The sequence below is a fragment of the Aplidium turbinatum genome, chromosome 12 (assembly GCF_918807975.1).
Source record: "Aplidium turbinatum chromosome 12, kaAplTurb1.1, whole genome shotgun sequence".
Lineage (NCBI taxonomy): Eukaryota > Metazoa > Chordata > Ascidiacea > Aplousobranchia > Polyclinidae > Aplidium > Aplidium turbinatum.
Genome location: NC_137483.1, coordinates 14,237,575 through 14,290,268, shown reverse-complemented (window position 1 = coordinate 14,290,268; position 52,694 = coordinate 14,237,575). Strand labels below are relative to the sequence as shown.

The window sequence follows — 52,694 nt, the reverse complement described above, 5'->3', positions numbered from 1 at the left end:
TTTCCCTTTTTACGAATGAGTCGAGTTGATTTACAGTGTTTCATTGATGAGCAAGACCTGCCGTCCCATTGTAAAAGGCCGTCCGCAAATGCAAAAAAATCAGCTAATTTTTTAAAGACTACCTCACTGACAACAACGTTTTGTCCTAAGAACTTCCAGATAATATAGACTATGCTACCATGCTTTTTCAACCTGCTTCGCCAACTATGTACAAAAATATCTTCAAGACAAGTGACCTATCTAGGTTTATTGAATTTCATGAATCCATTTTGCAAACATTTGTAAAAGAAAAGCATAAATCTATCATGTGGTAAAATACTTTTATCAAGGATATTTATATTATGACTTGGGCTAATAATAAATTTTCAGACATAAAACTAAATCGGATCTGATCTGAGATATTTAGAAGTTGCCAGAACCGGATCGGATCCGGATCTCAAAAAGCAAAAGTCGGATCGGATTAAAATCCTAAAAATCTTGGATTCGTAGGCTACACCTCTGGCACATGTATAAAATAATAATAATGCGACTGTGTTTAACTGTTTAACCGAGGCATTGAAACGTTAAGAACCACTGCACTGAACAAAAAAGTATCATAAAAGCTAATTCTGACGGTTTCAAGCATCTGCATCTTGTGGTGACATTTTGACTACTGATGCAAATTATTTCATCCACTAGAAGCAGCTGAGAGTTGTAGGTTGACTTATTCAAGAATCATAAGCAGTGGCGTTAACAATGAGTATTTTTGAAAGCAGCTCAGAGATGATTTTAAGGGCCCGCAGCCTTTCCAAGAGGCCCGAGAACTTGAAGAAACCACCTTGTATTGTTGAAGTTAGAAGTATAATTCATTTTACTTAGGGGTGTCTTGATTTGGGGCCTGAGGATCGCATTCGTACTGGGCCCAAATTATCCTCCCAACGGCCCTAAGAAGCTTTTGATGACCCCAATAAGGGTGAAACAGCTTGTTAAGGTTTGTAGTAAATAGCAACTGCATTTTATGTAATTTGCTCTGCTTGGCAATGAGAACTTGTTTGTAGTATTTATTGTGCAGGAAAATACGTGAAATAAAAGGTAACTGCGCAATACGAGCACAGTTTTCCTTCGCACACACGGTATCAGCATTCAGCTCGGTTGCTGCGGAACATTGGCTCAAAGTTTTCCACAAAGAAAATTTTAACTGAAATTTCTTTGTGTGCACTTTGTGTGGTGAAGATCAGTGGAACAAAATAGCGTGGCAAAAACATCAAACATAGCTGAAACGCTCTGGCAGGATTGGCGCTTGTTTACGTAACCGCAATGGAGCGTGTTGGCGCAATGGTTTGTGCGTGTGCGTGCGTACGCAGTTTCTTCGTCTTACAACCAGCTTACAACAGAATAATATTTAATCGCCAAGACGCTTACAATGTTCGCTGTTCAGTGTAAGTAGCGTGCGATGACAAATCAAGAAACCTTTGTCAGATGTTCGTTAATCGATTTTACGTTGACATGAGTTATGACGTGTAAAACCAAGTGATATCGACCAGGAGAATGTCTCAAACGAGAACTTCATAGCAAGGTCAGAAAATTTAGCGCGCTAATTGACTAATAAATTCTTGTTTTTTGATGGCCCATCTCTTGACTATGCGCTCCCCGTTTTCAATAATTACCGTTTATAGACTACTCAAGGTTTGTAGTAACGAAAATTTTCCGCAGATTTAAGTTAGCAGCCAAGTCAGCCGTGAATTAATGATCTTAAAGGCAACAATGTGCAGTTATAGGCCTACCTAAAAAAAAACTTTCAAATGTTTTCCAAGCACAATCCACCATTTAAGAGCGTAACTAGAAGTTCGGGCTAAAGGAAGCAATGCATCTGAAAGTGACCCACTAACCATAACGTTGATGCAAAAAATATGCCAACAAAAGAAAAGTTTCAACATTTTTCTTGCAACTCCCTCTTAGTCTCTGCATAGCTCACCATCGAATGATGATCGTCAATTAGTAACATCTTGACTAACAAACATTTTTCGATACGATTTTTGATTATGATACGAAGCCTGCATTAAATTTGAAAAAGCAGTTGAAGATTTGAGTTTGAAAACTACTCCTCGTAAATTTGAAATTCTAAGTTAGCCTAGTGCTAAAATCGTGTAGTTTAATGGTCAAAGCATTTTTAAATTTTATGTTTGAAAGTTTATATACTTAACGAATTCGCTTTGTCACACTGACCAGTAGGCTACAGTAACGTTCATTCCATGGTTTGGTATAGCTTCAACAAAAAGTTTATCTTTTTTAACGAAAACTCTCTTTTTGGCATATAACGTTCAAGTAAGTTGCTTCTCAAACTAACATCTCCAATTTTATTGGTGATGACCAAAAAGAAGAAACGAAGTCGAAAAGCAGGTGAGCCATATCGAAACCACGTTGTCACGGAAATGAAACAGTGCCCTCAGCTTGATAACTCATTTCATATTTCTGTAATTTTTAAGCTACATTTTATAGTTAGGCTATGTATGCTGAGCAAATGTTACATCTTACGAAAATTGTTTACTATTAGTGTTAGGTGAGTAATTAGTAACCTAGAAGTGGTGTTGTTTTCGCTCAGCCTAACAAGTCATCCCTTTAGGGTTAAAAAAAATTGATTTCGAGTTATTGAGATTTCGAGTTATTGATCGACTGTGACAAGTCACTTTAGTTTAAAACATTTCAGAAGAAAAAAAAAATACTACATTGGCTTAGCATAGGCTATTTTTGAAACGAGTTAACTTCATAATAATTTGGCAGCATTGGAGTTTTTGTGGCACGAAAAGAAACTTCCTGCAAAACATAATCATGGTAAATATTTCGATGCCTCAACAAAAGAATTATAAACTGTAGACTGTAGTCCATCAAACTAAACATGCCCTCCTAATTAATATTAATACATTCATGAAAATATAAACACGTTTTCGTTTGCGCATTTTGGTTGAGTTAGTCCAGCATTAAAGCTACTTTATTTAGATTTCTGTAGGTTGTGTAAATTAGTAGCTTATAATTTATTAAAAATTATAAAAAGGCGCCACCGTGGGCTAAATTTTTACAAAACTGTAAATAATCTTGACGCTATTCAGAACAATGAATACAGAAAAGGTTAATTGCTAAGTTAATTAATACCTTAGGGGTTATGGCTTTGTTTTCAGAAGAAAGCTTGTTTGAACATTTTTGAACTGATGGAGATTAGGAAGCCACGGGGGATCGAACTCCCTTGTAAGATGAATTATTGTAACCTCGCTTTTCTTATGCAGTATTTGGTCTCTGTGAGACGACATTTGCGTGGAATATGCGTCATGTGAACCTACCTTTACTATGTTGCTCACTGGCAAATGACTTGAGTACGGCCACCGGTCCTTCGGTGATAAAACGTATTACATTGTATTTGTAGTCAGCAGGGGATAGCGTGACCATTTTTTTGGACGTTCATTATTTTCAGAAAACTTCAGTCTACCAGTACTTGCACGTGAAGACTCCTGGGTGCGGCTCAGCCAGTCACCTTTACTTTTTTTTGATAAGCTACATGTAGACAGTGGCGTACGCAGGGGGCATTGAGCTATGTATGCCCCTGGTTTAAAGAAATATTCAGTAGTTTAACGAAGTAGAGTACGGCATTTAATATATTTTGGATAGCACTGTCAAAGCAATTAACAATGCAGCTCTCTACTAAGCCAATACTAAATCTATTGCGCAATGCCTCCTGTGTAAGTCACACCCAAACAATAGTCACGTTATGCCACCAGTAGTCAGCCCCCGATCAACTCATTTCCCTGTAGTTTTGAGATTTGCTGCATTGGCAGACTGCGTAGCGGGTGTGGATGAATTTGTGTTTGCTCGTGCGTTGCACTTTAAGATGACGCCAGCGTACTATTTACCGTTGTTCGTTTGACGCTTAGCATTAATGTTATAAAATTAGAAAAACGTAGCCCCCGGCAAACGTGTGACCTTAGTGGATTGTGCAGACAACATTAGGCCTACCAGGTAACAACAAGTTGTGTCTTAAGCAGAAATGATATTTGCTTACAGTGATTTATTTCAAGGTTTTACAGTGTACAGAAAAACGTGCAAATGAATTATCTGAAAAAGAATCTTTTTTCTTTAATCTTATATCTTTTGAAAATGCAAAATTATGGTTAATGTTGCAGGTTTTATCTAAACAATCTTGTAAAATAAACAGCAAAAAAGAATACAAAAAATAATAACTGTTGTTCAGTAGTAGGTCTACATTTACATTTTTCTATATTGCAATCAGTATTTGGTGATTTAAGACTCATTAAAACAGTAATTTTTTAGATCTGACAAAATGTTTTTTCAAATTTATTTTTTTACGCATGTTTAAAGAAAGTCATCTAACAATACTTTTTCACCCAAAACTAAACATTTAAATATTTTTTAAACATAAAAATTATCAGAGTTTTGGGAAAATAAAAAAGCTGCAAACTTTACTGCATTTTGTGATATAAGAGCTAAACATGCCGAGCATTTTTTTTAGGGTTGCCCTTGAGAATTTAAGACAAAAAAAAGTAGGTTGCTAACAAAATAAAATTTAACGGTGTAAAAATGCAAAATGTCTCATGACTTTAAGAAACAATCTATTGCCATGCAAAAAAATCAGATGTAACCTTCCTACTTACCGTTTGGTAGACTCATAAATTAAATAAACCTTCGGGATTCTAAGGCTAGACCTAGAGCTACTCACAAGCCAAACGTGAATATCATTGTAGGCCTATTTTCAATTTAAGTAAATTATAAAGAATTCAGATGCAGATTATTTTACTTAATGACTATAGTGCCTCTTGAACCAGACGCAATCTACGTTTCTAGGTAATGAGTTTGCATAGGCTAACCGTTTCTTAAAATCAGTTTCTTAAAATCTTGACTTTAACGTAGTTTGCAAAGCTATAGCGTAGCATAGTAATTGTGGTGTGTGGATTATGTCATTTCGAATCTGCAATTTTGTAGCCCATTAAACTTTGCGAATTTCGGGCATAGTCTGAGTTCTATAATAGGCTACTAGGTAAAATTTAATAATAATAATAATGCTTGTTTTTATATAGCGTTGCATCCATCGCAGAATGCATTGCTCCTTAGCACTTTACAACGCAGACAGTTGACGGGTTTTCCGGCGTTTTTTTCACTTTATTAACAAAGTGGCATAAGTTGATCATAACTTACTTTCAATTTCGTTATACCGGTAGTTCTTTTTAATTTAATGTCAGTATACTCACACATAAGCTATAGACCTGATACAGCAGGTAGTAGTCTTGACTTTGCTAATATACAAAATAACCCAACAGTATTTCCATCTGACATGGATTGCAAAAAAACAACGCTTTGTGATCTATTTTCTTGTACTTTCTTTGCTGGCATGCTCTGTTTTAATGGGAAATGCCGTGTGTACCAACTGAAAGTATTTCGTATGCACTAAAACGCAGTGGTAGTCTGATTTTTCGTCGTGAAAGAAACTCAGTATGCCATTTTCGGTTTATGAGCTCGTGACGTTCTGACGCATATTCGCGCATCTTTGAAAGCGTTTAGCCTACAGTGTATTGCCGAACAAAGGAAATTGTGTCGTCATTTCGTAAATTCAACATTTAATAATATAATAAATTGTAGACTCAAACCAAATGCTCATGGTAGAACGGTTCTTTTATATTCTTTTTACGTTTTTTTTTCTGGGTGTCAGCTGCTTACGTTGGCGTTTTTCCCCCCTTTTTCAGTTGATTGCGTAAACGCATTAAAGTTTATAGCCAGTCCATACAAATAGTTCGCTTCACAATCAACATGTTTGATTTTTACAAACACCATAATAAAAAAAGCATAACCGTTGTTTGACGTTTCATTTCCTCAGAATGTTTGTAACTTAACCTTTGTTGTTGTTTTTTTAAACCTTTGACCGCATTTAAAGAATCTTTATTAAAAAATATCCGTACTACAAAATGTTTACCCACCATGTGAAAGCATGACTGATTGCTACTTGGTATTACTGACCCAGTTACGAAAGTGATTTATTAAAATTCATGCCGATGTTAAATCAAAGTTAAAATAGACTAATGTTCAGGCTGGGAATAGATCACAATTCACAAGAGCATAAAATGTAACGGCAAAATGGTTAATTTAATACTGCTGGTTTTCAATTGATGATCTATCTATGCAATGCAATTTTGTTTCAGAAGTAACTTAATCTTTGAATCTAAGAGCTACACAATTGGTTATTGAGGCCTAGTTTGCAGTGGCTATGCAAGGGAGATCTTGATAAATTAGAAAAAGTGCAATGATTTGCAATCTTTTACTAAAAGATACTTGGTGGAATCCAAAAGCAAAAAAAGTGTTTCAAAAGATACGGTACATTTGCTTTGCTGAAGACACAGGAACTTTGAAATATCACTGTTTTTTCAATAATTAGCTTTCAGCTCTGTGATTTTGTTTTCTGCTACGCCAATTGCCTGACGCTACAACCCACATTTTTTTTATAAATCCAGAAACAGAGAAGCACATTTTTACCGCTTGACTATCTCATGTTGGATCGATTTTTGCATGTTGTCGCTGTCTCGTGACGCAGACAAACGAATTTGTCAGAAATCGTAGCCTTGCTTACAACATTTTTCAAATGTGTTTAAACGCCACCTTCAGCTTAAAGTTAACGTTCAAAGCTATGGAAACAGATGACTTATTTTAAAGCAGACTTTTCCATACATATTACAGTTGCAGCGAGAACATTACTGATTTCAGTAGGTTGTTTGTAGGCTAATCATAATTTTTTGTTGCAAGAAGGAAGATGGAAGCTTATTTTAAGACAGCAAAATCCACCATTTTTACATTATTTTAACGTCCGCAAACGTTGCATCAATGTAAAAATTATGGATTTGCTGTGGGTTGTAACCGCTTTGCAGATGACTGCACAAAATAAGTTTCTACTTATTTTTTTGTACAATTGATTTGATAGCAAGGATTCTATTTAATCAAATAAATTTTGACAGCTGCAAACAAGTGACGTAGACAAGGCATTCGATAAGGGGTGAATATCGTGCCATTATTATACTGGATTGTGTGATGTGTGCTATGATTGAGCGTACTAAAGCTGCTCTAACTATCAGTGCGAATACTCATGAAAAATTCATTAAACTGCGACTACTATAAATAGCTTCTGCGGGGACCCCAGTGTAAAACCGAATTTCGATTTTTTGTTGTTTTATTCTCAGTAATTTCTATAATTTTTAATCTTTTTGCAAATGCCAGGCATTTCGATTTTCAGTGAACTTAAATTGAAACACTAATAAACATTAACTTCTTTACTTTTTTCTTAAAGTTTGCTTAACTGACATGACATTGTATGCTATTTTTTTCCTTAGGCTACATCTTTTATTTCGCATTAAGTAAGCCTACTCTATCTATGCTTAATTGCTTCTGCAGGAGGATGCTAGAAGAGCAAACAGTCGACATTGTGTTGAAATCTTTTAGCTGTCACTCAATAGAATGCTTTTTGAGCATGAGATTCAGTTTGTGAGCAAGCAGACCCATCCCAACTCAGCTAGTAGTATTGTTTTTTTTTACATTAATTCAATGTCTGCATACGTCCCACCATGGCCACCTAAAGATATGGCCTGATTTGTCACATTTTGCAGAAATTTCCAGGTTTTTCTAACTTTGGGCGAACGTTTAAATAAATTTTTCTAAAAATTAGATTTTTACGCTTTCTTTTCTCTTTTCCCCAGATGACACAAAAGGTTTTAACATCCTCACATGTTGAAAAACAAAGAAAATTTGATTTCGAAGATTTTAGTCAGAATGTTAATTTTTCAATAACAGTCTGACTTAGCGTTTTTCAGCTTACTTTTTCTCATTTGCTACTGCTTCCCCAAGGCAACAAAAAAGTTTTATGTCATTAGGAAACAGCAAAAAGTAAAAACATCTCAAAAAATATCAGTCAAGCACTAGCAGTAGCTGTAATCAAAATCTGCAAAATGTGACAAATCAGGCCACATCTCCAGGTGGCCATGGTCCAACTGATTTGAAAAGAACTGGGATAGGAACAGACAGTTCAAGTCATTTCCAGGTTGGAATTTAGACGTTGAACTTCAGATAAAAGTTTATAAACAAATCAAATAATAAACAAGTATAGGCTAACTAGACGTTTTTGATTTTTTTAGCTATGTTAGATGATTTATAGCTATCGATTTCGTATGCAAATTATCTTAAGAATTATACAGTGATAAAAGGCAATATGAATGACAGTTCTAGCAAAACTCGTATCGTTTTTAAACGTGCTTGATCATGACGTAAATGACAGCAGCTGCGTGTCTAAAACTAGCCTGCTAGTTTAACTTCTCTGTATAGTCTTGTTACATCACAAGCCGACGCTGAATAATCAATTTACCAGTTCCCAATAGCTTCTTTCATCCCCAAGGGTAAAATTATAGGGATTGAAAGGTACGCAAGCCTACAGCACTGCGAGACGACAATACGGCTGCCTTTTGCAAGCAAACGGAATGTAAGCTGTGTCCTCTGACAGAAAGAATTCTTATACTTTTTAGCCTTGGGGTCATTTGTAAAATGTAGTCGCTGATGCGATGCCAGACCTAGATTGATGTTTTGAATGTGCGATATAGCCTGATTTATTGCAATTTAAAGCAAACGCATGCCTCAGCTCTATGTCTTATAAAGTTGTGAATTTGTTGCCAGAGTCTCAATGTACAGCGATACTCAAAATAAAAACGCAAAGTAATTGCTTGGTGGTTGGTATTTAATGATCAGTAAGTTTCCGACTGTTAGGTTTTGTGGATTGGTGTGTTGAGCCTTTTTTATTATCTTTGTAGTGTGAGCACTATCTTTTCAAAAGTGTTTTTAATTTCTTGCTGGTAAACCAAAGTGTTAAAAAATCTTTTTCCGCATTGCAGTGGCCAGTAAGTTGCTGTAAGGCTAAGTAAGTTGAGAAGTTGTTTGGAGTTATTGAAGTTCAACTGTTATTAATTTTGAAGCTATTTTCAAAGCGCAATAATCAATTGGCTGTTTCTGAAAATTTTGGCCGCAGCCTGGGTTAAATTTTGACCACGATAAATATTTTTGAATAAAAACGGTTAAGTTTGGAAACTAGTAAAAATTTTTCATAGAGCTTTCGCCCTTCACCGCTCTTAAGGCGGCTTCGTCAGTATTCTTACTCAAAAAGAGTTTTGTTTACAAAAATTGAACCTGACTGTTTTTATTTTCTCATTTTATTCGTTTGGTTGCATCCTACAGCACATCGATCCTAGTGTAATTTATGATCTGCAATGTTTGTTACACCGTGAAGTCAGAACAGAGGTTTAGAAACATCACTTTACTATTCGTAAATGTCTTTGCCGGCATTTCTTAGGTTATCGTACATAAAATGCCCTCGTTTTTAGTTTCTATACAATAACATAAAGGTGTTGTAAAACAGAGTGCTTGGTCATCTTTCAATCACTTTTATGACAGAGGTCGATTGCACCTGCCACAAAAAGGAAAAATTAAAGCTATTTATTTAATCTGTAGAAAACATAAGCTCGATCATGGCTACCAGGATATGCAACCTAGTTTGGCATAAGATACAGACCTTTGCAGATTATGTCGGCAGTTGATAGCAATCTAACAGAAGTTATGTTATATAACTTAGGAAGAGAATTAAATTTTGCTTTGCTATGCCATAAGCAGATGGTTGTATGATAGACAACTAAATATTTGACGGAATAACTTCATTTAAACAAACAATCGTTTATCTGTACTTCCCATTTGGCCGCCAAATGATGTACTCCCCATCATGTCATTCAACCACCTTCACGTATTCATACATGTAAGGTACTCCTGTGCAAAATAATTACTAGGTTAGGCTATAACTAAAACCATGCTTGATTTAACATAATTTTTATTCTTCTTGAATCCTAATCATTTTGCCAAAATTTTGGCAAAAGTGTTGAACAACCAAAATGTTGAACAACCAAAGCAAAGGTTAAGCGGATGCATTTGATAACGCAACAAAGGGTCCGGAGTCTGGACTGATTTTGTTGACTGTATCGGCCATATAGCCACACCAATCATTAAGATTCCTGAAACTAGCTGACACATCAGCGGTATTAATGTGAGTGAAAGGGCGTAAAAAAGATTAAAAAAGGGTTTTTCTTTCTTGCATACGTATTTTGTGAATGGCTGAAGCTAAATATTTTTGGCAGATTTTCATAATTTAACAATCAATTTTTTATATTGAAAATAGTTTTTGAAAAGATGAAAGTGGAAAAGGTTAGCCTTTCCAGCTTCCACTTGTTGCAAAACTAATTTTTTGGTGATGCAGGACAAAAGCCCATTAATAATTCTACCTAACAATAGGTGGAATTAATAATTAATATTGATTGCAGGCGACGTTTGGAATTACAGCAATTCACTCTTTTTTAACTTAAAACAATCTTGGCAGTAAATCAAATCTTGAACAATTTTTCTTTGTTCATGTCGACCATTTCAAACGAAACATGCCACATAAATCAAATTCTACATCTGGATAGATCAAGTTGTGCTAACGGCCAGTAGTGTTGCCAGGGGTCTATAGGAGGTATTTTTAGACCTGCTGGGTTCGAGGTGACTTTAGGAGCCGAAACCTTTCCAAAGGGCCGGAAACTGTTGAATAAAGTGCGTTTTTTAAAGTGTCTTAGCACTGAATTTGAGGCCCTAGGATAGAGGATCTGATCAGTACCGGGCCCAAATTATCCTCACAACGGCCCTGCTAACGATATGCTCAGTTATGCACTACCAACAACTTATCTAAAAAATAGATAAAAAACAATGAAAACTATTAATACTACAAAAAGTGTTCAATGCTAAGCAAAAAGACAAAGCAGAGCGAATTAAATCAAATATAGTTATTACTATCTGAAGCCTTTACAAATTGTTTCACCTGACGGATCATCAGAAGGTCTTATTCAAATAGAATAAAATAGATAATGTGCCTATTGCTTAATTACTTTTACATAAAACATGTTTTTTTTTTCAGGTTTTTTTGGTAGCGTTGAGACATCAGTTTTACCATAGGTGTTGTCAACAATGCTTGTGTACAGCTGATACCACAAAAATACCAGATTTAAAATGGGAAAAACAGATGGTTTGTTTTATATACCTCGTCAAAAACTGGCAAACGAAAATGAGTTGAAATTTCATCAAAAATTAGCAAAGATACATAAGCGGACATGTTTAGCGCAAAAAAATACTTCATGCATGAACCAAGCATTGAAAATCACGTTTAATAATTTATTTTCTTCCCCTGCGATTTTATTTGTATTAGTGTTCCTTTATCAAACTACTTCCGCATCGGCCCAACTACCTTCAAAAAATGTTGAACTAGATCGATGCCATCCGAACCGTACTGAAGAGAGACGGATATGTGAAAAGGGGATAATACTTCCCCTTTGGCCCCCAGGTGATACATCTCTCCTGACAAATGGGGACACAGTAGCCAGAGCCATCGTTTTTCTCATCACTCTTGTTTATCTCTTTCTTGGCGTTTCAATTGTTGCCGATCGCTTTATGGCATCCATTGAAGTAATCACTTCCAAAGAAAAAGAAGTAGTTTACAAAAATCGAAGCGGCGAAGAAGTAACAGCAACCGTTCGAATTTGGAACGAAACTGTTTCGAATCTTACTCTGATGGCACTTGGCTCTTCTGCTCCGGAAATCATGCTCTCTGTGATAGAAATCTGCGGGAAAGGATTCTATGCAGGAGATCTAGGGCCTTCGACCATTGTTGGAAGCGCATCTTTTAATTTATTCATCATTCTTGCCATTTGCATGTACGTTATACCAGATGGTGAAATAAGAAAAGTCAAGCATCCTCGCGTCTTTTTCGTTACTGCAACATGGAGCATTCTTGCGTATATTTGGCTGTACATTATCATCGCTGTCATCTCCGAGGGAATCGTTGAAATATGGGAAGGGGTTGTTACTTTTCTTTTCTTTCCAGTTCTCGTTGTCATAGCATGGATTGCAGACCGCCGACTCCTTGTGTACAAATTCATGTACAAACGATACAGAACACGAAACAAAAAGGTCATCGTAGAACACGAAGGAGGTCCGGACAGCAGACTTGAAGACGGAAGATGTGATGGGGATGGCGCTCTCCACTTGACCGAGCTTGGTGAAAATGGAGGACCTGCCAGTGATGATTACACTCCGATGGAAGACGTGTATATTGAGAGTGGAGCAGGAGAAATCGTGGATCCGGAAAGCAACAGGAGAAACATGATTAAACTGATGCGGGAATTGAGGAAAAAACATCCAGATGCGGACATGGCTGAACTAGCTCGACTGGCTAGCTCAGAAGCATTGGAGCATCAGCCTAAAAGCAGAGCTTTCTATCGAATTCAGGCGACTAGAAAAATGACAGGTGCTGGAAATATTCTTCACAAAGGAAAGGCCGAACACATGAAATCTGTGAGTTGAAGGATTTGAACCTAGATTTTATGTAATTGAGCTAGCAAACATGTATCAGTGTCCTTTCCCGTAGTAAATCATATAAAGTTTAGAATTCGTCAATCATTTGTCCCTCACATGTTTCTGTTTATTTATTGTACACTGTACAGTAGATAAGTTTTTTAGAACTTTTCATTTGAAATTGTATGAAAGGTGTGATATTTTTATGATTTTAACTAAGGCATGAAAGTCAACAAGAACAATTAGGCTTACGTTGCAATGTGTGCTCTTTTAGCTCAATACAATTAACAGAAAAGGTACCTGGTATCTAACAACTTAGTTCAGATAAGGGTCACGATAAGCGAGCGATAGGTGATTATTGCAAAGGCAAAGCATCGATTACATAGCAATCTTTTTATAAATAATGTTATATGCATTGCTTGATTGTTTATTAACATTGGCCATAACTCATGTTCTATGATCTTAGCAAGAGAACGTGTTGATTACGTTCTTATATGAAGAGCCAAATGCCAAAAGTCTTTTTTTATTTAAAAATAATTGACTCACACCTCTCAAGTGATCTCTTGACCCTTTAAGCAAAAGACTGTCTTTAAGTTCTTTAAGTTTCACAGCTGTGTATATAAATAGTCCTATTTAAGCAATATTGGTCTAAAATTAAATTAATTGGAAATTTCGCTTTTTTATGCATTTAGACCGAGAGCCTGGATAGCCTACAGGATCAAGATGATGCAGTAGCTAAGATTTTATTCGACCCGTCTGACTACAGAGTGCTGGAGAATTGCGGATTTGCCGAACTCTTTGTAAGAGTTGATTCATTTGTTTTTATTGATTTTCTATCGATCATTTTGAGCTTTTTTATGTTAACTGCTTTTACGTTGCTTCCAAACGGGGTCGATTTTATTTTGAACTGCGTCATATAATTACTGTACATGAGAAAGAAAGAAAGAAGACGTATATTAACATTGGTGTTCTGCCCATGCGCTTTGGTTTGAGTAACCCACCCACCCCCAACGCCTTTTGGCCGTAATTGAAGGTATTTGGAAAATTTTAGATACCAGGACACAGACAGTCTTCCGTTAAGCTTTTAAGACCAAAAGTAAATCTAATCTAATTAATTTCGATCAAAATTTGTTGACTATAACTTAAAGTTTTTGTTGTACTTTATTGCGCGTTTAAAACCATACTGGGTTAAAGCAGAAAAACCTTTCCATCTTGAAGTAAATTTATTAAAGAGCAGATCAATGAAACAAACATTGACCTTTGCTCTTGACAGAAGATTAATTTTACTGGTTTAATGACCAAAAAAAATTGTTTTACCAACAGCTGGTGTTTTAACGATCTGATACGTACAACACTAAAGCAAATTTACTCAATGTATTTGAGATTTGCGTGAGCCCACCATCCATCACATGTATGTATGAACGGTAAAATGCAAGACATTGACAAATGAGACCCTTCCATCCAGGTTTTTTCTTTCGCAGAAACATTTCTACCCTACCTCACCTCATGACAGTTTGTAAACACATACTTCCATGAGGTCGTTATGAAACGGGAAACTATTTGTAATAAATGCAATATATGACATTTCGTGCCTATTTTCTAGGGCTAATATCTACTAATAGAATATCCGCATAAAAGAATAAGTTTGAATACTGCTAATGTATTATAAGGGGAATTACAGACAAGAATTACATGTGCTTTTGATTATGTGATCATTGTATTGATTTTTATATGCGTAGAACAGAAAAATTATGTTACGGCTTATGACACAATTTTATTAAACTTTTGCTTAGAAATTTAGAATTATATCTTGGTGTTGAAGTGCGTTTCCACCTGTGACGTCATGAAAGCTCAAGGGATTCTACGGTTATTGTTCTTTATTGGCATGTGCATGTCTGTATATTTTTATTGCAAACGACTTTTAGGATTTACTTACATAATACTGTAGTGTAGTCGGGTGGCACATTTGTGAGGAAAAAAGGCATTACTGTGTTGATAGTGCAAACATGACTATGAGGCAACATGTCATTCAGCAGAAGTAAAACTGTTTTGCTGAAAAGAAATTTAACTTTAAGGTCAATGCGTTTCTTTTTTACTTTGATACCCACATTTAGATTCGTGGCAGCCTTGTCGACTGATTATCAAGTTCTACCAAGTAAAACACGAATGTTGCCAAAGTTCTCATTAAATTAAGTTTTCTTAATTGTGTAACAGGTGGTCCGAAAAGGCGGTGATCTCAATACCACTCTATTTGTTGATTATCGCACGGAGGAAGGCACAGCAAATGCTGGATCCGATTTTGAGTATGCGGAAGACACCCTTGTGTTCAAACCTGGCGAAACAGTGTGCACCATTAAGGTAAAGATTTTGGACGACGACATCTTTGAAGAAGATGAGTACTTTACCGTCCGTCTGTTCAACGTCAGGTCAGGCTCGGCCGATGGAATGTTTGACACTAACGTCAATTCTGACCAAATTGCAAAGTTGGAGCCACCAGCAATGGCTAAAGTTACCATTTTAGACGATGATCACGCTGGTGTGTTTTCCTTCACTCAAGAATCAGTTACAGTAAGTATTGGTAATCTACAATTAAATCGAATAGACATGGTTTTAAGGCTTATCAAAACTTATCCTAGACTTTTGAACATATGGAGTACAGCTCAGATACCAAAAGCTGGTAAATGTGTTTATTAAAATAAAATTTGAACCCGAGACAACATCAACATAATGTTTGTAAGATATTTATTGACATGACCATTATTATATGGATGGCCTGACCACGCGGTCACTTACATGGAAACTTGGAGAGGCTACACATATTGTGTACATTTCTTGATGCATGCAAGGATTCCAACCTTATTAGTAAAGAAGTTTGAAATAGTTTAGAACGTAGGCTACATGTTTATTGTCGTATTAACACTGGTGGTTATTGGATTGAAAGTGGAAAGTTTTATTATTAAAATATTTTCATAAAGTGGACTGTTTTATCAGCTCTTGTACAACTTGCATTTCCAAAATTCTATCAATGTGCAGCTGCGCAGTCTCACCTGTCTGTGAAATTGCAAGGAATTCTTCTGAGGTTATCGCTTTGAGCAAGCGTTATTGCAGAAAGTTATTTTTATACGGGTCACAGAAAGATTAGGCCTACTATAATTTCATTAGATTTTTATTTATATCTTGGCCTTGATTAAGAGAAACATCTTTGAAACAAAAATACTCCCCTCGCTTCCCAATAAAATATATTATTAAATTAATGTGCACCCTGAGGCGAAATTTCTTGTTTGTTTTATTATGTGACGTAAGAGTTGTTCGATTTGTCTCCCACGAGAGAGCAGCTGAATGATTCGAATATTTACAGATTTGTTATACTGACATGCTCCAGAACGCTGCATACTGCATTTTTCTTGAAAGAGCTTTGTAAACTGAACTCAAACTGTCTGGATGTTCATTGTACGCAATGGTGCAATAGTCCGCACCAATACACAATAACCATTCTTTTGCAAAAAAAGCATAATTAGATGCAAAACAGTTGTAAATATTCAGGCAAACTATTTTTAAGTTTTAGTTTCTTTTAATAATTTATTGATCAATCGTGTGAGCTACGCTGCTACCTCAGTTTGCTAAAAACAGAATGACTGCACGGTTAAAGTAATCAAAGTTCCCATGCTGCCCGGAGACAATAAAAGGGCTACACGATCTGCTTGTCAACTGTCACTCTGTGGCAATGGTGGAATTATCATTTAAAATGCAACAAACCATAACAGAACAATAAAAAAAATTATTATTCAGTGTGTGTAGTTAAAGGATAAAGTAAAATTTTTGTTTTATTATCTTGCATGAAGAATTAGTTTTGAAAGCAAAATTATCATTGCGAAACGTTGCTCAAGTTTTCTTAATGCTTTTGTAACTTTTGAATATGTTGAAGAATATTTCCTTCGGAAACATGTCTAGAGGACGCTACTTGTTGTTTGCTGTAAACAAAGCTAAGATACCAAACTATGATTTAGCCGTTTCCTTGAACAGCGTGCTTGACGCAAGACGCATGTTTGCTACTGCATGAAGGATAAACATATAAGCAACGCTTGGTTGATTTACGTATAGATAACGTTCCCATATTTTGTATATGAGATCATTCACCAGCCATCAACGCATTACGCAGCTTTGCTTACATGAAATAAATCTCAGAACGCAATTCACTTTTGCACCACTACCGTCAAATGCCATGACCAGTGTAAATTCGATCATGTCACGACGACAATGCATTATTCATTCAAGACATCATTACACGAGGAAGGGCTTCAAAAAATCACTTAATTTGCAATTAAAAATAGAAGTCGCTCGTTCTTACAGCAGTTAGACAAATACTAGGTTGTTCTCATTGAAGGAGAAACTTAATTAACACTCACAGCCATATTTTGATGTCATTTTGTTAATATGAAGGTCAACGAGGGCGTGGGAATCCTCAAGGTCGAAGTCCAACGCAACTCCGGGGCACGGGGTAAAGTTGTGGTTCCATACAGAACCGTGAACGGGACTGCAAAAGGAGGTGGAGAAGATTTTGTCGATGCAATCGGTGAACTGGAGTTTGACAATGATGAAACAACGTAAGAAGATTATTTATTTATTTAGTTTACATGTTTTTTGCCGTAGTGACACGACTACAACTTTTTCAGCTTGTTAGCCACATGTTTTATAAAAAGTATAATAGATTTGGGTACAAAAGAATGAATTATATGTTGTAAAGTCGTTACAAAACGTTAAGCATTTTTGTAGAAGGCTATTCATGCTTATGCCGAGTGGGTGACCATGCAAAAAGCCAATTTTACGGCCACCTTCAAACATGTCCATTAAGTGCCTTCTCAAATCCCAAAACACACTCATGTGCTCGCAATCAGATTTGAACCGGTGGACATTCTTTTGAGTTTTTAGGCAGACCCTGTGACAAATCCGTCTTTCAGGCAATACTCCTACAGTTTAGTTCAATGGTCGAAGTCATTGTGCTTAGCCAGACAACAAAATCCGTCATTTTTACATTGATTCAACGTCGGCAAAGTTGAATCAACGTAAAAATGAAAGATTTTGCTGTCTGGGTAGCAAGGTCAAGCGAACAGAGTCGCATTTCTGCTAAAAGATCCATCATTGTTACATTGATTCAACGTCTCAAAGGATGGGTTGGCTAGTGGAAATGGAGCCAAAAAAGAGGATTCATTCCTTTCATATAGCTGTGACATCACTAGGCGTTAAAGCGATGTAAATTATGCACCATCATCAGTTACTTAACTTGGAATCCACAACAGTGTTGCCAAGTGTGCCAGCGCAAAAGTGGCTATTGACACCACAACTTCAAAGTTTTAATGCGTTCAGCAACCAACGATTGTGTAGTTTTTGAAATCTGTTTTCTCATGAATCCACAGTAGGCCTATGTCTGCATCGAGTTTGTTTTTAAAAACTTGTTTCCATTTATTGGTGCACCGATAATTAATCATTCATAGCCTATTTAGTTGTCTAATTTTGTAACATGCAAACGGTATTATGTTTTTCTGATTGTCTGTGCAATTTATGGCATTCCTATTATTAATTATTTGGATGAGTGCCATCCTCTCTAATGGCCGTCTTTACTGTAGTCTGAGTCTGACATTATTTTGAATTATTGTTCACGAAATCTCTTCCTCATGCGTCTGCCAACCTTTCCCTATTGCAATTGGCAGACAATTTATCAGCGTACAAATAGTTGACGACGAAGAATACGAAAAGAATAAATGTTTTGTGCTTGAGCTCTCCCGACCGAAATGTATTGACGAAAGCCCAGGTTACGACTCAGGTTTGTCAGACAACAAAAGCAACGATTTGCTGTGCTACTGCTGTTGCTTGGCTTGGATCTCGGAACAAAACTTCAAACCAGCCACTTTGCGTCGATTTGACAAAGTCAGATCTGAAGTGAATTGGCTGTGTTTTTGTTCCGCACAGTATTCATTGTTGTGTAAAACGTGTTTATGCTACAGCTTTCAAACTCAGTCTTGTATAAGCATGACGATTTACTGTCGCATTCAGCTAATCAGTCCATTTTACAGTAATTTAAAGTCTGCATGTGTTAAATGAATGTAAAACGGTCTGACTTGCTGGCTTGGGTACTGCGTCAAGTCATATCGCAAAGTCACCTTGCCACTCATTGCTAAATGTGTGTGGTTGGCTTCTTTGTAGCATTTTTGCAGTTATGTGTTTCAGTTACCAACAAGACTGTGTACGAACAAGCTTAAACTTTAGCGCGCTGGCCAAGAAAACAATGTTGATATTGCGAAATAACATCATTTCTAAGTATAGGTATGCTGCTGCACGAAACAATAGACACACAGAGCCTATGTGACAAAGCCTTTTTTACGCTGCTTCAACAGAGCATAATTGAAAGTGCCCTAGTCCAATAAATCGAAATAACGAGCTTTTAATATTCCTCCATAATGTCAAAATGCCGCACTGCACACGCCGTGTCTGTGTGAATTGGCAAGGTTTGCAGACTGTATCTGCGTGACAGCCAGAAACGTGTTTTGGCTTTTATGGTTACGTTAATACGTCCTCACTTCTAATTAAAGCCTGCAGCAGCGTCGGTTTTTTTTTCAATGTATTAACATCAGCATGATTTAATACGTTATTTTAACGTTATATTGCAGTATCTTGCACAGACTTTAAGCTCATAAAATTAAATAGCTTGCGTAAGTAGGCTACAGGAGTGCTTTTGGCACAACTAGCTTATGAGTTTCTTACATTAATCCTTTTCTTCAATATAGCTGCAACTTGCCCGAATTGAGGAGGTCTCTGCCTGCTCTTCAAAGCTCTTTATGTTTTGTCTAAAGGCCCATCTTCAAGTAGTCTACATGAATAACACTTGAACAGAATTTAGTATCTTTATTTTCTAACTTAAAGCTGCATTTAATGAGTTGGCATTTAATTGTTGCTCATTTGTCTGAAAAAAAAAAATTGTAATCACAATTTGTTTGCAAAAAAATTGGTTTGAAAACGCTCAATTAAATCGTTAACTATACGAACAAAGACATGTACACAAAAGAGTTTATTGAAGCTGTAGGGAGCTGGTTCGATAAAAACCATTCAATGACAGATGCGTTCCCATACGATTAACAAATCAAAGATAACATGCAAATGCAATGCAAGCCTACATGGTAACATGCAAGGATTACAAGGTAGCCTACTGATAGCAACCTACGTTGCGAAAATAATGTGCGGTGGCTTTTGAAGGGTGTAAAGATTAAAACCAAAACACTGAAATAAAGCGCACAAATCGTTGAGATAGTGACTGCAAGTAAAACAATTTATGTTTCTTTAAAGTGGTATTAAAAAAAATTCTAAAATATTAAAAATAGCACTTCTAAATATATAGCGTCTTTCTCCTTGTGTGTGTTTATTAAATCACACCAACAAGGATCAATCAATGAATTATTGATGCTCTTCTTAACAAGAGGCGAGCTTACGCAAAATAAAAACAATCAAAAGCGATGGGTCTATGACGACCGGCCAGTAACAGTTTAGGGTTAAATAATGCATTTCTTTCCAACAGTATCGACATTATTCACAACAGAATATCTCACACAAAATTCATGGTATTTACCATATCAGTGCAAACCATAAATGTTTAACCAGAAATATACCAATATTGAGTGTTTAATACAATAATAGTGGCCTATTAGTATATTGTACTGCAGTTTGTCAGTTTGCTCAGCTCTAGATTAGAAAACAAATAAAAACGCTGCAGTACTTCACCTTTTACACAAAGTTTTAAAAATATTTAAGAAAAATCTAGATGCATTTTTTCTCAACTTCCATTGACATTTTTTTTTAAAGATTTTCGATCATGCATAGGAGTAGGAGCCAAGAGTGCAGGAGTGCAACCGCACCCCAAACTTTTCAATTAAGCTAGTCGAAAATTAGGGCAAATGTGATGAGAATTTGGGCAAGAACTTGAAAGAACTTTCAGACTTTCAAACTTTCTGAAAGAACTTTCAGTATGTTTCAAAAACTTCATTACGACTGAACTTATTTTGGACTTTTTGTTCAAATGATGGTTATGCAAATGTCAAATGAAGTGCAACCGCATCTTAATAAGATTGAACTTATTTTTGATTTTTGCTCAAATAATCAAAATTATACTAGACTATTTGGAGCGGTGTGGAATTTTTAATCAGGTGGTCTATGCTTTGTTGCAAAATATATTTGGGCGCATTTAATTGTATTTGAGCATGAATTTCTTTGCACCACCAAAAAGTAACTTTCCCCTACGCCTATGCTACCATGTAATAAATAGTTGAGCTAGTTTGTTATGTTTGTAACTTATTTGTTCCAGCCATTTCCTTCACTCACTGCTGTGTTGTAATGCAGTTTTGTGCTTTTGTATTTTGCATGTACGGTGTGGAATAACTAGCGTGAAGCCAATACGAGTCATCATTGTGGATAATAACAAATATTACAAAAAAATAAAATTTAAAATCAAGTTGGGGATCCCTTATTCCAAGAGCAAACCAGCAAGTATGTATAAAAGAAATTTTAGGCAAGAAGTTTTTTGCAGTCTTGCTCGAATTCGAAGATATGTAATTGAACCAGATAGCGATTGATATCTTCTGCATGGAAGCGGACTTGCAAAGGTGTTGAGTGTTTTTATATGTTTAATTGCGTAGAAGTTTGACGAACTGAATGCAAAGCATCATATCCAGCATGGCATGTAAATGTGTGATCATGCAAGATTCTCGTCCTAAAGCGTTGAGCTATCCAAACTTGGACTGTTCAAAACGATTTTACTTTTGATCAAAGCGATTTTTTTTTTTACATAGAAATTAATTTGAAACTAAATCAAGACAAGGATAGTGCCGAAACCAAAGGCATTATTTTGAAATATTTATATTTTTAAACAGCCCTAACCTGAAGATGAAAGCCAAGCAATGATTTTGATACAGTAGTCTCCGCTTGTTAAGCCCATGTCGGGACCGGATGATTTTGGGCTTATTAAGTGGGTGGGCTTATTAAGCAGGGAGCGAGTTTCTGCCATTCCTATAGACCAGTTGTTTCCAACCTGGGGTCCGCGGACCCCTTGGGGGTCCGTGAGAAAGCATTTGGGGGTGCGTGATTACCTTGATGAATTTTGGAAAAAAAACAAAAAGCCATCTTTATAATTTCATTTCTCTCATTAAATTTGCTTACGCTGAAAAGTTTCGGCATGGCACTTTGGGTCACCTTAATATTCAAATACTGCTGACATTTCTTGAACAATTCTTCATTTTCTTATTTGAGCAACTGTTTAACCTAATATTTTCCGCAGGAGTCATAACAACAATGCAATATGACACAGTAGGCCTACAGTAGTTGAGTAGCATAATTACAATAGTCAATAGTATGTTAATTGAGTTTCATGCAAAATTTAGGTAGGGGTCCGCAGGATTAATAATTTGTCTAAAGGGGTCCGTGACAACAAAAAGGTTGGGAACCACTGCTATAGACATAATTGAACAAATTGACTATGGCCGACTGTACTGGCCTATGGCTAAAAGTTGCTAAATCTGTTAATACTGTACACAACAATTGATTCTTTCCAAAAATTGCGATTTTTCCAAGTTGTGTCAGCAACGAGCCGTGTTTTGTACAACCCGGCGAAATGAGATCCAAGTTAAACGGTTTGTGACAAAACAGTTAAATTAAGAACTGACTTCGCATCGTCATGAATCGTAAAATTGTCCTCAGTGAGACGAAAAGTATTAAATTGTGACTCCTTTTTACACAAATTCTAGCAGATGTAATCGAAAATCAGCCTTATTAAGCGAGGTTTTGGGCTTAAAAAGAGTTTTGTTTTTATTACAAGAATGAATGAGAGTAATTCCGCACCAGACCAAATTGGGCTTAATAAGCGGGGACTACTGTAGTACGAATTGTTTATAAACGAATTTATGTCTCATAATTTTGCAACGTAGGCCTACGTCGTTAAACACTAGCTTGGAAATAGGCTGTTCACATAAATATGTACAATTGAAAACGGAATGATATGTAGGCCTATACATGTAGTGCTTATGAATGCAGGCTAGTAAAAATGTGGATGTCCACGATGGTTCGTTCATTCTCTTCATATGAAGGATGCTTTTAAAGTTTTATTTTAATCGTAGTCGTTTGCTTTGCATCTACTTGTCAATTCTAATCGAATTTCATTCACTATTTGCGCCAAAAGTATCTTATCCAATGAAAGTAGGAGATTAAAATTACAAATTTAAGTACCCCTCTTGTAAATCATATTAGTTGAAGGAAGAGTTTTATCGATTTTTCTTTTTCATAAAACCTTCTCAATCATATCTCTCCTCTGTCAATTAATCCCATTGCTTTGGTTTGCTATAAAATTTATAACATTTTCCTATTGATTATATTTGAACGGCTTTCGCAAGTCCATTTCGCTTGGGCTGCTTGCTTGCGTGGTTGCTCAAAAAAAAGTTAGTCATGACTATTCTTTGTTTCAAAAATTCTTTTTACTCAATAACAAGATTTTTTCAAAACAAAATTAATTTAAAAAAGTTAAATTGCCAGATTAAATTAAAAGCTTGCAGATCGAAATTAATGCGACGTATAGGCTATCCGCGTTTAATTTAAAATTCATAGGCTACAGTTTACTTTGCAGATTTATACATATTGTTTATGGTTTAAACGAGTTACCTCTCTACCCAAATTGTATTATACATATAGTCTACTACACTACTGCATAAACAAAATACGGGGACCTAAAACCTTATATTGTACCTGTAGATATGATTCACCAGCTCTTTCAAATTATCTAGGTACTGATGTGGGCAGTAATCCGAGCATTAATAAAAATAAACCTCTCACTCAAGAGGAGGAGGAAGAAAGAAGGATAGCAGAATTGGGAAAACCAAGATTAGGAGAACATCCGTCCATCGAAATCATTATAGAAGAAAGCTACGAGTTTAAGGTAAGACATACAGCTTGCTGTTAAGTTGATCGTTTTTGAATCAGTAGTCTTCAATAAGGAGATAAAGGAGAAGTTTTGGGAAGACTAGTAAAGACTTCCTCAGGAGTATCAATTTTACATTAGGCGACACAAAGACTAAGCACTTTGTACATTTTGAAGGAACAGTTTACCCCTTGAAATTCGCCGTTCCTAAAAGTGTGCTAAGTAGGCTACCCAAATTTCCTACTGTTCTTTCAAACCACGATACGTTCCATCGAACACAAAAATTGGCTGTCTTTGTTTTATCTGTAGTCCCAGTTTTTTTCAATTTGATTTTGTGTGCATGATTGGGAATGTATGAGAGGTAAGATTTCGAACGACTGTTTTAGACTTAAGTCTACTGCTAATATAATATCATTGCAGATCAGTTTGAGACAACATTTTTATTTTAGAACACTGTGGACAAACTGATAAAGAAAGCGAACCTTGCGGTAATTGTAGGAACTTCTTCGTGGAGAGAACAGTTTGTTGAAGCCTTGTCTGTCAATGGAGGTTAGACCTTTAATTAATTAAAAAAAAACATCAAACTATTTCCATAAGCCTATATACAGGACGAGATCTCCTTCTCCTCTCTCTCTGTGTCTTTGTTTCTTTCTTTCTTATGCATCGGTGCTTGCAAGAGGATGGATCATGTCAGAAGACACAAAACAATTTATAGAAACAGGATTTACTTTCAGACTTCTCCACAACTAAACATGGAGGAACAAATGCTGAGTGACGGAAGTGTATTGCTCACTTGGATAAAAGATAGCTTACGTGGTGAAATGCTGTACCAGTACGCAAACCATGATTGTGATGGACACAGTTTAATACAAGAACATCGATTCTTGCCATGATAAAAATGCGATGTTTGGTGATATTTGCATTGAGCCGATGGTTGTCACTTGTCAGTATGCTGACAGTTACATCTACTTAAGCTATAGGCAGCTAGAACCTCATCAAATGTTAAAGTTTTTGAAAAGTTCACCTACTGTACTCTTAGAAAACTTGGAAGAAATTCTATACCGTATTTTCAACTTCTCTGTGCTTTGCAGGAGAAGATAGTGACGAAGAGGATGCAGATGCACACCCAACATGTATTGACTACGTCATGCATTTCTTAACAGTTTTTTGGAAAGTATGTTTTTCAACTTTATTTTTTTATTTCATTGTTTCAAACGCGCTTTCTTTCGCCACGATAGCTCCGTTTGAATACTCCATAAATAAAGCTTCCCGTAGACAAAAAAAAAAAAACTATTTTCTTCATAAAGTTAAAACTGCTTTATTTAGTTTGTTGGATGTTAAAAATGTCGCACATTTTTCAGCTCTTGTTTGCGTTCGTTCCTCCCACGGATTACTTTGACGGCTGGGCGTGCTTCACTGTCTCGATTATTATGATTGGACTTTTAACCGCTGTCATTGGAGACGTTGCATCGCAGTTTGGCTGCATCGTGAACTTAAACGATGCTGTTACAGCGGTGACATTAGTTGCCATGGGAACCAGCGTTCCGGGTAGGTGGGGTGTTTTTATGACGTGTTCAAGATTTCATTCGAAACCACAACGGAACATTAGAGAGATCAAATAATTTGCAAACGAGACCAAAAAATATCAAAATCTGGCATTTTGTAAGTGTGGCCTACATTAGTCTAGGTGAAAACAAAATAAATCGTGAAGGAGTTTCTCTTTATGCCGATGGCTAGCTGTGAGGTTGGTAGTGGTGTAAAGCTGCTCCTGCAATTAGTTTGATGGAAAATAATTTTCTCGATGAACCTGCTTACAAAGCGCTTTGATTTATCAGAAAGTTATGCGTTATTTTATATTTTGCAGATACTTTTGCCAGCAAGGTAGCAGCGGTCGGAGATCAATACGCGGACGCATCAATTGGAAATGTAACAGGATCAAATGCTGTAAACGTTTTCCTCGGCATAGGAATCGCTTGGACTATTGCTGCTATATACTGGGCTGTCACAGGACGCGAGCCAAGCGAGAGAGTATTTCGAGTGGAGCCTGGAAATTTAGCATTTTCCGTGACAGTGTTTTCAGTCTTTGCCATATTTGCTATAATTGTGCTGATGATCAGAAGAAAATCGAAAAGTATCGGCGGAGAACTTGGCGGTCCACGAACACCAAAAATAATCAGCGCTGTAATTTTTGTGATGCTATGGGTGGTGTATATTCTCTTGGCAGCATTGGACAGTTATTGTATTATCAAAACCTTCTAAAAGGGGCAGTGAATCAAAACTGGTAGACAGCAGCGGATATTTGCCATGAACGCCAAGCCAAGGTTATTTGCTGTGGAGCCACTGGGTGAACTACGGGTTGGCCGAACAATAAAGTCTTCATGGCCTACATTGTTTTATTCGTCTGTTTGTCAGTTGACTTGCTTCTGTGTTTCGTTTGCACAAAATCATCAAGATTGCACAATTGCATCTCAAGATTCAAAATCATGTTTGCTTTGCATGTTAAAAGCAACGCAACTGCACAAAACCTGTTCATTGATTGATATGAAATATATCTAAACATTTTTTAACATCTCCTTGTGAAAACATCCAATTTTGACAGTTTTTTCGGTTAGTGATTAGGAAATCATTTGCCAGCCAGCATGACGTAAATTTTTCAACAAACTCACTTCAACAAGATTGTCCTGGCAACTTGACACAGTGGCGTAGCTAAAAGACAATTGTAGGGGGCAAGAGCAATTGTTGGAGACAAATATTTTAATATTAAATACGGTACAGCCAAACATTTATGAAACATCATTCAGCATGTAATAAGTTACAATGTCATTAAAATGTTGCAATAGTTTGAAAACAAACTTTTTGATAGACAAGATACAATTTGGGGAGGATTACTCCCCAAAAACCTCCCTCTGTGGCTACGTTCCTGATTTGACATGTACGATAAACCCATTAATTTATGTTTAACGTAGACAATTTCAGCCAAAAAAGATCTATGGAAGATACTAGGACTAGAGTATAAACGAATTTGAGGATTTATGTTTTCCTCAGCTACACATGTTCTACAAATTGTTATTCAGTAGCCTACCTGGTAGATCTCAAACTAATCTACACTCGTTTTTTAAGAATTGGAGTTTCATCGTTTTACGCTCAAGTAGGCCTATGCAAAGCTTAGAAGGTTGTTGTAAAGTAGAAATCAACAAAAGAAACTTATCAGTTTTCAGTTTATGCGTTTTAAGTAAGATGTTCTTACTGCAATTCGTAGACACGTCAAGTCCTATCGCTTCTCATTTCGCTTGTGCTACTTTTACCCTACATCAGCTGATGAATTTAAGAAGACTACCACGCATGCAGACAATGCCGGACAACTTTACATTAATTATTCAATTAAAAGTAGGCTATATAGCCTATCTGCAGTTAACATCGACCGCACACAAGACAGCGGGGTTACTCCTTTTTTATCACTAACTTTACGCATGTGTATTTTTTTAGCTACATAAATTGATCTTTTTTTACATCAATTTAACGTCTGCAGAATGTTGTAGCTGCATGTTATTCACTTTATGTCATTTCACTCAGCATACCTTATTTTTATCCATCATCTCATGTGCCCAGCACAATCGATTATACAAAAATAACTTGAGGTGATCGAATATTAAGTAATTCTAAATTAAACTGATATTTCCAAGTGACAGGTGGTACAAATTACAAACTTTAACCTAATCAGATCAATCGTATGGCTTCACTAGGTATGACCACGCTGCTTCAGCGTAAACAAAGAAGTTTCGAGATGATTGAAACTGTCTTGTGTGGTCTATGTTTGCCATTGCACCCCACTGCGCATGTATGAAGGAGAGGGGAGGTGAAGAAAAAGGTGGCTTTGAATCCTTTCCCAGGCAGAGTATTTCACATAGCTTATTTTTGGACGTGCATACAGGCCCGGATTTAGGGGGGGCAGAGGGGGCAGTTGCCCCGGGCCCCCCGACTTTTGAAGGGCCCCCCTAAGTGGAAAAAAATGTGATTTTGTGTTATTTTTTTTCTTTTAGCCTTTAAAGTTTCTGTAAAATGCTGTGTAGTACTGGACTGATGCTACTGTAGATGTAGAGATGGTTTTTGCACGGGGGCCCCCCGATTTAAAAGTGCCCCGGGCCCCCCATCAGCTAAATCCGGCCCTGCGTGCATAGCATGTTTATTATATCAAGTGTTGAATATAGTTAATCATTTTTTTAAAAATAGCTTAAAAATTGCAACAGTTACACTCAAAACTTGTCGTTTATGAGTTCATGGCCATCAAATCTGTCTAGCATACATTGATTCAATGTCTGAAGATGTTAATCAATGTAAAAATGACAGACTTGTTGCTTGGGAACAACGTAATATCTGCCAGCAGCTGTGTCAAGCACGAGGAAACTTTTTATGCCGTTATGGAACGTTTGTAATCTTCCTGCATTAGTCTGCAATCTTCCTGCATTAGTCTGCAATTCAATTTCAATGGTTGTAACGTTACCAAGTTTTCTTTGCGTGACGGAACTATTAATAGGCTATCGGTCTTAACTTGTGACATTCAAAAAAAGATTATTGTTGATAGCCTACCATCCATACTTCACATCGTCTACTCAGTAGAATCTACCGCATGTCTTCTTTTTTTTGAAGCCCTTGAAAACTACCGAGAAATTTCCTAAAATATAAAAATTCAAGTGCAAGTGACGAAACCTAAACGTTTTAACTCGTATTTAAGCAGCCTCTCAAAGGATAGAACTTGAACCTGGCACCTTACGTTACTGACGTAGACCGAAGCGTCGTAATATGTTTGAGTCAATTTGTTTTACGTGACAGCTAAAAATTTTGCACCTAGATAAGTTTTTGGCATCAAAGTCTTGTGACTTCAAACGAGTGTTGTTGGTATCAAATTTATCGTTGCCTGTACATTTTCGGCTACTCGTAACTTACTTCTATTTGAAGTAAACCTTCCGCTGTTGTAACAGCGTTCAGTTTGAAAATTTTCAGTTGTGTAAATTTCTGTGTATAGCACCTGTATTTACTGCAAACTGCAGTTCATATTTTGAAAATAGTTCACCGTGTGTAGGTTATGCTACATATCATTATTTATTACTAGATTTTTGTACAAAATGATTATATAGTTGTAATGTTATTTTGACGTGTGGGCTAATATCAACTGCAGTCATACACTTGGAGTGTTTTCAATTACGAAGTTCTATATTTCTTATGTAGTCGTCAGTATTGAGCATGATTTTGTTGCAAAAACACAAGTACACGACCCATCCAGTAATGCTATCCTACTTAAGCTAAAGAATGACGAGAATGTAATAGATTGAGTTTACTCAAGTTCACAAACAAAAGTAATGAATCAAACCTTGATGTCAAAAAGGATTTCCAAGTAAAACTGTTAACCAGCACTGGAGCTACATTATGCACCTAACATTCTCGTCATTTCACAATGTAGCCTACAGGTACAGTAGCCTAGATATTTAATTACATGTATTAGCCTGATACTGTGAGTTCGCTGTGGTACTAGCGAATTTGCACTAGCTTTCGGACCACAGTTCCCTAGCCATGTGCTATGACGAATGGTGTTGAAGTCAGTGGGTCGTTGTTTAATGCGCTCTTTTGTTTGGCTTGAGGCTGCTGTCTGTTGAGTTTCTGTGTTGTTAGTAGTTATTGCTGTGAAACTATGTTGAACCACAATTAAAAGATTAGGTGACATAGTTCTTCTCTTGCGGCGCGGTTGTTGATCTTTGAAAATGACCTTTTTGAAGCGCAATTGTACCGCGTCGTGTTCTCTGGCAATGATTGTAAATTTAGTCGGCGAGGCACTTTTGTTGATGATCAAAAAACCGAACTCTGATCTGAGCTTGGGTGTTCTAGTAGACAGAGTTCGAAGATCAACAGCCGCGCCAAAAGGGAAGAACAATGTCACCCAGTCTATTAACCAAGTGATTGAACAAAATTTCACAGCAATAACACCACAAAAACTCAACACCATTCATCATAGCACATGACTAGGGAACTGTGTTCCGAAAGCTAGTGCGATTCGCTATTAGAGAGAGAGAGAGAGATATTGTTTATTTGCCTTTCTAATACGACTCGATATAAAGAAACACAATTACATACAAATCAAAATATGGCAATAGAAAGGTCTGGCAGCACCGAACAACCTTGCGGTTAACCAGTCAAGGTGCTGCCTGTCATCAGTCATCTTACATTGCAGCATCAGACATTATAACTGTATCAATAAAATATAATGATGGATGGAACAGTAGCTTCGAAATCGAATTGTATATATAAGGTTTTGTAGAATATTGAATCAAGACCAGCTGGGAAAACATGAGCATATAATGAATCATATCGTTTAAGAACACAAATACGAGGTTACATGAGATAAAATAATTTAACTGAACGATTTAATAAGAACTTAACAAGGTAATTTTATAAAGTTTTTTAAACAAAGCTAGGTGTTTGCTTTTAATACATTCATCCAATTCACTCCACAATTTAGTACCCCGATGTGTCAGAAGATTGTGTGCCACGGATTTGTTTAAATATTACCATTACCACAGCGAACACATTACTATTACCACAGCGAACTCGCAGCATCAGGCTAAAACAGGTTGTTAATGTCTATATTGTGAAATGACGAAGATGTAAGGTGCAAAGTAATGTAGCTCCAGTGCTGGCTAATATTTTTACTTGGAAACCCTTTTTGAAATCAAGGTTTGATTCATTACTATTGTTTGTGAACTTGAATATTGAATCTAAATGACTTGTGATGGGTTCTGATATGATCATATCGGAAGTCATAGACCAGTGTATTGAAAGTTACAGAGCAGACTTTTAAGTTAAGTACTAAGTAGCCTAGTTACAGCTTAATTTAACTTTTTGCTCACGAGAGCAAACTGTGAGCGGTTGCGACCTACTGTAACTTTTTGCTCAGGAGAGAAAACTTGTGTCTATGTTTAGCCTTCATCCAAAGATAGCGTAGATTAGGTTGCCACGTCAGTCAGATGTTATCGCAAACGTGACTCATAAATCCGTGAACTTTTTAAGAAAACTGGGCCAAAGTGAATGATTTTCATTGAGAACATCGAATGACAAATTTGATTGCAGAAAACGTGAATCTACCCATAAAGGGCGTTTTTCTAACTGACACAGATTTGCACGATATCATTCACTGCAACTTGTCCTACAAAGTGATTCGCTACTAAGCTAGGACGATCTCAAATAGGCTAGCTGTAGGCCAATTTAAAGAGCAAAGAGAATGTATTTATTGTATATAGGATAGCCCGATTGAGCAAGATCAAGTAGACTTCTATTAAAGTTAAATCTTTATTGCAGCGAATGACGATTTTGGAGTAACGCTGACAAACAAGCATTTGTAGCTCAGTTGTTGTTGTATCAATAGCTAGCCTATCATTTGTTCTAGTGATCACACCCTTGATTACACACAAGACGGATGGTTTATTAGCTTTGAAACTATAAAATTTCTAACAAAATTAAAAAAAGGTACAAAAACATGTTGACTGATATAAATATTGTCCTAATTGAAAGCACATTAAACAAAAAATACTGATTTCCTAAATTCAAAGGTCCACAAACATAAAAATATGGACACCAAAAAAACTGTAAAGTTAATAGGCCACAATGATCACACGAGAAGAACATTTGTATTTTTAAAGTTTTTCTTCAAATTATGACGAATACTTTGCAAACGCACGAAGCAAAAGAACACTTGAAAAAAATACATGGCGTAAATATCACGCCAAGCAAAGCATAGACTGTTATCATGCAATAGCATATCTTTGTGATATCGCTAAAACCAAACTAGCAAAAGATATCCGATTTACGATAGGCTAAAAGAACATAGACTCAAGAAAACATTGAAGTTTATTTCTGTAAGTTAACCATGAAATATTTCATCAACTCGGTTGTTTCGTATGTTGAATCAACATTGTTAATACGTACAACAGCAATGTAACAGTGTACACCATCGAAAATAACTTTGACTAAGTACCCTACTATAGGCATTGGCGATGAATAGCTTGAAAAGGTAACCGTCAGTTGCCATCCTTGCCATCCTTTAAGGTCAGTTGACTTCAGAATCTCAACAACTTCATTTTTTGTCAATAAAGGCTTTTGGTCCATCGCGTAATTAAACCTCCCGATCTCACAGTAAATTTAATTTTTTTAAAGAAAATAGGCTAATCAACAGATTCGGCCGACTTTCTATCTAGTTTCTCTAAATCAAGGTTTTTCAACGTTTGTCAGGTCACGGTACACTGTTATATTAAAACGATTATTCTACACATACCCTAACAGAAATTTAAAAATGCTCAACTGACAATAAACAGAATGGGTATTTGCTGCTAAATAGTTTGTGATAACAGATTAAGAAATGTTGAATTGATATACGAAACCTGTATTGTCTGAAATCGTAAAATATAAGCCGAAAATACGAGGAAAAGGTTAAGATGCCGCCATATGATATTTCAACGGCTTCTACTAGTTGGGTTTGAAAATTGGTTTGTACTGGACACTTTATCACACAAATTCAAAATCACTATTCTAAACCACGATGATTTTCATTTCTACTTTGACAATACTGAAGTTTACCATTGACTTGGTTAATGGCAGTTAGGTTTTGGTTACTTGGTGTTTGGTATGTTGTAGAAGAAACTTTCAGTGATGACACCTCGCAGTGAAAAGGATGATCGTGAACTTGTTTCAGGATCAGAGATTGATTTGGACGTTGGAGGATCTCCAAGAAGAATCATCGTTTGGCGAAGCTTGGAAGAGGAAGAGCAATTTCATATGTAGGTGAGGAGGAAAAAATGGGATAGCCAAGAGGAGGATCAGCTGCTTGCACAGTGAGATTCCGGATCAAAGATGTGTGAGCTTGGATGCTGTACCGCTCTTCATCGTCGTTTGTGGCAAAGAGGAGTTCCACAGAGAGGTTGGCCCATATGGATCTGACAGCAGCAGATGACAGACTACACACGTGAGCTTCTATCGGACGACGCAGTAAAATCCGAGCAGAATATTCATCCTTGATAATGAAAACAATACCGTTTTGTTTACGACGTCAAACTTACAATTTTTACCGTTGAATCTACATAAGCTGTACACAAGAAATTGAAAAAAGGTTTTGGAGAATACATTCCAAGACAGAAATAAACCTCCTTTGTTGACATTTTCATAGATATGAACTCATAAACTTAACATATCGAGTGTACATAATGCTAGTGATAATAATTATTGCCATTGGTAGTTTCCAGGTAATCCATAGAAAAACACGAAATGAACTAATACAAACCTAAAATACACTTATTTTTGTTTTACCTTTGCCATGTCGAAATGAACTGAAAACAGAGACGGGACTTCCTTGTCAAGCGCAGTAATCCAGCCATGACTCGCTTCAGGCCCGATGAACCAATCCGATTGCAACTCTCGCAGCGACGTCACAATGTCTTCATAGTCTTCGTCAATTGCGTCATCGACTGTTCCCATTACAACCCGATCATACATCATCTTGATGGCAAACCTAAATAAAGAAGTATCAAAGAGAAATAGTTATACAATACGAGTCGTAAGTGTGAGAGAAGAAAGTTTGTACCAATTTGAAAAATTGGATCTTTTCTTCGCTTCAACGTCGGCCGACTTTGAAGCATCGGCCGACGTTGAAACGGTAAAAAATGGCAACTTTGCTAGCTCGTATTGTTTTGTGTTGTACCTGTGCGCCTGCAGCACGGTTTCATGGAGGTCCTGTCGTTCACGCATCCAGTCGGCATCACGTGACCATGGTATGTCGTCATTGAAGACCTTGCACATGTGACTTGGCCCAAGCAACGATGGATTCCTCCCAGGTACGCCTGAGCATGCAGGGATGTTGATTGCATTTGGAACAGTTCGCTATATATTAAGTTACAAAAGTCAAAGATTCTTCTGCAAGACTGATGCATGTGAAATTGAATTGAACAACAAAAGATATTTTCCTAACTAAGCATCATTTTATGAGTAGTAAATAATAATATTGTTGTGAGAAAATATTGAAAATGACAACAGCTGCCACGGCGAGCAAAGGTATGCCAACCTTGAACAAACACGATGATGTAGCACGTTAGCGCCACCTCGCGGCACGATTTTAACAGCTCATCTTCTTCCACACCGGACCCAGTGTCTTCCATCAACGAAGCAACATGAAGATACCAAGACCGGTCAAAAAGATCGCTATGCTGTTTGATGTCATCATCACCAAGAGGAGTCGGTCCCCATCCGAAGACGTCCTTTTTCGGGTCCACTTGCCGGGTAGTAAACCCTTTGGCAGGAACTTCTGCAATTAAACATTTCAAGCTGATTTAGAACAATAAAGCTTTGACAAAGAGTTTTTTTTAATGTAGCAAGGTGTTATCTTAATTACAACAAATTCAGATTTGTTAGGTCATGAGATTTCAGATATAAAGTAAAAACTAAATAGCTAAAAGAACAAACTGAGCCTACCTTCCCGTTTCATGTCCTTCTTCGCAGCAAACACGTTCTTCACAGGTAGACCGAAACCGGAGTCGGACAATTCACTGTCCAGATCCCAAATGTCATCATTGTCACTCATGTCCACATACCCAGGTGGGTGTGTAGGGGGTTTGGAACCTTGGGTCTTCTTTGTCGTCAAAAGTTCATCGTCAGTGGATAAAATTGAAGCAAGACTTGGCGATGATTTTTGGATCTGGGTTGGGTTGTTACCGTTTTGGTGCGACATGAAATTTGATGTTTTCAGCCGCTTCTGACTTGTGGATAAGGAGGAGCTTCCATTTTCTAAGCTGTGCATATCGACATCAGCAGATGGGAAGAAAGCCTTTGCTTTGTGGCTGTTTATAGTGTTGCTGAATGCTTCGCTTTGTCTTTCGGTCAAGTTACTTCTTTTTGTTTTTGTAGAATCTTCTAGAAGTGGGATTATAGACAGCTCTGAACATCTTTTCGCGCAAAACCGATGCAAAATCAACCAGACGATGGATTTCATGAAATCCTTGTGCACCTGTTTGATAGCGGTGGGGTTGTCGATGATACCTGCGTTGGGGGGGGAGGGTTAATATCATTATTTTCAGGCAAAGTTTTTCAGTTGAATGAGTGACATCGCGCCCTCTTGGACAGGAATTTGTTCAAGTTATGTCAAATTGACTTGAACCACAACGGAAATCGCTATTTAGCTTAATCTAAAATACGTACTGGTTAAATAAAAGATCAAACGCACTGTGCGGCGTTTTTATCAGCTATCCCTATATACAACTATTCACCCTACTACCAATGAGTGCTTATGTGATAAAGGCATAACTATGATTACAGATGATGTTTAACTAAAATTGTTATTATTATACAGCTTGCATTGAAAAATGGCGTTAAATGGAGAATACATTTTGATAACTTTAAGTATTACGGTTGATCAAATACAACAATCGTAATCACCAGAGAGAGAATTCTTTGCATCAGAGTATCCATTCACGAACGTTGTATCGAGAGGTGTGACAGCCTGTGTGACTGGATACATGTTGGTCCTGTCGTTGATTAAGGATTAATAGCTGCCTCTTATCGAAGCAGTGGGCTACATTTACGTTTCATAATGAAAAAAGACCAGTTGTAATAGAACGCTTAATATTAAATAGCTGATGACACGGAAATCACAAGTACCACTTAATATGTCAAGTTATAAACTTTAACGATGCTGTAGTAACGTGCGCTTTGTACACATTTAAACTCATCAAATAAGCAACAATTACACGGACGGTTGTTGAAAGTTGCGCTTCAAGTGCAACAACATCCGCTATTCTTTTCAACGCGGAGAGGAGATCTCTCTTCCGCGTAAAATAAACGAAGTTTACAAGAAATAGTGATATTTTATCGCAGAGATGAGGAAATTAAGGCCGCAGGTCATGTTTGGACCGTTTCACTTTGTTTTGACCGTTTGTTTGGACCAATTAACAAAAGTGCAACTAGGGTTAGATTAGCAACACATGTAGCGTTAGATGCTAGTATCTAGATCACGGGTCGGCAACCTTTAGCATTGAAAGAGCCATTTGGTCTCGTCTCCATCAAACTAAAACCTGCTCTGAGCCGCACCATCTAATTGACTGCTTACAGCAAAAACCTAACGCTTAATTACAGGAAAGCCTTTTGTTCGAGGTATTCGGCCGCACCCTGTAGAACTGATTTGTAGTTACCATTCCAACAGCTGTCAACTCTTAACATGACTGAGAAACACAACTAATCAATTCATGATCAAATATAAACATACACATATTCTTTTAATGATTTATTTCACGCAGCTAATGTGATTTCTGCTCTTGAACTTCATTGCATAGCGCATCCGCGTGAGCCAGAGCGCAGAGATAAAAGAGCCGCAGGTTGCCGACCGCTGATCTAGATCATGCTACTCATATCCGTGTGTCAAACTTTTAAAAGTTTTTAAACTCTGGCCTGAAAAATTTGACCACCTCTAACTTATCATTACGACGTTTCCAAACAATAAAATCCGTCATTTTTACATTGATTCAACGTCCGCAGACGTTGAATCAATGTGAAAATGACGGATTTTGCTGTCTGGGTCAGTGCTGACCTCAAGCAAGAGTGTTGGACTTCCGGCTTTTCGAAAGCATCGTTGCATTGGTCGTCCAATCTGGTAGCCTCCAAAGCATGACACGAGGTCTCCTGAAGTTCCAATCCCTTTATGGAATAACTCACGTAGCCGTATCCTGATTCTAACGTCTATGGGATGGGTTGAAAGTTAGTTTAGCAGAAATATTAAACTAAAAAATCTATACTGCAGTCTGCAAGCTTGAAATAAGCTATAATGCCATTGTACATAAGATAGCCATCGCTATCACTACATGTCTGCTATCACTACAGCACCCGTGGCTCAGTGGTTGTCGCCTTCGGCTCTGGTGCTGGTAGCCCTGGGTTCGATTCCAGGTCGGGTCATACTAAAAACTTTAAAAAGGGTACCGATTGTGTTCTTTCTTGCATAACGTAGTGAGGATAAAACGGGTAATAATCTGGTGACGTATCACCTTCTTTCAATCTGCCTGAGCCAGCATGGAAGCAGTACGCTCATAAAATCTCATGGAACCCTGTCAAGTAACCCATGTTGATGCGCAACCTGCTGCAAGCGGAGATAGCGAATGATTATTATCACTACATGTCGCCATGATACATACAGTGTGGCGGCCGTACGAAAGTCGATATCGTACACGGTACTTTTCAGGATGTTTAGAAACGGCGAGAAATTAAGGCTTGGTCGGCTTGTAGCGACAACGCAGTGTTAGGTAGAATTCACGACATTGAAAATACAAATTTTCTAGCTAGTTTTCTTTTCCTTTATGACAAATGACATGTGTAAATCATAGAGTTGTAGGAGGGAGTTTGCTTCGTTGCAGGCTACAACAAACGTAGTAATCCGACAATATTACAAGATTTGGCATGAAAAAGTTTGCTAGTTAGTAAGAACTAAGAACACGTTTAAAAGTAGGTGGCTTACAAAAACATCTCGGACAAACAACCTAACCTGAACCCAGAATGTCTTATCCTGTGACCTCACAAGGTAGAATGACGTGTCAGTAGCGGAGAATGTGGAGTATGAGCCAAGATAGAAACCTCGAGCCACAGCCTTGCTTACGCCTGGCATCATCTGACGATAGTAGCTGGTGTCTGAGCACAAGCTGGCCGGCGCTGCACCTGCACAAATTATGTTGCAGATTGATGCGTGATTTCAAAACTTTGCATTTCACATTTTGCATGGTCATTTAAAAAATATTACAGCACAGCTTTTAAACTACCGGTACTCAATTTAAATTTGCTGCTGCTAAAGTTGGTACTTTGAAAGTTTTGCTCCAAGCAGAGTAGCCTCGAATGACCTAGCCATTAAAATTTCTGCGTTTTATTGTTGCATTGACGCAAGGCGCTCAAAACGATGTGTGAAAGTCTTGGTCGTGGGCAAAGTGACACTAAACAAAGCACTGCTGCAGCGATGACTTAGTCAAGTCTTTTAAGCTTTCGTTTTATGCTACTTTCCTCGTAATTTTTCCCTTACGAGTAAAGGACGTTTTTGACAAGGTCATAGGAAAACATATTGAGAACCAAAACAAAAAGTAATATTGTCATTTGAATTCGATAATTTTTGTAAAATATGCATTTACCGAATCAGGTGTGCTGATAAACAAAAACAAATTTCACACGAATTTCGATAAACTTATACTGTATTTAAAGCCAAAACGAAAGACAAAGTTAGAATATTGGTGAAAAAAATCTGTGTTTTTATGAAAACAGCAACCAAATCTAAAACTTCAACAGAATTTCAACCAACCTGGCGTTTGTGGCCAGAATCGAGATGGACGTGGGAAAGCAATGTAAAACAAGGGGAGAGTGAAGAGGGGAAGGAGGGGGGCAGAGAGCAAAGATGCTGCTGCAATGATTGCGAGGAGGATAGGAAAGCAGAGGAGATTTGTCACCAGCAGGAGGAGAGATGACTTCCTGAACACAAGGATTTGTAAAACAGCAGTAACGTAATAGTAAATATGAACACATCACTTTATCAAATGCAGCCCACAAAATGATTTTTTGTTACGTTTTCTTCACATCATACTTATTCTTTAACTTTACCAAACCTTTTTATGAATTCTAAGGATTATTGACAAATCTGCTGGAATCACTATCAGTTGGAATCATAATAAATTAGAAAACAGTTCTTCACAGCACATACGCAACAGCTTCTTCAATTTTCTTCGGCATCATGTATGTTAAATTTACATAAACAAACATACATATAATAATCAATACACATTGGATGCTTTTTTCCTCACCGCCGCTGCTTTTTATCTGTCCATGACGTCAGAAGCAGACTCAAGGCAAACCAAAGATTACCAAGAAATCTGAAAGCGCGATCGATGCAAATGTCCAATACCAGAAGCTGGACGCCAATTGATGATGTATCAAACCAGCCCAAGGAGATGGCTGATGATGAGATTGCAAGCTTGATGATGCTCATCACAGCGAACACGAAGAGAGCACTGGTGCTTCTTTGCCATATCTGTACAACGGTGGCATTGATGATTGAACACCATGTTGAAAATTGTACCTTCTAGATTCTAGAAGCATCTTTCTAAAAGCTGATTCTGGATGGGTTGGTGGTGATTTTAATGAAGAAACTTTTTCTCTATTAAGCTGACTCAAATGTGATACGAGTAAGAAATAAAAAACCGATGTTTTGTTAATTCAGTTCTAGCTTTTTGGTGTTACAAAGAAATTATTTTAGAATCTATGGAGTTAGTAGCTCATTGAACAATGGAATATAAAAAGAATACAATCGGCATGTTTTGGTGGCTTGAAAGTTAAAAGTGCGACATGCAAGTTACTACTTCTTCTTTTATTGTCGCACTTGATGCAAGTTACTACACCTGACTTATTTTAAAAGATGAATAGGTTTTCCATAGTATGCTATACCAAGCAAGTTCTACTGTATTATGATAACAGTCTTACTGGTAAAAGTACTAATAAATTAGTACCAGTTTACCAGCCTCAGTTATATTTATGAAAAAATGCATTTTAGAAGCAAAATGGTGGAACACCTAATCTCATCAAATAATAAAGAGCTCAAAATGAAGTTACTGAACCGATGTTCAGCAAACTTTTTAAAAACTAAACCGTTTTTATCTTCATTAAATGGCACTGAAGATGAAAACAGTCTAGTTTGCCGACGTTGTCAATGTATAAAACGGTTGATTTACTGTCTGGGTGGTGTTAGTATGATTAGATCAAGATGATACAGTTATAGACTCACCATCCTGAACGCATGGACGGCGCCAACCGCATTAACAAACGAAGAGAAAAACACCGGAATTGAGTCGAACAAGTAAAGAGAAAGGTAAGATGACATCAGCATTGGATTCACCACCGCCACCAAGCTAACGTTGATGTAACCAAATACATCTAATATCTTTTTTCTGCAATAGTAACGTATTAGATTTAGTTTTAGGTCGTTTTACGAGCCAAGGATAGAGAAATATCAATCGACTGAAAAATGCGATACACCAAGACACTATAATGAATGAGAAATAGTGTAATACCTTGTGATGTTTAAAACATGAATCAACACTTGGATAGAGAGTGGTGCTGGTTTCAGACACACGCATTTACTGTTCTAAAAACTGCTGATGGATTTGACACTAAATGCTAGTAGATCACATTATTTAGTTGGATAATTTATTGTATTGCATTGCGTAGCTGTAGACTACAATATCCTAATTTGTTCTCGTTTCAGTTACCCAGTGAAATTGTTTGGTATAACCTTACCTTGCGTGGAAATCGTTTGTTGAATAACTGTCTGGATACAGGTAGTTTCGGAATAATCGAAATATCACAAAAACTCTTTGAATATCTTGAAGCAGTTTGCAGACTACGAGAAGTGCAATAAAAAGAATATGAAGTGTCGTTTTGTTCAAATCGTTTAACAATGCTTGGTCTCGGTATATTGTGCAAATGACTGTAACAATAGCCAGTAATGCAAAGCCCATTGCATGCCAACATATGTTGTAGATGGAAATGAATTTATTGAAATGAACAGATTGTGGAGGACGGCTTTGATGCGAATTAAATCGGCTGAAAATACAAATAAAACATTTGGTAAAACGATAGAATACGTATTTTTCTACGTGTGGGACTGTGGGTGTAGTTTACCCATCTTTGTTCTAAGTTTTTGGAACACGACATTTTGACGTAGCCATATAGGGGCGAGCCAGGTGTGAGGTGACTGCGCCCATGCGGCAAGGATCCATTTTTGTCAGTTCAGTAGGCCATAGCCCTACGAAAGGCCGTAGGCATTTCTCTACAGCAGCTTGCACTTCTAATCATGAGAGAAATCAAGGGCTATTGTCGAAGGAGCACGACTCCACAATCGATGGCATGCTTTTAAGTGTCTTGCCAAAGACACAGCCTCATGCTTTTGATTTGAGCGGTGTCGAACCGGCGGTCTTTCGAACGTCGAACCATGCTCTTACCACTCAGCTATGCAGCCCTTTTGTCACGTAAAGGCTTATACCGGATGGTTGAAAATTTAAATTAAGAGAGTAGTGAAACAAGGAAACTAATCTTCAAGCACGTCATGAAGTGTCTTTCCAATGAGTATCGAACCCACGTTCTTCCAAGCGTCTTGTAATCTCTTTCAGCACCACACAGCTTAGGGTTACTGTGGGCGATGCTTTGTGCAAAAAAATGTAAATGTGAATATTTACTTTTACATTGCATAGAAATTAAGTTAAAATGAAGTTTATTTATTATGTACTTGTACGTCATTTAGAAACATGGAAAAAATCCGACAAATATCCTATAGCCTACTGTAGTAAGTTACACTAAAACTAAAGGTTATCGTAAGCTAGCTTCAAGATAATCATAATAGATTACAATGCTGGCACTGCTGCATGTAATGATCGATATTATGAGGCAATACTAACCCGTTTTTGGACGAAGATAAATGAGAAACAACATAGTTTGTGAGAAGCAATAATAAAGAAACAAAGTCGGTACTCAATAAAAATCCAAATAAAGCTGAATACAAAACCAACGCAGAAATGCTAGAAATAAAACAAGCTCCAAGCAACACAGCTCCTGATAGAATGAAAGACAAGAAAAACCTGAAAAGCATAATTTATTCATAAGGAGAAAAACTTGATGCAATCCAAGTAGTTCTATGACCCACAAGTCTCTACTGTCATACAAGTAGAAATAGAGTTTTACAATAATAATAAATGATGTTGTATGCTGTGTGGTAGCAGTATGCAATATGCTGTAAATATAATATGTACGGTACACTTTATACAGCAATATATTTTCAATTGTGTGCACAATGCACATTATTTCACACGCTATACACAATCGACAAACAATGCAATCACACAGTATCATTATTTTTAAAGTTTCAGAAAAATATTTATTCTGTGTCAACGTTTTACAGTAATAGGCTAAGTAATCACCATCATTTTTCCCCTTTCCTTCTTTAGTAGATGATACCTGGCGTTTGTCCCTGCTAGCAATAAGATAAAAGTCGTGTAATAATACCCACCTTAAGTCAGTTGCATTAGGTGAACCACCAAGTCCAAAAACTAATACTTGTTCACTAATCCACAGTATCAAAGAATCAAGCGGAGGCAGTATGCCTGACAGCCATAGAAAAGGCAAAAATAAAAGTACAATATGCAGGACTTGATTGACTACTTGAAAGGATGGGACAAACCTAAACAAATACATTCGAATAATATTTTTAAAGGAGTTAAAAATTTAAAAATGGAGGTTAATAGTTTTAAACACAAATAGAATCTATGGATTGGGGTAAAGAAATTCAAGCATGTTTTAAGTAGCTAGCATTAGATTTTGCTTAATTGTAAATTATCTTTTATAAAGAAATAGTAGAACAAAAATGTAATTTGTAATGCTGATAAAAGATAACTTGATTTACCAATACAAGCAACAATTTTTAATGAAAAAAAAAATATATATACACAATTTGTTAGCAATACTTTAATAAAACACTGCAAAAAACTTTAGTTTTAAAATTGTAATTGACGCAAATGTCAGAAAATTAAATTTATTTTTCACAAAATGCGACCTATTATGAAAGACAATCTACTATGACCCAAATCAAAAACTATACATATTATGTATAAATTAAATTTAAGCAAAGACAAACTTACACTTCTACAACATGAAAAGAAAAAAATATGAACACATGAAAAGCTCTTGACAATGATGCAATATCATACAAATCCACAGATCGAAAAACTGCAACTTCTGGGATTCCTGCCGAATTGAGTGGGTAATGGGCAATACAAAATGCAATCCATGAAAAAATATATATGAACACAGTTGCTGGAACACTGCCATTGTACAATTGGTTGAGTATTGATGGCAAAGTATACCAATAACCAACTCCACACAAACAGCCGGAGAATATCGCATGAACTATTATACTTGGTGGAAACCTGAAAAACACAAATGATGCACATATGTAGTCAACAAAGGTACCGTAAATTTAGTTTTCACATAGTTCTGTAAATCTAGGCTCCCAACTCAAGCCTCAAAGCAGCCGACGGCCATCGCGGCCATGGCCGCTAAGTAGTGTTTGAACGACCGCCGGTGTTACCTTCTCAGTCGGCCAAGTTTGGCCACCGGTTTCTTCTAGCCAATTATTTAATTTCGCAACAGTATGAGCGTGGATTAACTGTCGAAAATATGTAGTATCAAAGAGTGACGCAGAATTAGGTCAGCGCGTCATAATCACCACTGTTGTATTGTGCGGGAACATTTGCTATTGTATATATGGAATATATCCAGTTGCGATCATCAGCTGTAACCGCGCATTCGCAAATGCGTGAGCGCATTAGACCAACGCGCGAATCGCATTCACATCCATTGTGCGCGAATGCTCAAGTAATAGCGTTAATTAACGTGACGTGAAACCACAAGTCGCAGGTTTGCGATTTCTTTGCATGATTATAGAGCAGTACTAGACGAATATAATTGAACAAAAACAAGACGAATTTTCCGCTTATTAAATGACCTAGATCTAGAGTAAAGTTTTTAAAAAAACCTTCCCGCATTTGCCTGTTTGACCAAGTCTTGTTTGTAATTCCCGACGTTTATTTTAACAAAGTGTTAATCCAAAGTGCTAATTTACATCGGCTGGCAATATTGTCGTTTTTAAATCGATGCAATGTTGGCGGACATTGAATCCTTGTTAACAAGGAGAACTAGACTAGTTGACATCCGAGGGGAAAACACATGTCTTCATAGTTGAGAAATGTTCCCGCTATGGGTTAGTGACTTCACACCCTCAATTGTGACATCATAACGGTACAATTGGTCAGATTTTATGAAAGGCGGTATTCGGTAATGCAGTTGAAACAATTTAATACTGAGCAGCTGAACACAATTTAGTGTCGTTAGGTGGTCCCGCAATAGCGGATTAATCCCGATAAAGCAGTTATAGCGTGGTACAAGTCAATGATTCTATTGTAGAACGTCGCCCAGACTGCAACAACGCTAAGTGATCATTTTAGCATTGTAGCAAGTTTAATTCTATTTACTTGTGCTATCGTTATTTGTATTTTGGCCTCCAAGCGCGCAGATTTGGCCGCCGAGAAGGAGCTCTCGGTAGGCCACGATGGCTGCCGGAAAAAATTACGAGTTTTAAGGCCTGCAACTAACTATAAAACATCACAAGAGTGAATAGTTTGAGATGGTGATAGCCATGCACTAAATAACAAGAGCCAGAAAGAAGGTTTACATTGACTTTCAAAATAAGATGATTGGGTGTCTGGGTGATTAGGTTTTACTTGTATATTTGTTTTAAAATAAAACGTCTGGAAATAAAACAGTGGTATGGTAACTCATTCACATAGTAACGTGAAAGACTTTATGGAAGCAAGGTACAACTTTTGTAAAACTGGAATTTCAAATAACTTTTTCATAGATGGATAAACAATTAAACATATCCGAATTGTTGTTAGTATCCAGTTTTCTTTCAGTTTCCAACAATTATTTTTTTTTAAATTAACATAAGTATTGAACGACTTGCCAGGGAAAATGGTGTAAGATGGTATGTGCAATGTGCATGTGCTAAGGAGGGAAGAAGGAAGTTTTCTTTGAAAGGCATTGACTTTGAAGGTAGCCGGGAAGAGGAAACGAGGACGTCCAAAAAGATCAGGTGAAGAACGAGGCAGACAAAGTCAGACTGAAGGAAGAAGATGAAATGGACAAAATGAGATCGAGAATAGGAGTGAAGGCAACCGCTGCAAGGAAAGAATTGGCCACACCCACTAGTGGGGACAAAACCGAACTTGGGTGATGATGAATGATGATAAGGTTACTTGTTATTGCAAATAATTGTTAACTTACACAGTTAACAAATAACTGTTAACACTTCAGTTTTGTTATCTGCAAGTTTACATGTAATTTGCTGATATATACTTGACATTTGTCCCAATAAGGACACAGGCAGCAGGTGACGGCTGATATAGTTCTTCACTGCTTTCTGTCTGTTGTGGAATTTCGTTTTTATAGTGCTTGTTTTTTCATCACTGTTGAATGTTGATGTACCATGCTATTCTCATAACAGACAAAATTAAAGTTTCTCTACATCTCTTCCTGTACATGAAGTAAAATCAAAGTACAATATATATATACAGGGATGTCTGTTGCAAGCAAGCATTTTTTTCACAAAGCACATAAAACGAGTCTTATCGTTATTTTTCACACATATCAAATTCAAAGCAAAATCATTCACAACATCTTACTGTAATGGTGGGATGACAAATTTAAAAGTTGCAGCTGAACAAAATGATGGAAAAAAAATTTCATCATCATCTGCGACAAGCTGTCGAAACTGTTGACTAGATGTAAGATCATTTGTTTCCTCAGATGATGAATTTGCACGTTTCTGAGTCCGCTTGCATATGTGAACAATCTAAAACAGACACTTCAGTTTAAACTTTGATCACAATTCACAATATCAACCAAAATTTTACCAGGAACAAAAAGCAGAATAACTAATTTTCTTGTTTTTTACGTATATAATATAAGTAAAATAGTAAAAAGTAAGAAAAACGATTTTGTTTTAAGAAGGAAAGGTGAATACACAAATAATTAAAGTTTGTGAGCTGTGCTTACAACATGTATTTTCTCCTTGATAAGCTTCTTTTAAACATTAGGAGCATATTTCCGCACTTTTAACGTTTAGTGTTATCTGAAAAGCCTAGTTGTGACAAAAAATTATGCTATTACTAATATATTATTCATTTCAAAATGTCTTTATTAACACAAAAAAGTAAAACTTTTAATCACCCTTAGTTTAACCAAAAGATTAATAGGCAAAGCAACTTGCTTTTAAAAAATTTACCTGAGTTATGAGGACAAAGAAACCAATGAGAGCCCCAGTCAAGATGCTTCCAAGCAATATGCTCAAACCTCCCAATTCAGCAGCAAGAGCAAAAACACCACCAATCAGCCATGGGAGAAGCCATACCACAATTTGACAAAAGTACACATAAAATGGTGCAGAATAACCTAATCGTAGGTTGGGTCCACCAAGAAATGTTTGAGGAATTCGTTTAAAGACAAAGTCTTTTTTATAATCATTTAATAAAGGGGTATTGGTGATGGACATAATATAAAAAACTAAGTATCATGGCATAGAAACAAATAAAAATAACTAATAATGATCTAAATTGAAAAAGTTTAGTTAAGTTTATAAACAAACATACATCACACAAAACAAACATATTTAAAATCTTAATCATTTTGAAAGTTGAAGTTTATTTTGTTCTGAAACAAAACTTTGTTATTAAACTTTTTATTAAATCTTCTTACGATTTAACCGATGATCTGATTAGGATGCGTAGTGTGATAAAATATTTGAAACAAAGTAGACAGTATCACAATTTATTCATATTATACATATTAATTATTTAATTCATTTTTATTTATATAAATTATAATTTATTTACATTATATAAATAAATTGATTTTTCTGATTTAGTGTGATACTGTCTACTTTATTTTATTCTGTTGGCAAATACAGTATACAAAAATCAACAAAAACACAATAAACGAAAATAATTCACACAACAAGGATGGCAATTAAGATTCAATCAAGTTTTCTATATATATTAAAAAAATAATAAGACAATATAACGCAAGCGATCAACTGCCCGCCCAGCAAATTGGTGCTAGAGAGAAGCCCAATTACGGATCAATAGAATGCATTGCCTGGTAATTATATATTCAATAAAAATGTATGACGAGTCCAAATTACATCAAGTTATCATGTTGTGTATCGCAATTTCCAATATTAAATTCTCTTCAGCACAACTTTATAATGGGCATAGTAAAATCTTCAGTAGTTCAGCTCAAGAATACGGTACATTAGTAAATTAGGTAAATTCAGAAAGAAATCAACAATAGTGTTTTTGGTTGCTAAGAAATAAATAAATTTAGACTGTACGGCTGTACGCAGTAGTAACAATATTATATATCATATCATAACTTATGAACGGAATTAAGTCATACATTAATAAAATGAAGTGACAAACGCCAGGGCGAGGATTCTAAGGACACAAAATTGCCCTATAACAAATCAAAACGATAAACATACACAATATGATAACTTGATGTAATTTGAACTCATCGTACATTTTTCTTGAATATATAATTACCAGGTAGCGCATCTTATAAATCTGTATTTGGGCTTCTCTCTAGCACCACCTTGCTGGGCGTGCAGTTGTTCTCTTCCGTTATATTGCCTTTTTCATTAATTATTTTTGCATTTTAATTGATAGTGACTGTATATAATATATCATTTAATATTTCCTTCCCTTTTTTAATTTTTCAAAGTCTTGCAAGCATGCCTAATCCTTGTATTTAATAATAATCATGTTTTATTTAGTACATAAATCATTTCTATCTCAAGCATGCTTTAAAATTCCTCTTTTGTTGCTACTAGTACTACTTTTTTCCAGACCCCTGCTATACCATGACAAGCGGTGATATTTTCCGTTCCAACAATTAGAAATTAAAGTGAAAAACAAAAAGAAGGCAAGCATCTAACCAAAAGATTAAGCAATAACTACTATTAATACTACAAAAAGTGCTCAATGCCAAGAAAAAAGACAAGCAGAGCAAATTACATCAAATATAAAATTACTTTCTGGAACCTCTAGGCTATAGCCTGTTTCGACTTAAAAGTTTCTATTTTGTTTTTCATATCTTTATCCTGCATTGCGGGAAAGCGGACTTGAGCGCTATGCATCGGTGTACGCCTTCTGACGTACCGTACACTTGACCCACGCTGCAGCCGACTGCAATGTCTGTTTTCTGTTGTCTACTCTACTTATGACTTAAATTTGGTACTACCCATTACTCGAAATCGATCACTGGGTAGAGGCAATTATCGTAAAGTTTCTTGCCCAGAGAAACAACAGCAAGTGCGGGTGGCTGGAGTCGAACATGCAGGCTCTCGACTGCGAGCCCAATGCGCTAACCACTCGGCCATTGCTGCCGACATTTGAATAAGGACCTTCTCAATCTGATGAACCCATTTTAAAATGAAACAGGCTGTAGGAATTTTAGAAAGTATAATAATAACTATATTTTTTGTAACCAAGACATTACCGGTAAATAATTAGCTACGGTACCAATTGCAATAGTGTATCAAACAAAAAGATAAATTGAATCATAATTTTCCCGTAAAACTTTTCATTTTTTAATTGGGTTCACGGTCTAAGCATAAAATTTTCCATGCAGTCTTTAATTTTGCGCAATATCATTCCGCTACACGGCTGCAGGCTTTACAGAAGCAACTGGTTGTCTGGTTAAAGGTTCAGACCATAGTCAGACCAACAGATTTGTTTATTCTGTGTATTTTGGCTTGAGTATTTTGTTGCTGCAGCACCTATGCTCACATCGTTTGAGACTTTTTTTAAAAAATGATGGGGGTTTTGTATTGATCTTCTTCGTTCCTCCCTGAGCCTATTTTGGACCAAATTTAAACAATCTGATTTTTCTTGATAACAAATTGTAAATTGCAAGTACAATAAATGTGCTTTAATTCAGTGAAAATAAGCTTATGTAACAAATTTCAAAAAAACTCAGCAGTAGGCTGCCATTCCATAACTGAAGAGGTGGTCTATTGGTGAACAATTCAATTCAATTTATTTTTTTTTTGTCGGAAAACAACAGCAATGATAAAGCTAAAAATAGTGAGTGGGAATAAAACCAACAAAAGGAAAAGGTGGAAAAACCACAGAAGTTTAAAACGTGCATGCGATGCAGATTTAAAGGTTACGTAGATGAAAGTAAATTAAGCACGGCCACCAAACCTAACAGTTTAAAATAGATGAATTTGTTGAAAGAACCTAGGGACAGTGGAATACCGGGACGACTCACTTTAATGATTTTTCTTGCAAAATGGACAGCTGGAGGGTTACTAAGAAGTTCAAAAATTAGCAGAACTGCACAACGTTTTCTTTGATTTTAGGTAAATTCATTCTCATCAAATGAATTGCTATATTTGGTTAAAATTTTGGGTGGTAGAAAATCTGCAAAACCTTACTGCAGCAATGTGAGGCTACGTACCGTTACCACTGTAGCATGAAGTCTACCCCTGCATTATCATAATTTGAATACTATTAAATAAACATGATATTACATATTTTTATACATTCGTTTTGGCGATACAAACTTTGTACACACGTGGGCAGGTCATATAAACTGCACCTGAGTATGCGACATTATGGCAGTAGACCTCAAGCTGTAGTTGCATCAAATTTTGTCATAACATTGTGACCCTCCAGTTGTCCACCTGAATTTTGAGTAAGCAATCCCCTACTTCTACCATCCCTAAAAGAACCAGTTGGCTCCACATACCTAAAGCAACTGGCGGTGTGCCAGTTGATGAAGCCATGCGCGGACGACTGAACAACACAAAACAACAATTGTGAAACAAGTGGTGGACTCATAGCTTATTTGTCAGCACTCAGTCTTCATCGCAGCAGCATTATAATCAAGTTTTAGCAAATAATCAGCAAATAATCAAGTTTAGGGGAAAGTAAGGTAATATGAGCCAGTTGGTAGGCTAATACGGTCTACGTCTACCCTTATTTGAATAGGGATTGTGGTCACGGTTCCTGAACAACTTGAAAGAAAATTTGACGACAACGAAAGAAATGCAAAGTTTGATAAAATTTTGTTTGTGTAAATGAAGCAGCGTGGTGATTGGGCTTGGGTAAAAGTTGTTATAAGTTTTGCTTGAACACAAATTAGTTATATTACAGTGTTGGAGCTAGTGCGCGTATAAAAATGATTAAAAGGTTTAAACACTCACAGAACATCCGTGCACAATGTAGCAGAAAGCTTTTAAGTGATATGTTTAGCCTATATTTGATTGGAAAATAAAAGATTACAAAAAGTCGTGCTGTTGCGTGATACAGGCCACGTGGTTTTGTGTTGTAGCTATGGGCCAGTGGCCCCTGTTACATCACTGGCAGTGAGACTAAAGTTTAATAAAAATGTAAATATAAAAACCAGGACCAAGAATGAACACATGGCGTCTACGGGGATCTAACGCGGGCAAAGTAATATTTTTGCGAGAATGGGCAACAACATTTTTTTGCTATTTGTGTATCAACTTTTATGCTGTGTGATGTGTTTTTGGTTTGTTGTTTTGATTGTGTTTTTAGTTTTGATAAAAATATTTCAACTATTAAAGTATTTTTATACGTTTAAGAACTGAATAGTTAATTAAATCAACATTAGACAAGGAACAATTAATTTTCTTCTAACAGATTTGGTGGTCCATATTAGCTACACAGTGGGTAGCCTAACTGGGTAGCCCATATCACACATCAGCTGTATTATATGGGCGACCTCCAGGTCAAAATTTAACGACAGTTTGTGCCGGAAGTATAGCCATATTTAGGTGGCCCATGTTTACCTCTTGTCTCTTACCGGTAGGCTATTTAAGAATCGTCACGTTTGGCTTACTGCATGAAAATCTATTTGATTGATCGATTGGGTTCTGACGTCGTAGCCTCACCTTCAATTTCTTTGGATCTTATTTCAGTTAGCCATAATCAGGCCCAAGCTGCTGTCAAGTGAACAGTTCTCCTCGAAGCGCACTGTCACTGTTGTTCCAGACAATTGTTCACCTAATCAAACGTCATATAAAAACCGTTCAAGTCTACTGAATATTACGTCATGGAAATTCCTAAAACATGTGCCAAAATTGCACCATCGTTCGTAAGACTTGTGTCAAACCTGTTAAAACCGGTTTAAACCTGTTTCAGTTTGAAACCTGTTTAAACATGAAATATTGCGTCACACTACTGCTGACGTGCCTTTGAGTTATCACAAATTTTTCTGATTCATTCTCGAAGTTGTTTGTTGGAAGTCGGTCGCACATTTAACTGGTTTACTTGGTGCTTGCTAGCTGGACAAATTCTCCGTCTTTTATCCAAGTAATCTGTATCGTAGTGACAGTTTTTAGAGGTGTAAGGCGTTGCATCTCGATTTCGATAGCCGCGGGCTAATTTTACAGGAATACACTTATTGAATAGACGTTTCAAGGAGTGTTTCTTTTTCGGTCACTACATGCAGACAAACGGATCCGGGAACTTTATGTTACAATTTTCCCACGAAGAGATTATGGTTTACCGCTGTGACCATAAAAAATAAAAGACGATTTTTGTTAGCTGGTAGGCCAAGAAGAAATTAAAGCAAAAAAATAAAAGACGATTTTTGTTAGCTGGTAGGCCAAGAAGCACTTGAAGGCATAAAAATAAACGACGTGTTTGTTGTCAGCTAGTGCAGAAGAACTACTTAGAAGTACAAGAAATAATAAAAGAAGATTTGTTGGTTGGTAGTCTACACTCTTACAGAAGCAAAGAAAAGTAAAGACATTTCTTCTCAGTTTGGTACAGAAGAAAAATAACTTTGACATTCATTGGCAAGAAAGAAGATTAAAAGACAATCCATCTGTGCTTGTAGATTCAAGTGGAAGAATCCAAGCAAGTTTTGTGGACTTTAGGACTTCATACCCGTACAGCTACGGTATCGTGCATTTAAATTCTTTTTTGTATTTTTTACGGTCTTTGCAGTTAAGTTTTTTATAACTACTGTAGCCTAATAATTTTGTGTGTTTGTGTAACTTAATTTTTTTAATTGTTAATTTAGCCCCAACATTTAATATGTCTACACTCGGTGGCGACAAGGACTCGACCGCCGTAGACTCGACTGAGTTTAAGCCTGATGATGTTCTTTGCGGTCGGGCAGGCCATTCTGGGGAGGGACCCAGTAACGATGAGGCTAAGTCAGTTCGAGAGGCCCGGCATCTTAGACGGGATATTTTGACTCAAATTGGGAAACTTTCTGTAGCCCTAGGTTCTTTGAGTGATAAGCAGGAACTGTTAATTTTTAGATCTAAGTTATCTACTTTAGAAGAGGAATTACGGCATTTCCATGCTCTTTTGACTAAAATCTTTAACTCTGCAATCTTGGCAGAACTTCGTGATAGGGTAGATCCCGAATTTAACTCGTTAAAAAATAACTTTGAACAAAAAGAAAGTGAGTTCTCAGATATGTTGGATGCTGACATACATCCTGAGGATAGCGCCTCAAATGTAAGCACTAGGATGTCTAGGACTTCGTCTCGGATAGTGGCACAAATTAACCTGCAGCTAAGACGAGAGGAGCTCCAGATACAAGCTGAGGCCGAAGCGAGAGCTGCTGAGGCTGCCGCGAGAGCTGAGGCCATTCGAGCTGAGGCTGCCGCGAGAGCTGAGGCCGAAGCGAGAGCAGCTGAGGCCGCCGCGAGAGCTGCTGAGTTCGCACTCAAAGACGCTCAGTTGAGGGCTGAACAACGTAAAGAGGTAGTTTTAGCTGAATATCGATCAGAGGTGGGCTCTCGGCGTAGCTCTAAGAAGGGCTCTTCTAGGCATTCCAGAAATGAACATCAATCGCAGTTTAATTTACATAACCTTTTCCAAACGCCCGTTCAACCTGTGAGTGGACCAGGGCAATCCACACGTTTTCCAGCTGTTTCAGGAGATCTCGGGGCCGCGGCTAAGGGTCTTCCGAATGCTGTAGAGCCAAGGTCTGTGAATTACAACCGAACTCCTCCCCCAGAGCGTACAAGTCACGGGGCCGCCATTAGTATTAATGCTTTGCCCCCTTCACAGTTTTCTGCGCCGCTAGGGTTTGATCGCCCAGCTACACGTAATTTGGGTGGTTGTGAGAGGCGTATCGCGTCTCCTGATTTTAACGTGTGTGAGGATCGTGATCGGGCTGTGCACGTGACTGAGCCCACTCAGCCCCTTAAGGGATATAGCTTGTCTTCTCCCGCTAAATCGAGTTCTCAACAGCAGGATTGCTTTTTTAAATACCAAAATAGTAGGACGTTTTTCGATAAGGCGGCCTTGATTGGTTACGATGGTAATAATATGCCATTTATCTTCTTTAAAAATCGTTTTACGGCCTTAATGGCAGCTTCGCCCTTTAAGGGGACTCGTTTGACTTTGTTACAAGCAGCTTGTGTTAGAACAGCTGCGCAAACGATTGCTAATTTGGTTTCTGACACCCCTGGCTTGTCAGAGGAAGACAGGATAGAAATGTCGTTAGCTCGCTTGTCCCAGCGTTTTGGGGTTCGTGGAGGTCTTTTTGCAGAACCGGAAATTAGAAAGTATCGCTATGGTAGCAAATTGACTTCGACCTCTTCCAGTGA

At 36.9% G+C, this 52,694-nt stretch overlaps 2 protein-coding genes across 3 annotated transcripts; one reads left to right on the top strand and one right to left on the bottom strand.

Moving 5' to 3' along the window:
• Positions 1-11,214: 11,214 nt before the first annotated feature.
• Positions 11,215-28,566, top strand: LOC145781420 (sodium/calcium exchanger 3-like). 2 transcript variants are annotated; one of them, XM_082593205.1, is made up of 10 exons: positions 11,215-12,435; positions 13,128-13,235; positions 14,650-15,003; positions 16,876-17,039; positions 20,864-20,967; positions 23,250-23,401; positions 23,833-23,932; positions 24,475-24,557; positions 24,745-24,931; positions 25,248-28,566. In XM_082593205.1, the coding sequence occupies exons 1-10, from the start codon at positions 11,224-11,226 to the stop codon at positions 25,640-25,642; spliced, it is 2,859 nt and encodes a 952-aa protein (XP_082449331.1). In that variant the 5' UTR covers positions 11,215-11,223; the 3' UTR covers positions 25,643-28,566. The 2 variants fall into 2 exon arrangements, with proteins under 2 accessions (XP_082449331.1, XP_082449330.1); XM_082593204.1 differs by lacking the exon at positions 20,864-20,967 and adding an exon at positions 18,144-18,256.
• Positions 28,567-30,839: 2,273 nt separating this feature from the next.
• LOC145780835 (pecanex-like protein 4) lies at positions 30,840-45,587 on the bottom strand. Its single transcript, XM_082592481.1, has 17 exons — positions 45,321-45,587; positions 44,719-44,888; positions 42,118-42,405; positions 41,490-41,660; positions 40,894-41,061; positions 39,725-40,030; positions 39,213-39,375; positions 38,236-38,462; positions 37,740-37,906; positions 36,942-37,111; positions 35,997-36,145; positions 34,850-34,938; positions 33,890-34,453; positions 33,483-33,722; positions 33,123-33,261; positions 32,732-32,933; positions 30,840-32,438 (listed from the first exon to the last, which is right to left on the bottom strand). Exons 1-17 carry the CDS (start codon positions 45,585-45,587, stop codon positions 32,163-32,165), a joined length of 3,756 nt encoding a protein of 1,251 aa, XP_082448607.1. The 3' UTR covers positions 30,840-32,162.
• Positions 45,588-52,694: the final 7,107 nt, after the last annotated feature.

Excerpts from the sequence above, each read along its gene's own strand:
- LOC145781420 (XM_082593204.1), top strand. The coding sequence starts at position 11,224 with ATGAACCAAGCATTGAAAATCACGTTTAATAATTTATTTTCTTCCCCT. Across the intron at positions 23,402-23,832 it reads AAGAAAGCTACGAGTTTAAG|AACACTGTGGACAAACTGAT; the intron begins GTAAGACATACA and ends TTTTTATTTTAG. Across the intron at positions 24,558-24,744 it reads TCTTAACAGTTTTTTGGAAA|CTCTTGTTTGCGTTCGTTCC; the intron begins GTATGTTTTTCA and ends CACATTTTTCAG.
- LOC145780835 (XM_082592481.1), bottom strand. The coding sequence starts at position 45,587 with ATGTCCATCACCAATACCCCTTTATTAAATGATTATAAAAAAGACTTT. Across the intron at positions 41,062-41,489 it reads CCTAATGCAACTGACTTAAG|GTTTTTCTTGTCTTTCATTC; the intron begins GTGGGTATTATT and ends TATGCTTTTCAG. Across the intron at positions 32,439-32,731 it reads TTCATTTCGACATGGCAAAG|GATGAATATTCTGCTCGGAT; the intron begins GTAAAACAAAAA and ends TTCATTATCAAG.